The following is a 71,787-nucleotide window of genomic DNA, read 5'->3' on the forward strand; positions in this document are numbered from 1 at the left end:
GTTTGTGGGCAAAGTTAGAGAACATCTATGTAAAGAAGTCCTTTGAAAATCGTCAATACTTGAAGTTACAGTGTTATACCTCCAAGATGGGAGAGGGTGGAGATCTAAAACCCATATCAGCAACTTTAATAAATTGATATGCAAATTGCTGGATATGGAGGAAGTGATCAAAGATGAGGAACAGATATTTATATTGTTGAATTATCTTCCTGCATCGTATGAGTCTTTCAGGACACGATGTGCATCGCAAATAAAACCTTAAGTGTCGACACCGTTATCTCAGCCCTTCAAGGAAAGGCTATAAGAAAGCTAAACGACGACTGTGGCATCTTCCGATATACTGATTACGAGGGGTAGAGATTCTGAGCGAGGTGCAAGATTTTCATGACTTCGATCCAAATCCAAGGGTAAGGGCAAAGGAAAATTAAAGTGTTGGAATTGTGGGTTATCTGGACACATGAAGAAGGATTGTAGAAATCCTAAAGCAAAGAAAGAAAATTCAGCAGCTTCTTCCAAGGAGGCCAATGTTGTCACATCTGATGAAGAAACAAGTGATGGTGATGTTCTGTCTATGTCCATGATCGGACACGTTTACGACAATTATGGAGATGAGTGGATCCTAGACACAGGAGCATCATATCATATGACTCTTCATCGGAGTTGGTTCGCCAGTTACAGAGAATGCGATGGTAGACAGGTTTTTATGGGCAATGATAATGCCTGTAATGTTGTGGTCATTGGTATGGTGAACATCAAGATGTTTGATGGAATGGAGCATACCCTGACTGATGTCAGGCATGTTCCTGATATGAAGAAAAGTTTGATTTCTCTCGATGCACTAGAGGCTATAGGGTGCAAGTTCACCGGTATTGATGGTTTCTTTAAAGTTTCAAAAGTGGCACTCATGGTTATAAGAGTGCAAAGGTACAAAACCCTTTACAGGTTGATTGGGAGCACTTCAGTAAGTGGAGCGGCAACAACTATTGCAGACTCTACGTCTCTACGTATGTTGCATGCTCGTCTAGGCCTCATGAGCGAGTGGGGCATGAAGGTACTTTCTGATCGATGTTTGATTCCAACTTTTAAAAATTCTGATTTAGATATATGCGAGCATTGTATATATGGTAAACAATCTATATTATTTTTTAAATCTGGAAAACATGTTTGTAAGGGAGTGCTTGATTATGTGCACTCTAACGTATGGGGGTCATTGCCAGAAGTTTCCATTGGGGGTCGTTATGGTTTGTTTCATTCATTGACGAGTACTCTAGGAAAGTTTGGGTTTACTTCATGAAACGTAAATCCGAAGTTTTCACTATATTCAAACAATGGAAGCTAATGGTGGAAAAATATTCAGGGCAAAAAATAAAGGTTTTAAGGACTGATAATGGTGGAGAATTTACTTCCACTGAGTTTAATGATTATTGAAAGGATGAAGGGATTATCAAGCACAACATAGTGCACCACACGCCCAAGCAAAACGGTGTGACTGAGCGAATGAATCGGACTCTCTTAGAGAGGGCCAGATGCATGTTAAGTAATGTTGCGTTGGGCAAAGACCTATGGACTGAGGCCGTTAACACGACTTGTTATTTGGTGAACCAGTTTCCTTCAACGACAATTGAATTTTAAATTCCAGAGGAAGTATGGAGTGGTCAGAAAATCGACTACTCAGATCTACGCATATTTAGTTGTGAGGCTTACTCTCATGTACCGTCAGTTGAGAGAGATAAGTTAGACCATAGATCCAAAAAATATATCTTTATTGGCTATGACATTGGTGTGAAAGGTTACAGGTTATTCGACAAGGTTACATGCAAGGTTATTACTAGCCGTGACGTCAAATTCGATGAAAGCTCCCTATTCCGTAAAAATGATCAGGAGAAGTAACAGGAACCAAAAAGGATGACCGTAGACGTTCAGATTGACACAGATGATACTCAAGCAGAGAAAGATGCGCAGACAAAGGTACAGGATTAGGTGGAGCAGCCACTTGTGAGAAAGAATCCACCGCATGATCGCAGGTTACCGATAAGATAAAGAGACGACTCTAATATTGCATATGCCCTCATTACAGATGAGGGAAATCCATCTACTATTCAAGAGGCTCTTGATGAGCCTGATGCAGAAAAGTGAAAGGCAGCTATGGACGGTGAGATGGACTCGTTGCACAAAAATCACACATGAGAGTTGGTGGAGCTTCCTGTGGGCCGAAAAGTGATCGGATGCAAGTGGTTATTCAAAAGGAAACAAGATAAATACAAAACAAGGTTGGTAGCGAAGGGTTATGCTCAGAGAGAAGGAATCGATTTTACAGAGATATTCGCGCAGGTGGTTAAGCATGTATCTATCAGATTCGTGTTAGCGCTGGTTGCCCAATATGATCTCGAGCTGGAACAAATAGATTTCAAGACTACATTCCTACACGGGGAATTGGAAAAATAATTCTACATGAAGCAACCAGAGGGCTATGAAGTTAAAGGGGTAGAGAAAAAGGTTTGCAGGTTAATGAGGTCGTTGTACGGCCTGAAACAGTTTTCATAGTGAAGAAATTTACTCGGAGTGAATACAATTACTGTGTCTATTAAAAGACATTGAGTTATGGCAAATTCATCATCCTAGTCTTATATGTTGATAATATATTGATTGCCTGTCATGATATGTCTAAAATCAACATACTGAAGACTCGGTTATCAGGGATATTCGAGATGAAAGATCTGGGGGCTACAAAAAGGGTTCTCGACATAGATATTTATAGAGACAGGAAGAGGAGTAGGCTTTGGTTATACAGGTAGAATTGGTTATACAGGTAGAATACCTTGAAAAGGTATTAATTAAATATAGGATGGACCAAACAAAGCCGGTGAGCGTTCCCCAAGTGGCTTACTTCAAGTTTTCTTGAGAACAATGTCTTAAATCAAATGAGAAAAAATAGATTATGTCTCATATGCCTTATTTGAATGCGGTTGCCAATTTAATGTATGCCATAGTCTGTACGAGACCGGGTATTTTATAGGCAGTCGATGTTGTGAGCAGATACATGTCAAATCCTGACAAACAACATTGAGAAGTGGTGAAATGGCTACTTCGATACATTCGAGTTACGAAAAACTACGTCTTAACTTTTGAGAAGACAGACAAAGTTGGTAGGGTATGTGGATTTCGACTACGCAGGCAGTGTGTATTGTAGAAAGTTTACTTTAGGATACTCGTTTGTACTAGCGGGTGGAGCAATCAGTTGGATGTCAAAGATTCAGTCCGTGGTGGTTCTTTTCACGACCAAAGCAGAATATATGGCAGTGACGGAAGTGTTTAAAGAAGATGTTTGGCTCAAATGCATGATAAATCAGTTGAGACTTCAGCAGGAGGCCGTGTCGGTTAACTGTAATAGCTAGAGTGCTATCAATTTGGCTAAAAATTCTGTTTATTAGTCACGTACTAAACACATTGATGTTCGTCACCACTTTATCCTACAGGTACTTGAGGAAGGAGGCGTAACATTGGAAAAGATTTACACCAGCATGAATCCAGCAGACATGCTTACCAAGGTCATTCATGTAGAAAAGTTCAAGTTCTGTGCAACTTCTCTGGGTTTGGCGATGGCATAAAAAAAGGACAGAGTGTGCATGAGAAGCGTTGATCGAAGCTATGATGCGATGTAGAGATAATAGAAGAGGTCAAAAAGCTACATGGTTGAACATTGAAGACTTGGTGGAGATTGTTGTCAAAAGTCTTCAAGTCTCTCTAGCTTCCGCGCTGCTTGACTCGAAGTTCAGCAGTCACAATTTTTATTGCTCGACCAGTCGAGGGACTGGCTCGACCAGTTGAGGGTTCCCTCGATTGGTCGAGGACCTCTTTCGACTAGTCGAGGGTTACGCAGATTCTACATGGATTTTGTGCGGATTGTGTAAATTTGAGGTGGTTTCGCAAAGGTGCGGAAGGGGTGTTTCCTAATCTATAAATATGGGTCTTTAGGGCTATTCTAAAGCATTCAAAGGCTTTCTAAAAGTTTTCCAATGGTTCTTAAAAGGGTTTTAGGATTATCAAAGGGTGTAGAAAGGGTGAGATTCGAAAATGTTCAGATCGAGTAAGTCTTCTCTCTTGTAATTTCTACTTCATAGTGGATTTCTGTCGCTTTGTGCCGTGGTTTTTTTTTTGCAAGGGTTATCCACGTTAGATCTTTGTGTTCTCTTGTGATTGCTTAACGTTATTGGATAGCTATCCTAGATCTAGATCCGTGTGATTCCACAACACAAATCCCCAACACTAACTTTCGTAAATTGCTTGATTAGCACACTCAACCGTTAACAGAATAGATAGTTAGTCTTCTGACCATTCAATCATGTACCACTTTATTTCGACGCTAGGGGTCAATGGTATTTAGTTTGAATCGAATTTCAAATCGATTATGATACACCTGCAAATTTCACAAATGTGCCACATGGCTGAATTTCATACCAACAATATGATCAAACTATTATATTGTATCAATACAATATGATATTTTGCTGTATCTCATGTGATGCCCGAAAGTCTTAAGTCCAATGACTTTTGAGGTAATTCATGTAAGTCGGCTGTACTTTACCCCAGTGGCCAATGCTCCTTAAGAATAACTTACGATACTCTAGTGATAATAGCAAAAAAAATAAGTATAATAATTCCATGTCAGAGTTCACGGTGGTTAGATCGTAATAATTTGGTCTTTTGACACAGTACCCTCTCAGTTATTCAGGTATGGATTAACTTACAAGCTAATGGATTAACTTACAAGCTATTCTTCTTAATGGAAATAACGTTTCCAAAATTCTCAATACCATTTTTTAAAACGTTATGTGCACTCAGAGCATGGTACAAGGTGCTTAATGCATGCATCTCTCGCCATCAAAATATGCTAACAAGCATAAGATGGGTGCATGTGTTTTATATGCAAGGCACTGTAAATACGTAGGTATGTTAAAAAAAAAGACACATGGTGAACGCCCATAATATATGTATTTGCTTACCATTGGGGTGCAGACAATGGGCATGGTGCACCCGGACCCTGTTTGGCTAGTGTAAAAAGAAAAGAAAAGAAACTAAAAGAAAAGGTATGGATTACAAAGTAAAATAAAAATAAAAATAAAAGAGAAAAGTTAACAAATGTTGGATATATATATATATATATATATATATATATATATATATATATATATATATATATATATGGGAAAAGGTACTATATGCTCACCGTATGTTACCTTCCATACAGTCGAGAGCTGGCAACACGCAAGCGGTTGGATGTTGAAAATTTCAACCCAATGGTAAGATTTTAGAGGATAAGTGGAGAAACAAAATCGAAGAAACCTACAAAAGCCTTTAACATAAAGTAATGCACTAGAATCCTGGGTGGAGCCTACCGTGGGATTTTTTGAGAAATCCACCCCGTCCATCCATTTTTCTGTATCATTTAAGGGGTTGAGCCTAAAATTGAACCAAATCCAAGTCTCAAGTTAATCGTATCATAGGAAATAGTGGGAATAATGATTTCAACCATTGAAATCATGTTAGGCCCCACAGTGATGTTTATTTGTCATCCAATCTATTCATAAGATCATGCAGACATGGATGAAGAGAAAAAACAAATATAAGCTTGATCCAAAACTTAAGTGGGCCCAAGAATTTTTTTAACAGTAGATGTTCAATTCAACTGTTTCATGTGGTGTGGTCCATTTGAACATTTTATATGATTAATTTTTGGGCTCAAGCCCTAACATCATATGGTAAAATGGATGGACGGAGTGGATCAGATACATAAATCATGGTGGACCCCACAGTGTCTACTCAGTACGCTAAGGGTAGTGAGTTACTCCGCAGTCTGCTTCCGTCGAACAGGGGTGCGGATTAGATAATGACACGCTGAGTAGCGAGACTCACTACTAAAGTGACGTCACCAAGTTCCATGGGCCCCATTATAATGTGTGTTTTGTATCCACTCCTTCCATCCACTGGGAGAGATCATTTTAAGGCAATATCCAAAGAACGAGTTAAATTCAAAGCTCCAGTGGACCCCAACACAGAAAACAGTGGGACACTGACGCCCACGATTAAAAACTTCTAAATGCCAAAAAAGTTTTAGATCAAGCTGATATTTGTGTTTTCCCTTCTTTCATGTCTTTTTTAACTTTTGAACAGGTTGGATTTCAAATAAACATTATGATGGGCCTTAGGATAGTTTCAATTTTGGGAATCACTCTCTCCACTGTTTTCTGTGGTGGGGTCACTACAGATTTTTATCTACCTCATTCTTTGGCTCATGCCCTGAAATGATATCTCAAAATGGATGGACGGTGTGGATACAACACATACATCATAGTGGGACCTACAAAACTTAGTGACGTCACTTTAGTAGCTGAATCGCTACTCAACCTTTCAGTATCTAACCCGTGTCCGTCAAACGGGCCCGTTCCGGAAACGGATTGGCTACTCCCTGCCACCGGAAGCGGATTGCATAGTGAGTTAGCGCACTGAGTAAACTTTGTGGGGTCCACTGTGATTTATTTATTATGTCCACTCTGTCCATTTATTTTACCAAATAATTTCAGGGTATAGCCTAAAAATGAAATATATAAAATGTTTAATGGACCACACCACAGGAAATAGTTGAATTGAACGTCTACAATTGAAATTTTTTGGGGGCCACAGAAGTTTTGGATCAAGCTTATATTTGTTTTTCCCATTCATCCATGTCTGTATGATCTTATGAACAGGTTGAATGAAAATTAAACATCACTGTGGGGCCTAGCAAGGTTTCAACGGTGGGAATCATTATCTCTGCTGCTTCCTGTGGTATGGTCCACTTGATCTTTGGATATGCTTTAATTTTGGTCTCAACCCCTTAAATTAGATGGAAAAACGAATGGACGGTGTGGATAGATCACATACATTCAAGGTGGGCCCAAGTAACTCAGTACGCAATCCGATTTCCCAGCCACCCGCCAATGGCGGGTGGTTAGTGCTCTGTGGGCCCCACAACGATGTATGTGTTTCATTCATGCCGTCCATCTATTTTTCTAGATCATTTTCGGGTATGAGACCAAAAATAAGGAATATCCCAATCTCAAGTAGACCACATTACAGGAAATAGTGTTGATTGAACGTCGAACATTAAAAACCTTTTGGGATCCAAAATAGTTTTGGATCAAGATGATATTTGTTTTTTCACTTCATCTATGTCTGCATGACCTAATCAACAGATTGAATGTCATATAAACAGTACAGTGGGCCTTAGGAGGATTTTAATGGTGGATATACAATCACTATTGTTTTCCTATGGTGTGGTCCACCTGAGATTTATATCCCTTTCATTTTTGGAATAAAGCTATAACATGCTTTGTAAAAATGAATAAACTGACATGGATGAAACACATACATCATGGTGGGGCACATAGAGTACCGACCATCACCACCTGACTAGTGGCAGGGGAATAGCCAATTTGTTTCTGGCCGTTTCCGCATTGATGCAAAAGAAAGAGGACAGGGATTGCGTCCTACCCGGAAATCTGTCCGGCAGGGCTCTGTGGGGCCCAACGTGATGTAATTGTTTTATCCATGTTGTTCATTGCTATTCTCATATTATTTTAAGTTATGATCCTAAAAATGAAGCAGGTCCACAGCTCCAATGGACCACACCAAATGAAGCTGCAGTGATAATGACACCCATCGTTGAAATCTTTTTAAGGGCCACCGTGATGTTTTTTTTTAAACCATCCAACCTATTCAAAAGGTCATGTAGATGTGGATGAAGTGAAAATACAAATATCAGATTGATATGAAAATTCTTCATCTCCTAAGAAGTTTTTAATGGTGGATGTTCAATCCCCAACTTATGGTCCACTTGATCCCTGAACCTGACTCATTTTTTGGATCATAACTTAAAATGAAATGAGAAAAACGGATGGACGGGGTGGATTTCTCAAAAAACCCCATGGTAAGCCCTACCTAGGTTTCTAGGGCAGGACCTTCATGGGGAGGCTTTTCATAGGAAATATACGTGAGAGAGAGAGAGAGAGAGAGAGAGCCAGTTTCACCGGTTTTGTTTCTCCACTCACCTATAAAATCTCACCTTTCTCCCTATAAAATCTCACCGTTCCTTTGAAACTTTCACCATCTGACTGCTAGCATAGTGCCAACTCTCGACTGTATGGAAGGTAACATATGGTCGAGCATATAGTACCTTTTCCATATATATATATATAGTAAATCAATCATTATCCAAACACCATATTTTAATTCTGGTGCCTAATATAAAATGTATGTTTTAATAGTGCTTATAATAACTATTAAAAAGTTGATACTTTTGAAATGCCCCACTCCAAGTAAAAAAATTTGAATCCCCACCAATTACTTTGGGGGTGTTTGGATGGTGGGAATAGATGGGAGTAGGTGGGAGTGGCTTTGTGAAACCTATGGATTTTAGATTGGGCCTGTTTGGGACTGACGTTGGAAGTGGGTTTACAGGGTCTTCTTAGAAGCAGCACCGGCCTACCTTGGATTTTGTGTGGCTAGTGGTCGGTGCTAGGTGGACCCCACCATAATATATGTGTTTTATCTATGCCGTCCATCCATTTTGAAATATAAATTTAAGGCTTGATCCCAAAAATGAGGTAGATATAAATCTCAGTTGGACCACACCATGGGAAAACAATAGTGATTGAATTACACCATTAAAAACCTCCTAAGGCCAACTGTGCGGTCCACTTGAGATTTGGATTGGATCAAACTCATTTTTGGGCTCATACCATAAAATGACATGGAAGAATGGGTGGACGACATGGATAAAACACGTACATTATGATGGGGCCCACAGAGCACCAACTGGGAGTTGTTGAAACTCTTCCACCCCATGCCAGACAAACACCATGTCACAGGATCCCATGGAATTACAAAACCCATGACATTGTAAGATAATTCCCTGACAAAGGCCAGCATTACATTTTTTTAAACCCTTCCCTCCTAATGCCATCTATTCCCACCATCCAAACACCCCCTTAGAAATCGGGACATGCCTACGGACATGCATGGTTGGTATAATTGTACTGCAATTTGGATCGTCCAAATTACCAAACTGTAAATGGAGTATTAACGGGAGTGGATTATGTGATCCAGCAAGGTGGCTGGGACCCCGGAATGTAGGGCTCACAAAGATGTATGTGCCTTAAGTCCACACATTCAAACAGTTTTGAAAACTCATTTTAGGGCATGATCTCAAAAATGAAGCAAATCCAATCTCATGTGGACCATAAAACAGGAAACAGTAGTAATTGAATCCCCACCATTAAAAACTATATGACAACCAGGATGTTTATTTGCCATCCAACCTGTTGATAAGGTTACAAAGATCTGAATGAAGAGACCACACAAATCCAAGCTAAATCCAAAACTTTAATAGGGATGGACGGTTTGGATGCAGTCACATGCATCACATTGGCCCCACAGTCAGGGTACCACCCACCTCAGTGAATCCCGGGTCTCACGTAATCCGTTCCGAGTGTTAACTGGGGCGTGGATTGACTGCTGACACTGGCCGTAGCAAGGTGGCTACTTGACTGTACTCTATAAGGCCCCACCATCGTATGCGTGATTTATCTACCCTGTCTATTTATTTTTTAAGATCATTTTAAGATATAATGTCAAAAATTAGATGGATTAAAATTTCAAATTTCAAGTGAGCCATGCCACGAGAAAAAGTAATGATTGAACGCATACCATTAAAAACTTTATAATACTCTCAATATTATTAAACATGTGAAAAAGACTTGTTTGAGAGGAAAACTCAAAAATTAGCTACATCCAAAACTTTTGTAGCCCCAAAAGTTTTAAATGGAGAGTGTTCCATTGCATCTTTCCCATGTTGTGGTCCAATGTCCCGAAATGATCCGTAAAAATAAATGTACAACTCGGATAAAACACATACATCATGTATAGGCGTCAGTAGGCAATCTTCCTCGTATTAACTGAAGAACGGCATTAGGTAATTAATAACCGTCTTTGCATGTTGAAATCGAAACATTTACCATCACTTCTAACTTTCCATTTCATAAACACCAACTGCATGGTTGGGATAGCTGGATGGTGGTGATTTCTGGGTTATGCTTCATCCACGACATGCCCTACGATTTGGATGGTCTGGATGGAGATGAGCCAATACTATTTTCCGTAGAAGATGGCGAACTAGCAGCGTACACAGGCCCTAGAATGGATCTACACCGACCGATAAATGGAGACCGAGGAGGGAGGGACACATGGTTCGAAACCCTGGACTTCCATCATGTCTCGACTCACGTGATGTAGTCGTGAAGGAAAGAAGGTTGATTTGAAGAGGGAAAGAGATTCGTTTGGGTAGATGGAAAGAATTATAAGGGAGGAAACGTGGAATTCCCCAAGGAGAGGGCAGAAACGCTCATTTTCCTTCCATTAATAGACAGCGGAGAGGGAATTCGCCGCCGCTGCATCTCACTGTCGCGCAATATCTCTCCTACTTTCACATGCCTGAGAGAAAAGGAAAGGCCGTTTTCGTCTCTCTCTCTTCTTCCGAAGAAGAAGGTGAAGACGAAGAAGAAGAAGAAGAAGAAGAATCCGAAGGTGATCATGTTGATGATTCTGATTATGACGAGGATGATGATGAAGACGATGAAGATGAAGGCGATGATGATGAAGATGAACGTGATGACGATGACGGAGATGAAGAAGAAGATGTGATTAGCATTTCATCCGGGTAGTCTTTTTTTTTTTTTTCGATTCGAGGACCGACTCTATCTCCCTCTCTATGTATCTTTGTTTGATGAATTTGTCAATGCGTCAGTGAGGATGTGACCGATGAAGAAGCTGATCGTGAATCCGTTGACGATGATTCAGAGGCCATGCCTGGGGATGAAGCTAATTGCAACAGAATCATACAGCTCCTACAAGGTCTCTCTCTCTCTCTCTCTCTCTCTCTCTCTCTCTCTCTCTCTCTCTCTTGCTGTAATGCTAGTCTCGAATTAGGGCAGGAATACGTTATCAGCAGAATCCCATTTAATCATTTGCTTATCTGAGAAAGTGGGAGATTGAGAAATCAAAAGAAGGCAGAATACCTCCTGCCCACTAGAAATATTTTCTGTCATGAGAAGAGGCTGAATTTCATTGGTTCTTTCTCTACAATATCAGGAAATTGAAACCTCATGTGCCATGACGTAGATTAATTCTATGGTTTATCATAGGTATATAGTGCTTCCAAAAGTTACTCGATAGGAAATTTTATTTCTTGATTTATTCGTATTTTGCTTTTACTTCCATTACTTGGCATCTCTGATCGTTGGTTTTTTCTTACATTTTGTGCACATTTCACCTTCTTTTTGTTTCTAAAGGAAGTGTTTTTACCATGGTTTAACACCTAGACTTCACTAAAATGTCCTTTGGGTCAAGTTTGCCTGAAGATTCAGCCAAAGCTCAGAATAAAAAACTTGATAATCATTAATTTATTACTAAATGTTTAAATTAATTTAAATATGGAAATTTAATATAAAATCTGGAAAGCTCTGTTAAAACTCACTGCAACTAGAAAATGCTCAATGGAAATGAGTTTCTTGTCTATTAGTTATAAAGAAGAAGAAGAAGAAGAAATTGAGCTTATCATTGTGTTGACTCCAAATCAGTTGAGTTGAGCCAACTCGACAGGTTTTGAAACTATGGGTTTTACTGCTGTTTAGCTGACTAATCAACATATTTGAGTTGTCTCATATTCCCCTGGAATGTTCTGTAGGAGGGCATGATCTTAATATACTAAAACTGGAAGAGTGCAAAGCATACCTGCGGAAACATGGTCTGAGATTAACAGGGACCAAATCTATTTGTATACAGAGAATTCAGGAGCATTGGAGGTCAGTCATTTTATATTGCATATATAACAGCTTTTGTTGTTACTAGATCACAGATTTATGTTGTAAAGGGCCATTCTTCAACGACAGTTTATACTGCCGCAATCTGTGTTCGTGATAGTATCTACCCTGTCTGTAGATTAAGAATTGCACCATGGAATGTTACATAAGTATGTGTATTTAGTGATATACAATTTCTATTTATTGTACTGTGACATTTTGAATGAGAGGAATGCCAAGGAGGCTTGCCCACGCTGCTTGCTTCTTTTGCCTCATTGCTTTATCATTCAGACTGTTTATCTAGAAGGCCCCACTATATATGTGCCTCATGATTAAAATCTCGCTGATTAAGGATTCTCATTGTCCATACAAAGGTGAACTAGATGTCTGTAACGTGTATGGACTGTGAGGTCATGGGTTCAAGAACCCATGTGGTGTGTGTGTGGGTGTAAGAGTGTGTATTTACCTTTCAAAAAAGAAAATAAAAAAAGATCTCTGATGAATGAGATTTTTTCCATGTAATGCATCTATTGTGGGACCTTGTTGTTCAGTTCTCTCAAAACAATATGGTGATCCTTAGAACCAACTGCAGTCCCTGATAAGGCTGCAGTGATGGTAGGAACTTGAGGTAAAGAGTCAGATACACCTTGGAGTTGTCCCCCGTTATGACTCGATACCAGTTGAACATTGGTTATCGGTTCATACCGAGTGGGTCTTATACTCCATCCATGGGCAAACGTCTTTATGGTCGTCATGGTTTGGCAGTTTTCCGCGGCTGAGTTGTCAGCTCAACCGGGGCCAGCATAAAATCGCGACCAGTAATACCTCCTCCCGACAATCCAGCCTTGAAAGGCTACCGGACTATCATCCAGTATTGGTGGACGATCACTATGTTGAAACACTTAGTAGGCCATTCTTATATAAATTGGTTTTGATTATGGCCGGTCGCATGGCTTCACTTCATTAATGAAACAAGTTTGCCGGGCCTTCTTTTGCGGAAGTCATAATGTGGGACCATATAGAGGAACAATCTTGTTCATTATGTGATGGGCAAGAAGGGGCAAGCAGCTTGGGTGCCCCTCTAGGGACACATTCATAGCATTTCTGTTCAAACAATGACCTGCTAGTCTGAATTCCAAATTTTCTTACAGATGGCTCAATTGATGATCTTGACCAAAGCCATGGTCTAATGATCAATCTGATGGATCGACAATTAGATTACATTATGGGGATGAGAGGAGCAATTGGGTGGTCGTTATATTTATAGGATTTATTTGTTTTAGTTAGTTATTAGGGTTTGACTAAGTATTTAATAATTATTCCTTTTTTGTATTTTTGTCACCTTTGTAGTGGGCCAATTTTGGGTCACCAAACAATGTTCGAACGACACAAGATTGGTCCCGATTGATAGTCCATTGAATTAGCTCTCAAACAAGCCCAATATCATGGAATTCTGACTCCATTTGAGTGAGTTATGGCCCATTTATATAAGGCATATATGGTATTGACAGCATCAGGAGTAGTTTAGTCATTTTCTATTATCAGGGCTTCTTATTTTGGTTTTAAGCCCATATAAGGCTATGTTAGGTGTAGTGCATTAGTATGATGATTTGAATAAAACTTCTTTGGTTTTGATGTTTCTTTACTCGGTGGAGAGATGTTTTTTCATGGTCTCTAGCATTTGGCTAGATGATGGTTAGGTTATTTTCCACAATCTCTTTCTTCTTTTCTTCGATCGACTTGCATCCCCTTTGGGGGTTTGCATTAACCTGGCAATGGACTTGTTAGTGCAATGATGCCATGCCATGTCGCATCTTACATTGGTAATAGAGAAGTCCGTTCAGAATAAACCATGGATTACTAAATATGCTTAAATGTGGTAAGGAACAACTTTATACATTGATCTTTGGATTAGTCTAGTAAATCTTAGTTCGGAAACTTGATTGAATTTGTTCTATTTAGCTATGGGAAATGGTTAGCATGTATAAGAAACTCCATTGAATATCATGTATTTCTTTTCGCTTTCGTTTTGTAATTATTATTTTCTCTACAATCTTCAGGATAAAAGATGGAAATGGTGAGAAACTATATCCAAGGTCGTCCTTTGTTATTAACTGTAGAGGTAGAATGCAATCCCTCGCGAACCTGTATTAGACTATCAGTTCCATGCATCTTCTTGAATACTTTATTACATTCAGACTGTAATCCTTGTTGCTTGCAGGTGATGTCTGCAATGGTGATACTGTTCTGTTCACGCAGAGGGTTTACAGGAAGTAGGTACATTTTTTCAGTGGATATGTTTGATGACTCATGAGATCTTTTTTGACTTTTCCCATTTCAGGTCTTGAATGTATCTCCTTTGTTAACTGATCTTCAAATTCTGAAATAGGTTTGATGTAGTTACAAGGGGCAGTAATCCAATAGGAAAGCGGACAATTGCCGGGAGGGTTGTGAAGGAAAGCTATGGTGCAGCCAAGCAGCAACATACTTTCACTGTAAGACTGATTGCACTGAGCTAAAGATATTGTCTTAAACCCATATTCATTTGGTTATCATTGTTTCTGTGATTGAGAAGGTAGAAATACTGTGGAGCAAAGGAGTCAAGACATTGCCACCATTATTTCCTTTGCTCGTGAAGGGTCGTAACCTCTACAGATTGAAGACCTTCCGACAGGTAAGAATTGGTCATTTTCAGATGAGCCAGCAGTTTTGGCCTAGGCCTTATTATATGTCCTTGTGCTCTGATCTTTTGGCATGTCAGCGTTGGAATGATGAAGCAGAGAGATTAAAAGTTTTGGCTGAGAAGCACAAAAGAGGAGCAGCAGCAAGGCGAATCAGAGCAATCAAGAAAGCAGGATCTGCGAACGGAGGTTTGTTAACTTGCTCCCACAGCACAACCATTTTGTTTTATGTTTTATTGAACTCAATCATTGAATAAATGATAGCGTTTCAGCATTCATTCATGGACTGACATGCTTGTCGAGGCATCTTCCCATGTGATGTGCACATGCAGTAAATGAATGGTGGAGATGTCAGTCAAGGGCAGTTTCATTTAGACGTGCCTGTGCATGAGCAATCTACACAGATCACATCAGATGGAGAATGCATGCATATGATCGTGATAACTGCATGAAGAGATGCACTGACAACTTTAATGAGCAAGCCATGTTCAGTTTACAACACTGAAGCTCTACCACTGAGTTATAGGGGTGATTGATGGTGATGCTCAGAGGATTAGAGCACATTGTTTCAACTTTGATTAACCTACATATGCATGAGTTTGATTATGAAGATATATGCATGCCCAGATATGCACTGTGGTTTGGAAACTTAAAAAACTCAACCCAACTCAACTCGCCAGAAAGTCGATCAGATTTCATCATTAGTTAAGAAAAAAAAAAAACTATTTGATCATGAATCAGCAAAGGCTTGTTCCAATGTCGGTTGACTTGGTCAACTTGACACTACACAAATGGACAAAACTCAGGAAACCTTGATAAATCTCAATAAAAGTTGCCAAGACTATAATATTTATAAATTCTAAGGGCGTGTTTGATTTTCTAGTTCATTGGTAAATGCCTTGTAAATTGGTAATGATTATTTCCCTATACATTTCCCCGTACTTGATTTGACGTTCTACCTTTTTTTTAACACAAAAATCGAGAAGGCTGTAAAATATTTGTGGGTCCCACCGTGATGTGTGTTGTTTATCCACACTGTTCATCCATTATGCCAGCTGAATTTATGGCATGAGCCAAAAAATGAGGTATATCCAAAGCTTAGGTGGACCACGCCACAGGAAAAAGGGAATCGAACACTTACCGTTAAAATTTTTTTGAGCCACTATTTCTTTTGGTGTGAGCCACTTGAGTGCTGGATCTTCCTCAATTTTTGTCTCATATCTCAAAATTCTGTTGTAAAACGGATGAACGGAACGGATATATCATATAAATTACTGTGTGGTTCAAAAATTAAAACTAACTCTTTTGAACCGGTTTCAAATACACAAATTCCTATGAATTTTCAAACGCTGTGAAACGGTAATAATTACTATTTCCACGGTGTTTATGTTTGCTTTGAAAAAACAAACAGGCCCTAAATATGAGTCTTGGTGTTCAAGACTCGAAAAAACTCAACCAAGTTACTTGATCTGACAGACTTTTGAGTTAAAGAGTTGAGTTTTCAATTTTGAAAGTATTGATACACCCTCATATTATTTGAAGCACTTCACAAGAGAAAAATGTGGAGTCCTAAATTGATACACCCTCATGTATGTCAGGCCCATTCATGGTTCCATTAAGGATACTTGCATGATTACATTCCTTCTATAGACAAAAGAACACCTGATCCATGAAACAAGAAATTTGAATATCAGGGGATCACTTTCAAAACTTCTGCAGAGCTCTGTTTAAAATTTCTGTGAAATGACTGGGTAATGTTGGAGTATTAAGAAATTTCAGGAATAATGTATCCTCAAATTTTCTGAACAAGGGATAAATCTGGAAAATGTCTGTCATTCTTTGGAATTTCTCCTGTGGTTAGGAAAGGGCTTAAAGTTTTCCCCAGCTGGGGTTCCCTCCCCAATCAAGTTACCATCCATCTTGTCCCATGAACATAGATTATCTCACACGTGCATGCAGAATGCTCCTGTCTCTTGACCAGCACAGCCTTCAAAATAGGGCGGGGTCCCTAGTTAGCAAAACTCTGTTTTGAACTAAAACACCAACATTTGCCATTTTGCTAACTATGCTGCGGACACATTATGTCACATCTATAGATCCATATGAATCTACACATGCACACAGATATGTGCTTAGGCATCCATCCTCACCCATCCACATGACATGGTCATGCGCATTCGCCTCATCCTGACGGACATGAGACTTAAAGATCTTTTCTGTTAGGGTAAGTTGCTTTCCTAATTATTTATGTCAATGACTGACATACATGTTGAATTTGTTTCCTTTGTTTAATTATCGGAATTAGGTTCTAACCTCAAGAGACATTCCCGTAAAACAAGTGCACCTCCAAAACGGCAGAAAAACCAAGCAGAGCACTCCACAAAATCGCAGAAACATGACGCCTGTCGTGGCGATGGTCCCTCATCAGGAAAAACAAAGGCAAAGAGAAATTCAAAGGCAAGACCTCCGGAGTCATCAGGTTCCAAGCGCAAGAGACATCCTGGAAACACAAGAACACCTAACAAGAGACAGAGAAACCAGGAGACCGAGCCTGCCACTGGAACACAGAAACGCTACATCAAACATGGCAAGGCTCCACCATCGGTACTAGGGGAGACAGAGAAGAGACTAGCAAAGCCAAGAGCTGTCGAAGAGTCGGCTGGGCATTTGCAGCACATCTATCATGGGAATGGGTTTTCTGCACCTCAACCCATAGTCCAAAATGGCCCTCTCCACAATCATTACCACGCACAAATGCAATTTCATCACAGGGATGTACCGACTACATTTGCAACCGGCCGAGGGATGCATCCTTTCTCCAACTATGAGTTGGGTTCCACTTCAACTGCAGCACAAGTGTGTCCAAACCGACTAACAGCTGTGCCAACACATTATCCAGTATTCAGTGGCATTAATCATTTCTCTGATGCCTACATGAAATCCAGCTCTTGGTTTGATCCTAGGAGCTCAAGCTGCCTGCAGACACAAGTTGATGTTGACAGACAGTTACATACCGTGCCACGGGGAGTGCAGGCAAATATACATAAGAGCGGGCCATTACCTTGCCTTACACCAGGGTGTAAAGATCTAGGTGCGAAAAGCTGTGTTGGTTCTTTTTGTTGGACATGTTGCAGAAGGACAGGGCGGAGATGCCAAAGGCACAAACTCCCTTGAGTATATACGGAAGAAAATGCTCTCAATTTCTCGTTTTATTTCTACTGAAGAATGGCAGTGAGATCCTTAAAAAAGTATGATTACAACATGGCTCAAGGTTTTGGTTACGTATTTTGTTAGGGCCTGAGTTCTTCTGATTGTAGTTAATCGTAGATATGTATTGGAGATCCTTCTCTAATACATAATTACAATTAACAAAAAGGAGGTGAGCTCATTTTTTGGGTGTCTGCCAAACGTGCCCCACGGTTACCCAAAAGAATGGTTACCAGAGGACATTTTCTCATTTTCAGGCATCTACCAAACATGCTGATGGGCATGTTGGAGGTTACCTGCATTGACTATGAAAATCTCAGCTCTATGGAGAGTCGTGGGTGGGGCTGTGAATGGGATAAGGGGTCGCCCTGATTAACCTTAGACCTGAAAGTTAGGGTCAAGCCCAGCTCATGAGGTGAGAGCCAACAACGGTCCTTTATTTAGGCTTGGTCCGGTGTTGATGGATTTTATTTAGGCTTGGTCCGGTGTTGATGGATTTTACTAAAAAAAAGAAAAAAAAGAAAAAACCTGGGCATTTGTTGGTCCCAAAAATCAGGCCTGAGCGCCTGAAAGGCTCATGGAACAAAAGCTTAATGGTTGGGATAATCCAATCACCCTGGCTATTACAAAGGACTAGAAATATCTTAAAATTTACCATCCGTTTCAAGACCACAAATTGTTCAACCGCTGGTTTTCTTCAGTGGGCCATCAATAGTGGTGACTGCTGGATGGATCTTAACTACTATACTAGGCCAAAAATAATTCCAGTAATCCAGCTAGCCACGTCCTTATCCTGTAGCTGGTCGCTCTCCCCGGTGTGGATATGCACAAGATCCAAGCCGGTCATCATCTGTCTTAGTATACACTGTAGCCCAGAGATCAAGTCTATCTGGTCATTAGTTAGTCAAACATACGTGGAAACACCAGACGGCTGGAGAGAAATGACCAACTGCCCATGGTTGCACTACACGTGAGACCCACCCAGTGATCTTATGGGCCTGATTATCAACCATGGGCCCGTACACAGTGGGCCTACATGAACTGCTGGATTTATCACACGTGCAAGGGGACTAAGATACGGGATCTTGCTCTCTCGAGTAGACCAAGATCAAATCGTACTTAGGTCCACCCACTATCGGATCCCATGGACAAGCTCCGATCACCCTTGCAAAGCAGGACCCGAGACCCGATTGTTTGTAGACCAATAAGTCAATAACACCAACTTCGGTTTCCCACCTACAGGCTCGCCTCTCCAACCTTCACTGTACGGCCAGCCGCTGCGTCCAGAGCGCCAGTTGTGCAGGTTAACAAACATGCCCGCCCTTTCCCATCTCTCTCCTCTCACCCCCAACCTCGTCGCGGAAAAAGCTTACATTCTTCTCAAAAACCTCCCTCACTCTCGCCACGTTCTCAATTCTCTCTCCTCTCATTTCACCCCAGAAGCGGCGTCCCATCTCCTCCTCAAAACCCAATCCGATCAAACCCTAACCCTAAAATTCCTCTCGTGGGCCCACCACCACCCCTTCTTCTCCCTCTCTCCCCATCCTAAATCCCTCGCCGTCCACATTCTCACCCGCTTCAAGCTCTACAAATCCGCCCAAACTCTAACCCTAGACCTCATCTCCGCCGAGCCCCCGACCGTCCCCGCTGTCTTCGAATCCCTAAAGTCCACTTTTGATCTCTGCCATTCATCGTCCTCCGTCTTCGATCTCCTCATCAAATCCTACGCGGAGTTGAACCTAGTTCGAAAGGCCCTAGTCACACTCGATCTATCCAAATCGTCCGGCTTCATGCCTGGCATCTTGTCCTACAACTCGATTCTCGATGCACTGTTCCGATCCAAAGGCTCGGATTCGTCCGCTGCCGTGGAAAGATTGCAGGCCGAGATGATTGGTTCTGGCATTTCATTGAATGTCTTTTCGTATAATATTTTGATCAGAGGGTTTTGCATCAATGGGGAGTTGGAAAAGGCTTTGGATTTCTTTAATCAGATGGAGAAAAATGGGTGTTCGCCAAATTTAGTTACGTTCAATACTTTAATTGATGCATACTGTAAATTGGGAGGAATTGACAAAGCGTTCGGATTGTTTCGGTCATTGTCCATAAGAGAACTGCGTCCAAATTTGGTTACGTATAATGCAATCTTGAATGGTTTGTGTCGAGAGGGACGGATGAAGGAAACGGGTGCAGTTGTAGATGAGATGATTAGTAAGGGTTTGATTCCTGATAAGGTGACTTATAACACACTTGTGAATGGGTATTGTAGGCAAGGGAATGTTCATCAGGCGCTTGTTCTGCATGCCGAGATGGTACGTAAAGGTGTGGCGCCAAATGTCATAACATACACTTCTTTAATTGGTAGCATGTGTAGGGATGGGAATTTGCATCGAGCGATGGAGCTAGTGGGCCGCATGCGTGAGAGGGGGCTGTGCCCGAATGAGGTAACATACACGACTTTGATCGATGGGTTTTGTAAACAGGGTTTCTTGGACGATGCTTATGCAGTGTTGAAGGAAATGGTGGAGATTGGCTTTTTACCATCCATTGTAACTTATAACTCGATCATCAATGGGCATTGTTTGTTGGGAAAAATGAATGAAGCAATGGGCATCATTCGAGATATGAAGGTTGAAGGGTTGGTGCCAGATGTAGTGACTTATAGTACCATTGTAAGTGGGTATTGTAAAAATGGTGATTTGGAAAAGGCATTTTCAGTGATTCAGGAGATGATTGAGAAGGGTGTCTTACCTGATTCTGTTACATATTCATCGCTCATTCGAGGTCTCTGTGAGCAGAAAAAACTGACTGATGCTTGTGATCTTTTTAAGAAGATGTTGAGATCAGGTTTACATCCAGATGAGTTCACTTACACAATGCTGATTGATGGTTATTGTAAAGAAGGGGATATAAAGAAAGCTTTCCATCTTCATGAAGAAATGCTGCAGAGGGGGATCCTTCCAGATGTTGTTACTTACAGCGTGCTTATAAATGGGTTGAGTAAACAAGCACGGACAAGGGAAGCAAAGCAGCTGCTGTTTAGGTTGTATTATGAGGACTCTGTTCCGGATAATATCACATATGAGAGACTGATGGATCATTGCTGTGACAGAGAGTACAAGAGTGTTGTTGCTCTGATGAAGGGGTTTTGTATGAAAGGGTTGATGACTGAGGCTGATAGAGTGTTTGAATCAATGCTGGAGAGAAATTGGGGGCCTAGTGATGCTGTGTATAACATTATGATACATGGTCATTGTAGAGGAGGTAATGTACGGAAGGCACTTGATCTATATAAGGAAATGGTGTGTGCTGGTTTCATTCCCAGCACAATAAGTGTAATTGCTCTGATAAAGGGGCTTTTCTATGAGGGGATGAGCGAGGAATTGAGTCGAGTCATACAGGACATTCTGAGAGGATGCTTGCTCACTGATGCTGAGATATTGAAAGTCCTCGTAGAAGAAAACTATAGAGAAGGGAACATGGAAGCTGTTTTCAATGTCCTTACTGAGATGGCCAAGGATGGACTTCTTCCAAATAGTGGGAAAATTGCTATCTGAGGGAGATAAACCAAATGAGTAGTCACTTGTCCAGGGCACCTTTCGAAACATTCATATTGCTCATGTTCGTAAAATGTCTTTCCTTTTTTCTCATGGACTGAGGTGCACCGAGGCTATTCATCTGCAATAAATTATGCATATGGTATTATTAAATTCTCTTTGCTCTGCATTTCATACATACCATCATAGAAAATTGCAGCTGATTGTCTATATCAAGGTTCAAAAACATTGTAATGTATCATGTCATATATGGAATATATCATGATAAATTTGTCCTGGGATACAATACAAACTCCTGTATTGTCATATGGGAATTTGTTGAAAAGTAATGTTTTTTTGGTTTGCATTCTCTATACGTTCTGATACAAACACCTAGCATGGGGACATGTCTTTAACACATTTCAATATCATACCAAGGTTGATAATATTGGAAGGTACTGTATCTTATCAGGTTTGTATCACAACAAAGTTCATACAGCGACATGATATGTTCAAATGATATTTTGAACCTTGCTCTCTATAAGGTCTTGGGGAAACCACTGGTTTCTCTGGTTGACAGTTACCACAAATTGTTCATGTACAGATTTTCTGTTCTCTAATTCGAGTTGCTTTTGTAATGCAGCACTATTTCACCTGTTTGCTTGTACTTGAAAGTTGCATGAATTGGCCATTGTATCACGAGGATAGGTATTGGCTTGCCACCTAAACCGTTGTCCATGCCTTGCTTTGTATGTTCTACAATTCAAATTTATGTCCATGGTTTGCACTATATGTTTGTTCTTTGTGAATATAACTCTAGGTATCAGTCGCGTACTCTGCACCATATTTTTGTTCCTCTTTTATATTCAAGTTTCTTTAGCTAGTATCATGGCTGCTCTTCTAAATATATTTTGATGGCAGAGTTCTGATTGGACTCATATTGAAATTGTGAGCACTGCACGGATAAAAGACCGTTGAAAAAAGCAGGAGACAGAAAAAAAGGAAAAAAAGGAGGCGGGTGCTTTTCTATCAAGTCCTGGCCTCTTCACATTTCTTCTTTCAAAAGCTAGCTGAATCATTCTACCTTCTGCTTGTAGATTTTGACTGAGGCTACAGCATTTGAACAATGTCTGTCATTGGTTATTCATCTGCTGAGTGGGGTTGAATGGGTTCCGTGGCAGTCAGCTCTCTGTGTGCACTCTTGAATTTATTTCTGAGGTGAGAATTTTCTTGAAACAACTAAGTTTTCATCTTGAAGAATAACACTTGTTAGCATCCATTGTTTTTGTTCTAGGGTTTTGTTAACGTTTACAGGGAGGGTGAAGCGAGTTAACTTCACCAACACTTGTCGGTCAATATGCTAATTGATGCATTCTGTATTAGAACAGCCACGATCAGTGAGCACCTTCACCGATGAGGGTCAATGAGGGTTAACTCGCTTCACCCACGTGTTGAATGTCAACAAATCTTCATTATATGAGTGATTATCTGGTTTGAATTCTGCGCCCGATTCACTGCCCGTTATTTCTCCCCATCTGGTCTGAATTCTGTGCCCGATTCAATGTCAGTTGGTGCTTCCTAGAATCGGTTGATAGTCTTCTGCAGGCCTGGCATGGTTTCCGGATCGATAAGGGTAGAACCAGATTGTGGCGGATGGTTATTCTTGCCGTTTGGTGGTCTATCTGGGAAGAGAGGAACAATAGATGCTTCCGGGATTCTCCCTCCCTCCCCCATGCTGTTTCTTCTAAGGCTAAGCATCGCATTATTGAATGGGTGAGCCAGTCGAAAGCTTTAAAATGTTATGATTTTAATTTCTTAGGGGTCTAGTCCGGGCTGCCTCCTTGGCATCCCTTCTAGCCCTCCTTTGTATTTCCTTTCTTTCAATGCTATCGTTATCTTTCAAAAAAAAAACAAAAAACAAACCTTCATTATATGAGTGATTATTGGATACTCTTGCAGAGTCTGATGGTTCATATCAAGGAACTCAGATACTGTACATGTGGCATTCATATAGCTAAACTTAACCATCCAAATCATGACTCTGCTGTAGATAGGTCGTGACAAAAAATCAGATCAATTGAGCACTCCTAAATCATGACCCGCCAGGGTATCAAAGCTTTTCTCTTGTTGTATTGGTCAGATGATTCCGATAATTATTTTATTTGTGCATTTGAAGTTTTTGATGTCGTTCCATATGTCTGATGCTTGATTATCAGTACACAAACAGAAGAGTGATAAGAATGAGATAATTAAAGTTAGTTGCCATGTAATTGGGATAGACACTCACTGGCGCTGGACATGGATCAGAAACAGCAGCTTCTCGAGGCCTGATATGTGAATATGATGTGCAAGTAATTCGAGTTAATAAAATAAAACAGTAGATGCCTTAAATGAATTACTTGAGCAACCTGGTTATTGAGTCAAGGAGATCTCAACACCTGAATCACAAAGAAATGGATAAGAGTACACCCATAAGAATGATGGACTAGAGAGGGAGAAATAACTTTATTGATATCAAACTTCTGACAATACTATGAAGAAACTCACACTTACAAAATTTTGCAATGACTACCTCCTACAATCAACCCCTCCCGGTAGACCTTAGATGGATCTTTAATGAAAATCCCCTCTACTATTAGATTGATTTCAAATCTGTCTAATTTATTCAAATTAATCTAATGTACCTAAGATGGCAACAAACTTAATAATGGTAACAGCAAATCTAGAAAATAACACCCAAAAATCTTCAATCACATCTTCAATCGTATCTCTAAATCAACCCGATATCATTCATCACATCCACTCATATCTCTCACACATAACATAATAAATTGTAGCTTTTGATATCTGTCCAAAATCAGCACATGCTGGGCCCTGCGGTGGGCCGTGGGCCTGGATCAATTAGTAACTTCCTATTTATTTATTTATTTTTCTTTTTTTCTTTTTTTGTTGATGAGGAAGGTTACACATTAGAAACAGAATAGATTCTCTTACATTTGCTCCATGACACCAGAGAATGTAAGGGATTCCCCCACCCACGTGGCAGAATGTCGACGATGAGCCCTTCTGCCTGTGATGTAACTAGGAAGTGTATTGATTAGGAACTTTCTATTCCCTTCACTTAACTGCACATATATCATTACACTTAACGAACTACGTATACAAATGTACGAATTTTAACATAAGTGCCCATTAGATTTAAATTTTTTGTATGTTAGTTTGATTTGTAAATATCAGTTCATAATAATTATAATGGAATGAAACCTTTTTTTTTTTTTTTTTTCATGGCTGTTCAGAGAAGTAATTATGAAGTAGACATTTGCATATGAAGAATTTTAGGGAGCTGTGAGTTTTCTTCCACCCTCTCAACTTTTGTTTAGATAATAGTTTGTCCTATTCTCTTACCAAAAGTAGGAAGGGTTTAGTTTCAGTTATGGTGGGTGTCAATGTCTACTTCCAAAACTATGATGTGTGTGTTTATTTTTTTTTCCTTCTTTTCTTTTCTCCTAACAGGTTTTGAGCTCCGGTGATGACAGTATCCTCTTTAACTTGCTAAGATAATTTGCATAAACGAAGGGCCCATCTGTGCATTTATCAGAGGTAAGGTAACTATCCTTTTTTTCTTTCTTTCTTCTTCTTCTTCTTTTGTTGCAATGGGTAGAGCCTTTTTTTTTTTATATTAAAAAAAATAAATTATTTTTATATTTAACACACATCCACACCACACACACTCACACACACCCCCACACCACATGGGTGCTCGATCCCATGATCTCCGTGTTGAAACAGAGTCTGTCTACCACTAGGCCATGGAGCCGGACCCTGCAATGGTTAGAGCTAACTATTGAGGTATAGCATCACTTATGAGTTTATTTTGACAGCGACATCTTGCATTTCTTGTTTTCAAAGGTATTGTACAGCCAAGATGTAAACAAGCCAATCAACTTGCATTATTGTTTATTGTAAAACACCAAGATAGGATGATCCAGATTATCTCAACTTATGACTTTGACACCCATAGGAGTTCACTACCCATCATCACGGTTATGTGCCATGCATCCCATAGGCCCCATACCATATCCCAATTATGTGCTCAGTTTGGGACCTGGTGATTATGGGGTCAATAGCTCAGCCCAGCTCATTAGATCTTCAGGCATAGGCTGTCTGGTATTGCTTACACTCTTTAGTCCTTCAGGCCAGGCTCGATCTAACAGTTCAAGCAGTGGCAAGCTTGGGTCAAGGTCTTTTGTCTATTGGTTTGTGTGCTCCAGGGTTACATATAGGTCTATAAGACCCCATCTAGGAAGATTCTAAAGAACCTAGGGATTCTAGAGATCTTGATGAATTAGGGGTGTGGTCTGCAAACTGGACTTAGAAAAAGCTTATGATCATGTTAATTGAGCTTTTCTTGACTATATGATGATCTGGATGGGGTTTGGTGAAAAATGGAGAAAATGGATTAGAGCATGTGTTTCTTCTACCAAATTTTTTGTTTTAATCAATGGCTCCCCTTTTGGCTTTTTTAAAGCCTCATGGGGCCTCTGCCAAGGTGATCTTCTTTCTCCATTTCTTTTTGTTATTGTGATTGAGGCCCTAATTGCATGCTATCCTCAAGGCAAGATTCAGGTTTCTTTCGAGGTTTCAAGGCGCCCAATTTCCCTACTCCTATCAACCACCTTCTTTTTGCCGACGATACCCTTCTATTTTGCGAGGCTTCTGAGACTCAAATTGCAACCTTGAGGATAGCTGTAACTTGCTTTGAATTGATTTCTGGCTTCTTTTTTTTTTGAAAGATAACTTATATTAAGAGAAAAAGAAAAACAGAACAAACAAAGAACACTGCTGAGATAGCAGAAGGAAAGTTAAGCCTTAATAAAGGCTAGATCTACATCAGGCCCATCCATATGGAAAACCCATTCCGCAATCAGACATTTGACGTAAGAAGCCACACTGTGAGAAGATATCGATTCGTTGCGGAAACAGCGGTTGTTTCTTTCTGTCCACACCCCCCACCATATTGCCATGATCGCCATTTGCCACATACGAGATGTTGGCCTATAACGCCATGCCAAGCCTTAAGAAGCGCTTCTACATCCCTAGGGAAACACCAACTAACCTTGAAGCAAGAGATCATATCTGACCGAATGGCCTGAGCAAACGGGCAGTGGATCAATAGATGGTCCATAGATTCTTCTGCTTTCAAGCAAGAGATGCATACATTGGTTAAGACCATGCCTCTTTTCCTGAGGTTATCTATGGTGAGGATTTTCCTATTCCCAGTTAGCCAACCAAACACGATAAATTTTGGGGGGACAACATACTTCCAAAGGAAATGAATACCCTAAGATGCGTGTAAAGAGATCTGACCGTGAAAACTGAGGATTTGTCAGCTTTCCACGTTAGACTGTCCTTCAAAGATTGGTTCGGAATAGCATGATGCACGTAGTCCAGAAGCTCTACAAACTCACTAATTTCCCAATCCTCCAAGTTCCTACGACATTTAATATTCCAAATCACTCTATTTGCTACGATAGAATAGTTATCAGCAATTAAACTGTTCTTTTTCACGGCAAGGCGGAAAATGGAGGGGAATTTCTCTTTCAGCGGGTTGTCTCCAAGCCAGATATCCGTCCAAAAGTGGATGCAGTCACCTTTGCCTACTGTAAAACCTATCCTTTGGATGACATCTTTTTTCAGGCGATAAATGCCTTTCCAGATCGCGGAAGTCCTATACAAAGAAGACTCCGAAGTCCACCAATCTCCTTCCGAACTCCCATATTTGCCTTTTATAATTTTATTCCATAGACTGTTCTTTTCCGTACCAAGTCTCCAAATCCATTTCCCTAAGAGAGCCCGATTCATCGTTTTTAATTCCTTTATGCCTGCGCCATACTCTGTTATCGGTTTGCATACTTGTCTCCATTCCATCAGATTGAAATTCTTCTTGTCATCCTTCCCGCGCCAGAGGGAATTGCGCCTGAGGGAGTCTATGGATTTAAGGACCGTAACAGGGCAGCGAAACAAAGACATGAAGTGAGTTGGGAGATTAGATAACGCTGCTTTAATCAGCGTGAGCCGGCCACCGATAGATAGGCAATGACATTTCCACGCAGCCTAGTGATGATGAAAACGTTGTATGACCTTGTCCCATTGGTATTTTTTTGGACGGCCGATGCATAAAGGAAGGCCCACAAAAGTCGCTGAGAAAGATCCCGAGGAGTACCCCATAAGATTTGCCATGTCGCTAACCTCCTGATTGTCCATATTGACTCCGTAGATTATAAATTTGAACATGTTCACCTTCAGCCCTGCTACCGCTGCAAAACATCTAATAACTGTATGCAGATTAGAAACAGACTCAAAGCTGTCTTAAAAAATATTAAGATGTCATTCGCAAACTGAACATGAGAGATCGGATCATGAAGTCCTTTCACTTGGACACCCCTGAAGATACCTTTCGTTTGACCTTTAAGAAGCATTGAAGATAAGGCTTCACCGATGATTAGGAAAAGAAAGGGAGACAGAGGGTCTCCTTGACGTAGACCACGCGAGCTTTTAAAGAATCCTTTCGGTGATCCGTTTAGGAGAATAGAGAAACGTGTCGAGCTGATGCATTCCTTGATCCATTTTCTCCATACCTCATCGAAACCCATACGCTTCATCATATAAAGAAGAAAGTCCCAGTCTACGTGATCGTAGGTCTTTTCCATGTCCAAATTGCAGAAAATAAATTTCTTCTTGGATCGATGATTGGAATGGAGACATTCATTTGCAATGAGGGACCCATCGATTATTTGTCTTCCCGAGATGAAAGCGCACTGATTAGGACTGATGATTGGCCCAATGACTTTAAGCAGACAGTTAGCTAGAGTCTTAGCCAAGATTTTATATAAGCTTCCTATGAGATTGATAGGTCTGAAATCTTTGAATTCTGAAGCTCCCGAGAACTTGGGCACCAACGCGATAAAGGTCGCCCCTATATTAGTAGAGATTCTCCCTCTAGCATGAAATTCATTGAGGAACTCCATCACCTCTTCCTGAAGAAGATCCCAGAAGATTTGGAAAAATTGGATCGGATAACCATCGGGGCCGGGCGCTTTGTCTCCCTCTAAGGCGTTCACAGCCTCTTTAACCTCTTCTATTGAGAACGGAAGCTCCAGGGCCGATGCATCTTCTTCACTTATAATTCGAAGCGAGAGGTTGTCCAGCCGAGGTCTGGACCAGCCCTCATTTTGGAGGAGGCCTTGAAAATAGGAGATGGCTTCCTGAGAGATAGTCTCTCTGTCCTCAGACAGATAGCCATTGAGCATTATGCTGTTAATGCGATTCACTCTGGCGTGCATACTGGTGATACTATGGAAGTACTTGGTATTCCTGTCACCTTCCTTGATCCACTTGGCACGAGCTTTTTGCTTCCAAGAAATTTCATCTTCTAGGACTTTGGCTGAGAGAAGTTGGACGAGCTGAATTCTTTTCGCTAGGGATTCCTTTGTCATTGGATTGCTTTCTGCATGACTGTCGATCTGTTGAATTTTCGAAAGGATTGAGTCCATGTCCCTTTCAGATGTTCTTCTTTCCTCCTTGTTCCACTGCCTGAGTTTTTCTTTAAGCACCTTAAGTTTGGAGCAAAGTCTGAAGCCTGCAAAGCCTTGAGACTGGAGCTCCTTCCACCATTCTGTCACCATAGATTTGAAACCTGCCCGATGCAACCAAGAAATATCAAAGCGGAAAGGCTTCAGACCCCAGTCTACCTCCTCAGTAGAAAGAAGCAAGGGCCAATGATCAAATGTGGTCCTGGTAAGGACAGACTGAGAGGAGGAAGGCAGAAGATCCAACTAATCAGGGGAGAGGATAAAACGGTCCAGCCTGGACATAATCGGGGATAGTCTCCCATTTGTCCAGGTGAAGCGAGAACCGATTAAAGGAAGATCTACCAACCCATTGCTATCAATCCATGAGGAAAAGGCCACCATGTGGGTCTTTGTTTTGAGACTAGATGATTTCTCATTCGCGAATCTGGTGGCGTTGAAATCACCAACGAAGCACACTGGACCGTCGAAACTGTGGCGGACCAAGGTCAGTTCTTTCCAGAAGGCATCCCTTAGAGCATTGTTGGTGGGGCCATGAACAGAATAGATGAGAAAGTTTGCTGCTGAGTCGTTGTTTCTTGGAATAACTGAAACTGAGAAATCACCTGTAGTACTCTTCACGAGAGACCAGAAAGCAGTACGCCAAGCGATGAGGATACCCCTTGAACTACCCGAATCATCTTTTGCCACCCATTTGGCGTCTGAAGCCTTCCAAAGAGTTTTCATCAGACGATCATCAAGAACTTTAACTTTGGTCTCCTGGAGACAGATGATCTGTGGGCTGCACCTGGTACAAGAGCTCTTAATGAGTCTCCTTTTTTGTTTTGACCTGACACCCCGAACATTCCAAGAAACTATCTTCATGGGATAACTACTCTTCCCTACAGTCCCTTTAGTCTCTCTCTAGGCCTGAGATCAGCTATGCTATTTGAGGAACTGCCTTTCCACTTCAGCTTCTTATTTTTGCCTACCCTTGGGGTGCGCTTCTGAGGAGTTCTGTTAGGGTCTAGAAATCTACCTCTAGCTTTGACGCATTGGAAAAGGGCGAGGAAATCTTCTGGACAATCTCCGAATGATAGGCCAAGAAGTCTTCCAACGTGCCCCATCGCATCTCGAATCCACTTCTTCCTATGAATCTTCTTGACTAGGGCTGCTCTCTGATCTTCCTCTAGTAACTTAACTGCGGTATTTCCGTCTTTGATTTGAAGCGGTTCCGCTACAATCACCTCTGGGGCTGAAGAATCTTGCAAAAGAGATAGAAGGTTAAGTTCAGAGCCCTGATGGGATTGAGAACGAAGATCAGAGTGGGTGCTCTTTGAGGATGTGGGGGATTGAACGTATGAAGAGGAGTCTTCCTCGATCGACTGAGCTTTAGATAAAGCATCGAAGGGAACTGATTGCAGATGCCTGAACATATCTAGCCGCCCTATTTCCCCTTTGAGACTATAGCTAGGCGAAGAGTGAGGACTATCAGGGTTCATGTAGAGAGCTGGAGTCCGGTTTAGGTTAAGCGAAGTAGGGTCGGGTAAGGACTCACGACCTAACGATTGGAAAACCGATCCATCTTCCGCGCCTGATACACCTTCCAAACCGGGAATAAGAGGATGATCGTGTCCGAGTCTGATTGGGCGAGGACAATCCGAGCCGCCATCTGTCAAGAGAGAAGTGACAGATGGACGCTGCTGGAGAGGATGCGATAATCATTCGTTCTTGTGCGCAACACCTGGCGGGCTATCCATCGCAGTATGGATGCGAAGGGGCAGATAGTCGCCACGTGTAGGCGATGGATCTCTCCCATCGATAAATCGATCAACAGAGAGGCTCTTTGAAATACCCGCTTGAACATGCGTCCCCCTCTCCCTGCTCGAAATCTCATCGGAGGGCCGAAGATTGTCTGCCGATCGGTCACGTATCTCTGTTAAAACCAGAGCACTGACAGATTTTGCATCTAGAGAAGGAGAAGTGAGGCGGGAGCCACCACGTGTAGGAGTTGCTGATGTCGATCTGTCACCGCAATTAAGAGATCTATCTACCCCCTGAAAAATGTGTGGTGGTCCGCGGGTGCACCGAATTGTCGTGACTTCCTTCTCCCCTCTAGCGTCGTTCATCAGAGCCAGGGACTGGGAAGGCTCTCTGCTCCGCCATAGATCTCCCCATCGCAGGAAGGGATCAAGCAAATTCTCCTTTTGGACCGGAAGCTCAATAACTCTGTCTTCCACTTGTACGGAGATAATATTCGGGAGGGGTAAGCCTTTCCTTCTTCTGATTTGGGCTCTGATCACCCCCATCTCCACTCCTAGCTTCGTCTTCGGGTCTAAATCGAGAAAGTATCCCAAAGAGGATGTGGCTGCGATGAAAAATTCTTCATTCCAGAACTCCAACGGAACTCCCCAGATGAGGATCCAAACGTCCTCCATACCAAACGTGGAGAATTCATTCCAGGAAACCACTCCCCGAACAAGACCTTCCCTGTGGATCGCCCCTACCATGATCAGGGGTTCGAGGTTTACACCCGGGTCACCTTTTACCCAAGCCTCATTATAACCGATTGGACGTAAAGTGAATGTGCCTGCGCTAATTCTTGTACATTCATCAATCCAGTTGCATAACTGTGAAATGGTTGCATTTTCACGAGCTAATATCATCGTTGTATCTTTCAATGCGTCTTTTGCTCTCAGCACCTCATCGTTGTTTAGGCGAATAGAGCAAGGAGGCGCCTTACGTTCCTTTAGATGAGTATCCTCCCGATTTGAGGTCGGGATTGTTGAGGGAGGTGGCTTACGTCGGTCTTGAGTCGGGTTTATCAATGTGTCCCGATAAGAGGTTGTCGGGTAGACTGTGGATTTTGGATCAGCTACATTCCGATGATCATTTTTTGCTGTATTTTTCCCCTTCATTTGATATCTCTGGCCCAAATTGTGCACGTTGCACAAGAAGTTTCTCCCCCCCAAAACTCTGGCTGTGAAGCATCGATACAGCTCGCGAGAGCTCTTCCTCCATGCTCATTTTGATGAGAGCAAAGCCCCTATACTGGCCATTCCCTTTATCTCTAGGCATTATGACATCCATCACTGCCCCTGCTCTCCCGAAAACCCTTTCAAGGTTGAGAGGGAACCAACCTGAAGGGAATCCCCTCACAAACAGAGTCGGGAGGGAATCATATTTGTTACTCCCCTTCCAATAGCCCCGTGTTTTTCTCCTCACCTGGGTCCAGTCGTCGATCGACTTCCCCTTTTGGGTCTCATTTTCCTTTTTCGTGATGTGTATGTTAGATTCGAGTGATCCCGTGTTGTGCGTCTCATCGTAGGCTTCTTTGCGTAGGTCACGCCGGAATCGTTCGCTGATAGCCCCCATCGTTTTCTCTGTCGCCGTCATTCAATAGTCGTCGTCGTCGTCAGTATCGATGCTCAGCCCACAGGTATTCAGTCATCGTCGTCGTCGTCAGTATTCATTCGTCGCCGTCGTCAGCATGTCAGTACACTATGAAAATGCAAAAGGTCTGGCTTGAATATCAACATTTCTAAAAGAGAGCTTCTTGGGGTGAATAGTTCTATTTATGAGGTTTTTCACTTTGCGGATATTTTTGGCTGTACCCCGAGCTCCTTCCCTTTGACCTATTTGGGTCTTCCGTTGTGTCTTGGTAAGCCTCCCCTCCATCTTTGGAATAAGATTGTGGAAAGGATGGAGGGAAAAATGTCCTCAAGGATAGGTATGATGCTCTATCTTGGCAGCATAATTACTCTCGTTAAGGCTTCACTTTCTAGTCTCCCCATCTACCTCCTTTCCTGATTTAAGTGCCCAAATCGGTTCTTAATCGTATTGACAAATTGAGAAGGGACTTCCTTTGGGAGGGAGGCTCGACTTCTAAGAAGCAATGTTTTAAATATTGACGATATCGGCTGATATATCCCACGATATATCTTGTATCCCACTTGTGCGATACAATATGCACAAGTAATGCCGATATATTCCATATGTTTGATTCAGTGAGCATTTTTAATTGGAATTATATTAAATCAGTGTCAAATGGTTACAAATCTATTGGTTCTTCATATTTTGTATGAAAAATCATGGAGTTGGAGCTTTGATTTTGATATTCATTGGTTCTTCATGTTCTCCATGTTTTTTTTCTAAATTTTTATTCAACTAGCTTTCAATTGAGACTAATTTTGAAGTATTTGATGAAATGATCATCACATACACCCTAATTTCAAAATTTGAGTGTAGATAGTCTGATTTGGAAAAAAAATGAGAAAAATTCAAAATTTTTCCTATTTCTCCCAAATTGCTTGCAATGTTGCACTCCAAACATGAAATCAAGCATATATGGGGGCCGATCAATTGATTTGTTAAGTCCTTGTCAATTTTCGAAAATAAAATTTATTTTTTAATTAAAAATTAATAATATATATAAAATTTTCCCTTCAACCAGCTATCAATTGAGACTAATTTCGAAGTATTTAGGAGTGTTTGATGAAATGATCATCACATACACTCCAAATGTTATGCATTCAATTTGAATATAGTTGCATTAGTTCAGTCAGACAATGCATAACTTAGGACCCTATACAAAGAAAACCTATTATGTGTACTTCTTTTATAAGATGTTATGATTTAAATGTGTGTATTAATGTATTTTTTAACAATATCTGAAGTTTCATTGAAAAATTCAACCCTTTTTGTAATGTTTCTCCCTGTTTCTCAAGAAGTGTGATAAATTACTGGATACAAACGATATATCTCGTGCGATAACCAATACGTATCTATATCCCAAGGGTGCAATACTTAACGCGATACTGATATTTCGAACATTGCTAATAAATTTCACCTTGTTAGTTGGTCAGAAATCTGCCAGCCTATCTGAAGATGGTGCAGGCATCAATTGCCTAGATGTGGTTAATAGGGCCTTGCTTGGTAAGTGGACCTAGAGATTGTGGCTGCTATGGCTCCATTTTTGTCTCCTACTCTTTCATTTTCCGTTGGGGATGGGTCCAAAGTTTGTTTTTGCAAGGACACGTGGTGTGGATTGCCCTTTGAACCAATCTTTTTCCTCCCTAGTCAATTTATGCCCCGTTGTAGGAGAAACTTGTCCGACTCCGAAGTTTTTGATGTAGTGTCCCTTCTTTCCCTTTTGTAGGGTGTTTCGCCTTCTCCTAGGGAAAATGATGCTTTACAGTGGTGTCACTCTAAGAATGGAGTCTTCTTGGTTCGATCCCTCTATTCTATATTGGCTCGTCCTCAGGTTCCTACCAATGTTTTAAATATCGTTATCGCGTAATGTATCGCACCCTTGGGATATGGATACATATCGGTTATCACATGGGATATATCGATTGTATCGCATAATGTATCATTGTTGTTGGGAAACCCGGGAACATTGGGAGATTGGTCGAAGTTTTCAATGAAACTTCGGGGATTGTTGAAAAAGACATCAATACACACTTAGGAATCAAAACATTACAAATAAAAGGGCACATAATAGGGGTTTCCTTTGTATGGAGTCCTAATATATGCGCTTTCCAACTGAACTGATGCAGGTATATTCAAAGTCTATTTATATAATTTATAAAAGTAAAAGACATTTATGGAAACGCAAGCAATACGTTCAAAAGCAAAAGAAGAATCATAGATCAGGTTACATACATGTTTAGTTTTGTGTTTGGATACAAAGATCGCAACTGATTTGTGAGAAATTGAGAAATTTCGATTTTTTCTCAAATTTTCACAACTTGACCCATCTCCCCAAATCTCGAAATCGAAGTTCCAAATCCATGATTTTTCATGGAAAACTTGAAGAATCATAGATTTGTAACCATTTGACACTGGTTTAATGTGATTCACAGCAAAAACATGGATCGAAAATCGAAAATGCTCACCAAATCGAATAGGTGGGATATATCGGCACCAGCTGTGCGTTTTGTGTCGCACATGTGGGATACAAGATATATTGTGGGATATATCGGCTGATATCGTCGATATTTAAAACACTGGTCCCTACTAGTCCCTGCCTTACGGCTTCCCTCTGGAAGCAGGGCACTCCCCAAAAGTGTTTGCTTTCGTTTGGCTGGTTGCAAGGAATAGGATCCTCACCATTGATAACCTTTGTAAAAGATCCCTCTATCTGCCTAATGTATGCCGTCTCTGTTTGAGTGCCAAGGAGTCATTGGACCACCTCTTCATCTGCTGTTCCTTTTCTCGCATTGTTTGGTCCGGCAACATCAGATCAGCCAACCTTTCCTGGGTGTTTCCTACTTCGGTGACAAACCTTCTTCTGGTGTGGCATGGTGAGGGTGTTTCGCTTGGCAGGAAGAATTGGAGGCTTGTGCTGCTAGCTTTCTTCCGAGTTATCTGGTTCGAAAGGAATAATAGATGTTTTCGCAAATCTAGGGTGGCTTTGTATATTAGGGAGTGGGCTCCCAAAGGAATCCTTTGTTCTCTTTTGTTTCTTTGCTCTCTGTGCTTTTTTATTTCTCTCTCTTGGCCTCTGGCCTTTTAATAGAATCATCTTTCAAAAAAAGAAAAAGAAAAAGATACTTATATTTATACTTACACTGCTACAGTATATTTACAATTATGCCACTGCAGTACATTTATAAAATGCCATTCTGGTGCAACTTACTCCTTAAAACTAGCATTCAAGGTAAGCATCTCTGGAGATGAGATTGTCAACTTGCCCTTCAGTCACCATAAGTGGTCCTTCGATAGTGCTTTGGTGAAGATGATAGCAAACTGATCATGGATGGTGACAAACAGAACCTTCATTTCTCCCGTATATACCTTTTGATGAATAAAGTGATGATTAATTTCAATACAAACAAGGGGGTCTACCACTGAACTTACTTTCCTACATAGGCAATTGATGGAGAAATATAGAGAGAGGAAAGATCACCACATGGTCTTTATCGACTTAGAGAAAGCTTACAATTGGGTCCCTAGAGAGTTAATCTGGTGGGTGCTGGGAAAGGAAGGAGCTTCAAGAGGATATGTATGAGAGAATCGTGACAAATGTGAGGACTACTAGTGGAGAGCGTGGTATTAAAAAACGGTTACATTACGGCCGTAAAGGCTGTTACGTAAAAGAAACAGCTGCCCCCGTTATGTAAAGGGGGGGTAAATCAGTCCAAGGACAAAATTTAGCAAGGGGCCACATTCAACTCCCCCCCCCAACACACACACACACACGGTTTTACTGGGTTCCACATGCAGAGGACCCCGCACGCCAGTGAACTGTATGTTTGCTGATGATCAAGACCTTATAAAATTGTGGGAGTCATTCTTGCCAACCCCACTTGTAGGGACTTGGATAGAGTGCTCTTAGCCTTAAGATAGTTCACATGCTGGGGTCACACATGTAACTCCAACCATCCAGATTGCAGGGCCCGCTTAGAAGTCATGAACAGAAATTACACTGATGATTCCTGAATTGTTTGACCGGTGGACATCTAATCACCAGTTGGAATGGAAAATAGATAATTTCCAAGTTGGTTGATAGGTGTACATCTAATGGCCAGTTAGAGTGGAAAATAGCCGACTGTTTGAATTACAATCAAATGTCCATTAATTAGAGGTTAGGACTTCAAAATCAATCTGATTTTGAGGGTAAATATATGGTTAGGAGAAATGCACCAACAGTCCACATTCAATGGAGAATAACAAGATTTGATGGTTAGGAACGTCCAATTTAGGAGATCTTTTGGGCATGGTTCATCCCTTGTGGGATACATCAGATCAATTGCTTGGATAAACCAACCATGGCCCCAAATGGCCAGACTATCTGCCAAACGGGGAAGTTCCCTGTTCATAAGGAACAAGACACTCTGGCCTCTCCTTTCGTTGTTGTAAATTTATCCAAATGGTAATATCTATATAACGTGATTAGCTACGGACAATTTTACCCACACAATTAGTCATCATAGGAGTCATTAATTTTAGGTTTTAAAATATATTTGAATGTCTATCTTTAACTTTGGGTTTTCAAATAGATTTGAATGTATGTGTCTTCAATAGGTTTCCTATAATTTTCCTTTTTGAGTAGCCCACTGATGCACTTCTCTCCTTACGTGTAGCCAGCAACCACGCCTCGAATACTTGGGAAGAGCAACAAAAGCTGTGGGGCCTACCATGATGTTTGTGTGACATCCACTGTCCATCATTTTCAACATCTTATTTTTGGGCATGATCCCAAAAGCAACATGGATCTAAAACTCAAGTGGATCACAATGCCGGAAACACGGACTGGGATGCTCACCACTGAAACCAGCATGGGGCCATTCCCTCAACTTCCTCTCTCTGCATATAGCCTGCATCCTCTTTCTTTTGTGCCGTGCCGTTCACTCTTCTGATCTCTCTCGCCTTTCCATGAGTGTTCACTCTTCTGATCTCTCTCACCTCTCCACGAGTGTTGCACATACGATATAGTGTTTGCAGTGTGTTCTTATCCGTTCCATGTAAGTTCAAGTGGCCCTTATGGCACAAGTCCACAACATGGACAGTTTCAATCATTGGGCCACTCAGCATGTGGGGCCCAGTTGGTTGTTGCGCATGCTGGATCATGATTCCAAAAGAGGCTAAACAATTTAAGAAAGTGTGTTAATCATCAGGCTTCAAGTAGCAACCCCAAATTTTATGGGTTCTGATGCCAGATGGATTGGATGACCCCTCTGATTAGACTACACTGTCCAAACCGCGTTCCTCACTGTACGTAGGTCAGCCTATAATCATGGGCCGTTGATTCTTTCATTTAAAATGCCCAATGATGTGCACAAGTCTGCCAGTTACAACTTGTACCAGGTATCATATCATCCAAGGTTAAAAATCGTACCAGGTATCATATCATTCACCACCTTTATCGGACTGTTTCGGCGGGGATTTGGATGATACTTAACTTCAACCTTGGTTACAACTTCATTTCGGTATATGTGGGTCCCATCCATGATTTGGACGCTTCAATTTTGAGTTGTGCGCCGCCCATGTAATTTCAGTGTCTCTGACTCCATCCGTATGAACAACCATCACATTTTGCCAGAGCATGAGATGTTCCTGCTGCACCCCCCCTCCCCCCCCCCCCAGAAAAAACAAAAGTGAAGTTTCAATCCATTGAATATGTCCGTCTTGTTGGACAGCAGCTTTATTTACCACCACTTTCCGTACATTTGTCCCGGAGCATCACGGGAATTTACTCCCAGGGCTCATGTTACTCGTCACCCTGCCTCCCGCATTGGCATTGCGTGTACAAGGAGAGTCATTTGATCATCATCGACCTGAGGATGTGAACTGCATACTCAGGCCATTGCTCCGTCATCCAGACCATTGGTTTTCTCTCCGATCCCATGGATCATTGCTGGTCCATGCTCCGTCACCCACCTTGATGTATGTATTTCGTATCCATGCTGGCCATCCTTTTTTTCCAGATCATTTAGGGCATTATCCCAAAAAATGAAGTAGATCTAATTATCAGGTGGACGATACCATAGGAAACAGTAGTTATTGAATGTCCTACCATTCAAAACTTCTTAGGGCGCACTTTAATTTTTCCATAGTGTTTATTTGCCATCCAATCTGTTGATAAGGTCACATAAGACTGTATTAAGGGAAAAGAAACAAATATCAGCTTGATTCAAATATTTTGTGGCCCATTAATGGTTAATCACCACTCTTTCACATGGTATGGTCCACCTGATAATTGGATCTGCTTCATTTTCGGTACAATGTCCTAAAATCATATGGAAAAACGGATGGATAGTGTGGATGCATAATAAATACACCAAGGTGGCCCCATGGTAAGGGCCGAACCATCTTGAGTAAGTTCACCTAATCTGCTCCCACGCTGTAACATCGCCAAGTACATACTCGGCAGAAAACTTAAAAAAGAAAAGAAAAAAAAAAAGAAGAAGCTAGAGGCCATGTACGACTACCCAATCAAAACTTGCCACGCCATGCTGAAGATGGCGTGGGCTAGCCACATTCCATTTTCCATTTAAAATCAAAAGTTTATGTCATCAAATTGGCTACAGGACAAAATTTGCCAAATGATTCCCACGAATTTTAGAAAAAACTAGTTAGGAATTTACATTCAGGTTACCTCATTAGTCGATATCTTGATATCTGCTGACTGACTGCAGCTTGGGTGGGCCCCGCGGTGATGTTTATTTAAAATTTACCCCCGACCACTGGGTGCGTCACCCCATGCTGGAAATAGTGTACAGTACAATTCTGGAACTCCGGACTGTTTGAATCATAGGTCAATCTGATTCTTTTGAATCCTGTGACTAAATATCTAATAGTCAACACCACGATGTACCTCTTCAATTTCAAAATCAAGGGCCGTGCATTACAATTTCTTTCTTCCCATTGTGATGTATATGTGAATTCTACTTGGACCGTTAGATGTGTAATCCCTATTTTGCCCGGAGTAGAAAAATCAATCTGACTTATACTTCTGGTGGGCCACAGCAAAGAAAAAAAATTGGAAGAGATATTTGACCTTGATTTTTACAAGGCCCACTGTCATGATTATATGAAATCTACTTCAACCATTAGGTGCCACTCTAAAATTTAGGCTTGGGGCCTAAAAATCAGGTCCATCCCTGATTCAGGTGGGCCATACGTAGAGAAATAGTTTGGAGGATATCATCGCCCTGCACACTGTTTCTAGTGGGGTGATTTTGGTCCTCGAGCTGACGCAACTGGTGGTCGGATTAGATTTTATATAAACATCACGGTGGGCTCACCCAAGCAGCCGACTCATTTGGGGGAAGTGGATTGAGTACTGCGTAACCGTGATTTATGTACTTTATCCACTCCCTCCGTCCATTTTACTTGATAATTTTAGTGCTTGATCCAAAAAATGAAGCATATCGAAATCTCAAGTGGACCACGCCACACAGGAATCAATGTGAATTGAATGTCTACGTTGAGAAATTCTTTGGGGCCACATAAGTTTTGGATATTTGTGTTTTCCCTTCATCCATGTCAGTGTGATCTTTTGAACCGGTTGGATAACAAATAAACATCACTGTGGGCCAAGGAATGTTTCAATGGTGGAAATCATTATTCCCACGGTTTCCCATAGTATGGTCCACTTGAGCTTCGGATAGGCTTCAATTTTGGGATCTAACCCCTAAAATAAGCTCTAAAAATGGATGGACGGCGTCCATGAACCACGTACATTTACTGTGGGCCGAAAAGGGTTTCCTCCGTGTGATAAAAGTGTACTAAATACACAGTTCGATTTCTTCGTTTGCTATCCAATTGCAAGGTTGATTATATTGATTAATGAGGTAGGTTTTTTTGGAAACTTTTTAAAAAAGGAATGGTGGAGACCGTGCGTGTCCACAACCGCGGATCCGAAGGCACCTATTTCTGAAGCGGATTAGGTGAGACCCGTTGACACCCAAGACGGTGCGGCCCTTACGATTGGGCACACCTTAATGTCTGTATTTCATATCCACGCCATCTATCCGTTTTTTCAGATCATTTCACGGCATGATCCCAAAAATGAAGCAGATCTAATTCTCAGGTAGACCATATCATAAGAAACAGTGGTGATTGACCATTAATGGGGCACCACAATTTTGGATCAAGCCGGTATTTGTTTTTTTTTTTTCCTCCCTTCGTTGTGGTTTGTATGACATTATCAACACGTTGGATGGCAAATATACATTACCAAAGCATTATAGTGGGCCCTAGGAGGTTTTTAATGGTACGTTGTTCAATTGCCACTATTTACTGTTGCATATTTGATCATCTTCGTTTTTGGTCTCGTACCCTAAAATAATATGCAAAACAGATGTACGGTGTGGATATAGAATACATACATAAAGGTGAGCCCCAAGGTAAGGGCCGCGTTGTCTTGGGCAGGGCTCGGGCGCACTTAATCAGCTCCACTTTCCCTATTTCCAGGGCTGTCAATGTACCAGCTCGGCCCAAGCAAAATCAAAATTATGAATAACCTCGGTCCGCACGTAAGAGGCTTGGGGAATACCTCTATGCTTGGGCTGTGTGGGGCCAAAGGGATGTCTGGGACAAAGCCACTCTGTTCTTCTGTTTTGCAAGTATACGATGGTGCAGTAATATAAAAACCAGGTAGATCCAAAACTCATGTGAGTCATACCACACGAATCAGTGGGATGCCTGAGGTGACAAAAGTTTTGTATCATGATAATACTTGTGACTATTGTTTATCTGAGTGGTAATAGCCCTATGAACGGTTTGGATGGCATATAAACATCATGGTCAGCTCCATGGAAGTTTCAACAGTGGACGTTTCTGTTCCCATTTTTCGCTTGGGGTGGCCCATCTGAGTTTTATATCTGCCTGTTTTTCAGAATTTTGTCCAATTATGGTCTTTAAAAACAGATGGACGGAGTGGATTTGTCATGAGCATCTCTGTCAGCCCACCGCAACTCCGGCACAGATATATCTCTATGCCTTGGGGGAGGGGGCGGGGGAGGGGGTCCACTTTATCTTTTCCGTGGACTTACTTGGTTATGCCCATCCGCACCTGGTAGCAATCTGGACAGTCCACACCCGTACAGCTGTTCAATTTGTACGGTTGACGGAAGCGGACAGGCTGGCGTACCACACACTACCGACCTGGCTGGTGTGTTGACGTCACCGAGTTATGTGGTTCCAACCATGAGGTATGTGTTATATCCAGACCGTCTGTCCATTTGGCGAGCTCATTGTGAGGCTCGACCCCAAAATAAAACAGATACAAAGATCAAATGGACCACATTGCAAAAAGCAGTGAGTGATTGAATGTCTAACAATGAAACCCTTGTCCCACTTTTATTTATGGTGTGGTCCACTTGAGCTTTCGATATAACTCTTTTTTAAGCTCACGTTCCGAAATAATCTCACTAAATGGATGAGCTGTGTGAATAAAATAAATACATCACTGTCGGGTCATGTAACTTTGATCTTTTTTAACCGTTCGTACAGCCCGGAGTTGGAGGAGCGTCAGCACTCGTCTACACACACACGTACACACACCAGTACAGCAGCCAATCCGCTTCCGTCACACTTTTTTTTTCTTCTTATCTCTTTCTTTCCTTCTTTGAGTGGCGCAAAACTCACCTGCGCTTTGCCCTTCTTTTCTTCGCATGGATGATTGATAGGAAAAATAAAAATGAGCACCGTAGATGAGTCCGTATTATGTTTTTTTTCCACCTCCGGAAGATTTATTTTACCGAAGTAAATGGTTAGGGTATTAGAGGTAGATTTTTTGATGAAAATATACTACTTGTAAGATAAAGCAGCTGGTAAAAATAAAGGTATTTATATCTTTTTCATCCATACAAACAGTGATTTAAGTTTTTTTCCAGGTCGAATGAAAAAAGGTGATATTAGGTTGGGTCTATACCAGGCAAAATCCCGAAAAAGGAAAAAGAAATAATTGGCACTATTGGAAAAATTTTAATACTAAGGCAGAGAGCGATTGATGGTTTACAAGTATGCAGTCGTACACGTGCAATACACTTAGGTATATTGAGCCGATCAAATCACTCACCCCACTTTAGATGGGCCATGGAACAAAAAATACACTGAGTTGATGTCCTAACCGGTCGATCTGTGGACATCTAATGAACGGCGAAAATGAAGAATGGGCAACCGTTGGAATTCAACAAATGAATGCCCGCTCAATTGTAGGTCAGGGCTGTTGGATCAATCTGATGTTGATTATGACCTCCCTCCAGTGGGTCCCATGATGTGGACGGCTTACCTTTAGTTACATGTATGCCGTGTATACAATTGATGCGTGCATGTGCATGGCTATCATACGCTCACAGTGAATAAGAATACTACAGGAAGATAATAAGGGATCGTTTCCTTTCCAGAAATTTACGACTGTGGACCTAACCTTTTATCCTTTGGATATTCTTGAAGCAATACAAACTTCCGAACCTCCTTGTCCAGACATCAACTTCCAGGACGAAAATACCCCTGCCTTGCGGATTGGCTGGCGTGCAGAGACAAGCGCCGACGGACGTCCTGCGCTGGGAACTCAAGTGGGGCCCACTGTGATGTTTGTGAGAAATCTTCCCCCATCTAAGTTCATTCATAGGGTCACAAAGACCTAGATGAAGTGGAAAAGCAAATTTCATAATGATCCAAAACTACTGTAACCCCTAAAAGGGTTTCAATGGTAAATGTTCAATTCCCCACTGCCTTTTACAGTGTGGTCCACTTGATAGCTAGATCTGTCTTATTTTTCATCTCAAGCCTTAATATGAGTTTGCCAAATAGATGGGCGGTTTGGATATAATACATACCTAATAATGGTACCCACAAAAATCGATGGAGATGACAACGAACAAAAAAAGAAACTAGCTAAGTGGGGTCAGAGTTGGGTCAATGGCTACGGATTATAATTGTAGCCATAACTATAGTGCTATGCAATTTTTTTTTTAAATTTTTTTTTTTTTTTTTACATGGAGAACTTTATTCTACCTACATTTCTCTCTCTCTCTCTCTCTCTCTCTCTCTCTCTCTCTTTTTTCATTTCTTTCTTTATTCATTTAACAAGAATATCTTCTAAACCAAAATTAGTTACTTGACTTACCACATATGATTTTGGGGGTAGGAGAAGCTACTTTAGCCAACCAACCTATTTATTTTTCAAGATTCCATCAGGTCAATGGTCGAAAATCCATTTCATCCACTTCGCGGTCAATTTCAATCAATTCGTGATCAAACTGGAAATTCAGCGGGGCAAACATGAAATTGAGCGGGGCAAACATGAAATTGAAAGGGATAAACTAGAAATTCAGCTAGGCAAACATGAAATTGAGCGGGGCAAACATGAAATTGGGCGGGGCAAACTAGAAATTTAGTGGGGCAAACATGAAATTGAGCGGGGCAAACTAGAAATTGAGCGGGGTAAACATAAAATTGAGTTGGGCAAACTAAAAATTCAGCAGGGTAAACTAGAAATTTAGTGGGGCAAACTAGAAATTGAGCGGGGCAAACATGATGTCTGTGTTAGGGACCAAATGCATTTTATATAGGGGAGTGACTATGGGAGAGAGTCCACCAATTGTAGAACTCTTTCACTTATCTACGTCTTCTCAATCTCTCACGTAAAAGGAGAGAAATCATTCTTCAATATAATTCTATCTTGAGTTGTCTATAGTACTTCATACTTATAAAATCGTATATACTCAATGTGATTAATTTAAACCAGTCATTACATTACCAGATGAAAACATGCCATACATGGCCAATGATTCTAACATTCTCTAACTTGGGATAATCATGATATTCTCAATATGCAATGTATTATATGGTAATTCATTAACAACCGAGATTCTACTAGATATTTTAATGGATCCTATAAAGTATCCTGAATTATTTGGTCAATTGGAACTGTCGACACTAGACCACGGCAATCATCACCTCATTTATCAAAGTGGGACTAGGCGTGATTACAATGTCAGCATTTCCAACGACATAAATACTGAAAACATTAGTGTAAAACATGAAAATCTCATGATAGGTGTAACTGGCATGCACACTTTTAAGTGGTCCAATCATCTCTATCAAGAGATGCTTTAGATTCAATCATAGCCATTCATAACTGTTCATTTCACCTTATGCATGCATAATGAGTATATCTTAATAAACAAAAATTGAAACTTGAATCAGCAGTTAAATCTTAATTTACTGTTGAAACTTGAATCAGCAGTTAAATCTTAATTTACTGAAATGCATATACCAACTTAATATTTGTACTCGCACTGAACATGTGCCTTGCTAAGTTCACACACTTGTGCAATAAAGCTCATGTACATACCACACACACCACACATCAAGCTTGTCAATTTTGAAGGTTATATATATAGTCCCGTGTAGGTTATCTTTACATATAATCACTTACCAGTTTGCTTACCAGTACCATTGTCTACTTGGATTTCAAACTGAATGTACGCATCTTTTCCCTCGCTCAATTTTATGATTGCCCCACTAATTTTCTAGTTTGCCCCGCTCAATATCATATTTGCCCCGTTGAATTTCATGTTTGCCCCGCTCAATTTCATTCTTGCCCCGCTCATTTTCGTGTTTGGCACGCTCAATTCCTAGTTTGCCCCGCCCAATTTCTTGTTTGCCCCGCTCAATTTCATGTTTGCCCCACTGATTTTCTAGTTTGCCCCGCTCAATTTCTAGTTTGCCTCGCTGATAGATGGTGTAAATCTCAAGGAGCTTCAACTCAGATGGATATGAGGAAAAATCGGGCTTGTTAGCCAGGAACCGGTGCTGTTTACTTCTAGCATTAGAGATAACATTGCCTACAGTAAGGATGACGTAACCATTGAGGAGATCAGAGCTGCAGCTGAGATTGCCAATGCTGCAAAATTCATAGACAAAATGCCTCAGGTTAATAGTATTTCAGCTCTTCTTATGATTGAAACCATTTCTTAAAGTATATGTTTGGATGTAAAATTGAATTGGATTTTGATAATCAAGTTGCGGCAAAGTGAGATTCCTAAACTTGGGTTAGTCGCACTTCAAATAAGAGGTGAAGCCAGCCCCAAATTGCAGTTGGCTTTATTTTAAGTTGGACTGGTGAAAATAAAATTGCGATAATATAGCGAAACAGCTAAAGTTTCTAACTGAAAGAATATTGTGAATGTTCATCTCCATTTAACCATAACTTACCCTGCATTTGGACACAAATGAACCAAATAATGAGAGTTAATTTAGGCCGCATTTGGTTGCACCAAATGTCATGAAATATCATGATATTTGGTGCAATGTAATGCACCCTTGATCAAGAGGAAATGGAAAATTTTAATGATATTTTTCATCATTCATCATTCATTCGTCATGCAATTCAATCCAATAGTACATCCAAACACCTCCAGAACTATTGGAGCTACACCAATGTAAAAAAAAAAAAAAAAGTTTGGGGTACCTCAGTTCATTAAAGTAAGTTATAGAATAGCCACAACTTTGCATAAAAGCTAACGACAAAATCTGTACCTTGGTCATGGTTTCTTATATATAAGTTGTAGTTGATTTAAGGGGAGAGAATGTCTACTTACCTCTTCTGCTATTGAAATACTGTATATTCAGGGTCTTGGCATAATGGTTGGAGAGGAATGCTGATATGATTGCTGTGATTCATCAAGGCTCAATTGTTGAGAAAGGTAAGAACCTCGCTAAGATCAATTTGATATGGCTCAAAGCATGTCATTTTTAGCTGTCATATTTCAAGAACTACAAAATGAGAAAACATCGAACTCTTTTTTAGTTTGCCCAGCTGAATTTCAAGTTTGCCCCATTCAATTTCTAGTTTGCCCTGCTAAATTTTCAATTTGCCCCATTGATTTTCTAGTTTCCCCCACTCAAATTCTAGTTTACCCCGCTGAATTTCATATTTGCTCAATTTCATGTTTGCCCCGCTGCCTCGCTGATTTTCTAGTTTCCCCCGCTCAATTTCCAGTTTACCCCGCTCAATTTCATGTTTGCCCTGCTCAATTTCTAGTTTCCCCCCTCAATTTCTAGTTTGCCCCGCTGAATATCTAGTTTGCCCTGCTTAATATCCAGTTTGTCCCCGCTTAATTTTCAGTTTGCCCCGCTTAATTTCTAGTTTGCATCGCTTATTTTTATAGTTTGTCTCGCTCAATTTCTATCTTGATTTCATATGAAGCTAGTTCAAATTCATGAAATGCTACACTGCTTTCAATTATTTCTAATTTTGTACACTATAATTATCTTGTGAATTTTATGTTTGATATGTTTTTCAATTCATCTTTGCAGGTGACGAATATTCTGTTATAATCCCAAACCCAAGCTCTAGGTATACACTGAAAATGTGGTTTGAGAAGGTGACGAATATTCTATTGTAATCCCAAACCCAAGCTCAATTTCTATGTTGCCTCGTGCAAGTTTTAAGTTCCCTCGCTCGATTCCTAGGTTCCCTCGCTCAATTCCTAGGTTCCCTTGCTGAATTACTATGAAGGTTTTGATGATAAAATAAATTAAGAAGCTCTAGTGCTAAAAGTATATTATACCACATGGTGGGGCTTGAACATGTCAAAAACCTTTTTTAGAGGCTGTTCGACTCTAAGTTACTTAAATAGGGAGTTTGAAACTCATTTGAGTCATATGCAAAGTAAATTTTCTAAAAGTTATGCAACTTGCCTGTAACCTAGGGTTATATTCCCTATAATCCAAAGGGATGCAGATTGTCCACAACAACTTAGGGTAAAAACTCTTTACTATTGAAAGCTATGTAGGTCTCACGTCAATTTATTTTGACTACTCTCGTTATGATATAAGACAAAAAATGAGACAACTCTAAAAAAAAAAATGAATTGACTACTCTCATTATGATATAAGACAAAAAATGAGACAAATCTAAAAAAACAAATGGGCAAGACAACTGATTTGGTCAACTCCAACTAGCCGACCTAATTTATCAGGTCCCTGGACCATGGTACAAATAGCTACAGATTAGTTGTACCCGTAACTACGGTTATAATCCATAGCCATAGAGGCCGATAAATCTGTAGCCATAAGCCGGCTTACTTAAAAAGGAGGGATGTTTTTGTCCTCATGTTCATTGTCCGTACAAGCAGGTCCAAATTCGGAAGTTAAGTTTGTATTGTTTCAAGAATATCCAATGGATAAAAGGTGGGGTCCACAGTTGTAAATTTCTCTTTCCTTTCTTGTCTCCACATCCCTTCTGTTTGTTTTCGCCTCCTTAAAAATTCTTCAAATGGGACAATCCTAACCATCCAATTCCTGTCCCACATTCAACCATTAAAAGCCTTCCAAGAAAACTCTTGAGACTGTGTAGCAATTGGAGCACTTCTTATCTAGGGCCAGGGAAAAGAAGGGGCTCGTTGGATGAACGGTTCAGATCTTTTAGATGTCAACTAGGTTGGCCCAATTAAAGTCTTACGTGGCGGGGCATGTGATAGCTGCGAGACGGAAGGTGTGCTGGACGTCATAATGCATGAACGTAAAGGAAGAAAGGGATCACTGCTAGCGTATAGACACGCAGAGTCTGCATCGGTGTGTTGTAGCTATCCAGAAAAGCGCATTGGCTGGCAAAGCCCACTTGGGGGGCCCACCTAATACCGTACTCAAGCCATGAAAGATCGTGCCCTAAGAAAACCCAAATTAAAAGAAGAAGATTTGTGTAGATATTTTCCCCATGGTCCACATTCAATGGAGACTTGTCCGAAAATAGAATGTTTAGAATCTTCAAATATGGAAATTTTTACGAGCATTGCCCGTCCACCAACGGAACCTGTCAGATCAACGGTGGGATCATCAAAGTGGTGGGGCCCATTCCATCGCGTCAATAAAGTTGGATGGACCCGTTATTATTCGAGTCCATGATAATATATGGTCATGCTACTCAACAAAGGAACGTTTGGGGTGCATGGTTGGGTTATCTAACCGTATGTCTCAACCCAGACTAGAAGATTCTAACCATCTTTTAACGGTCAGGATCTTCGAATGTCCACCATTAAAACTGAGGGCTGCTAGAATGTTTGTTTACCATCCAACCTTTTGATAAGGTATGGATGAAGGGAATACAAAAATATCAGCTTGATCCAAAACTTTTGTCGCCCCTGTGAAGTTTTTAATAACAATCACTACTGTTTCTTGTGATGTGGTCCACCTGATATTTGAATCTACTGTATTTTTAGGCTCGTGCTCTAAAATGAGTTAGAGAAACAAATGTACAATGTGGATCTAAGACACATACATCAAGGTGAGCTCCACTGTAGGGATCCACCTACCTCAATGGATCCGTTGACCTACCGAATCCGCACTGCTAGGCGGGATCATTGATGAACTTAGCCAAGGCTTTAACTTCTCCTCTAAAGCTTAATTTTTTAGCCTCAAGGGTATTGCTTAATTTTTGCAGGACAAAAATGCTCATCTTCGGCTTCTCCGTAGTCTGGGAGTAGCTTGCCTCGGAAGGTGAAATGGCTTTTCGAAATGAGGGATTATGGGCCCTATTCAACTATGAATGGGCTTACTTCTTGGTCGATCTGATCTGTTCATTTTAATTGAACAGTTGTGAATTACAGAAGAGTGTTTTTTTTTAATTTTTAAAGAGAAGCTCTTTATAACCCATAATGCCATTAATGTTCTTCGTTAATTCTGAACTGTTTCCTTTGGTGTGGTTCATTTTATGATGAGTTCTACCCTCAAACTTTGGTCGATCACATGAAATTAAAATTCTTTTCACGTAGATGGGTTGAATTTTTGCTTCACGATAAGCCAATGGGACCCATATAAGATCTCATATTGATTCTTTTTTAGGGGGAGGGGCATCGTAGAAAGGTCATTTGACAATTTTCTTCTTTTCTTCTTTAATTTTTTCATAGGAGGGGACCACACCAAGAGCCGAAGTTTCGTCAAAGCTCCAGTGAAGCTTCGTACACTCTTTGCGCTGAAAACAAGAGGTTTTTTTTTTTTTTTTTTAATAGTTTTTTAGCCACACTCTCCGATGTATAAGCTATGACGACCAAAGGTAGGTTCTTTTGTGTGCGGTTTTTTTTTTTTTTCCGTTGGTGGGTATCAATAGTCGGAGTTTATGAAATGTGGAAGGGTGTGGTGGTTGCCCTTATAGTTGTTTTTTTATTGGATATGAATGACGATAGTTTGTGAAATGGGGGAAGGTGTGAAAGAATAATGTAATGGATGAATTTTTATAATCGAAGAATGTTGTCTTAGATGAATTTTGTAATAGAAGAATGTTATAATGAATAAATGTGATGAATGTTGGAATGGATGAATGTTATAATTGATGACTATTGTAATATATGATTTTTTTGTAATGGAAGAATGTTATGATGGAAGAATAGTGTAATGGATGAATGTTCAGATGAAAGAATGGTGTAATAGATTAATGTTATATGGTGGATTACCGATATTTATTGCAGATCGTCGATATTCACTGTGAGTTACCAAAATTAGGCCCAAAGTTCATCACGGTTGTAGTTCACCGATCCCATAAAAACGGTCATAACACCCTTGTTACATGTCTGATTAGGGTAATCTTATTTTCATTGGAAAGATAATTTGATGAAATTTCAGATAGCTTTTGATCATCTCATTTGGACATCATTTGACAGCTTAAAATTGGGCCCAAAGTTCATCGCAATGCATGCCTACTTTTGTGTTAACAAATTATGTCCAAATGAGATGATTCTAAAGTCATTTGAAAGTTCATCAAATTAATTTTTCAATGAGTACAAGATCACCTCGATCAGACATATAACGAAGGAGTTATGGTTATTTTTGTGGGATCAGTGACCTATAATGAATATCGACAATTTGCAGTGAGTATTGACGATCCATGATTCACAGTGAGTATCGGCGATTCACCGTGAATATCGACAATCTATAGTAAATATCAGCGATCCACCATATAACATTCATCCATTCCACCATTCTTCCATCTCAACATTATTCAATTTACCATTCTTCCATCACAACATTTCTCCATTACATCACAACATTTCTCCATTACACCATTCTTCCATCTCAACATTCATCCATTATACCATTCTTCCATCACGACATTCCTCCATTACAAAAATTTATCGGTTATAACATTCATCCATTACAACAGTCATCCATTATAACATTTATTAATTCTAACATTCATCCATTCTAACATTCATCATATTCATCCATTACAATATTATTTCATTACAAAATTCATCCATTACAACATTGTTCCGTTACAAAATTCATCTATTATAATATCATTCTATTATAAAAATTTATCCATTATGTTATTCTTCCACCACAACCTATAAAGGAAACCACCACACCCTCCCTTTCACAAACTCGTACCATTGATTCCCACTAACAAAAACAAACACAAAAGGACCTACCTTTGGCCGCTATAACTTCTACGTCGGAGTGTGTGGCTCCTGTTTTCAACCCAAACAGTATATTGATCTTCGTTAGAGCTTTGATGGAGCTTCGCCGAGGATTGACGGAGCTTCGTCGGAGATTAACGATGCTACATTTTGATGGGGCTTTGACTCTAGGTGTGGTCCCCTCCTGTGAAAAAAAGAAGAAGAAGAAAATAAGAAAAAGGCCAACTGGCCTTCCTACGACAGAGTCTCCCATAAGAACCCATCTGAGATCTTATGTGAGGCCCAATGGCTTATCGTGAAACAAATCCAACTTTTCCACATGAAAGGAGATTTAATTTCGTGTCATTGGCCAAATTTTGAAGGCATAACTCATCAAAGATGTACCACACTAAAGGAAATAATTCAAAATTAATGAAGAACGTTAATGCCATCATGGGTCACAAAAAGCTTCTTTTCGAAAGCTGAAAAATGCATTTCTATGGTCCACAACTGTCCAATTAAAATGAACGGCTTAGATCGGCCAAGAGATTGGCCCATTCATGGTTTAGTGGGATCCACAATCCCTCTTGAAAACCAATGGTGCATTGATGTAGCCGTCTGAAATGGTATGGATGGACTGTTCGGAGAGAAGAAGTGATTGATGCTCTCTTGTTTGATGCAATTGATGATAGGGCCTCTTGACGTGCTCGAGTTTGCTTGATGTTGTGACAACTAATTTTAGATTATGTTGGAGGGAGCTGTTACGAGAACTGAGATCACAATCTTCTAATTATCGATGAGGTCCTGAACCGCATGCCTTAGTGAGAAGCACCGATTCGTGGTATGACTGCGACCTTAGTGGTAAGCGCAGTACCCATTTTCATTGTAGTTAGGAGGCATAGGGTTTGGTGGGGGCCTTGATTGAAGGGGAGAGAGAAGTTGCTTATGCACAAGTGTAGCCATGATTTAGTTATACGTTTGTGTAAGTGGGGTAAAATTTTGAGGTTCTCTAGCCATTTTCTTGTTTTGGTAGAGGTATTATGCATTTCCTATGCACTGTTGTTACTGTTGTGGTTGTGGTTGAGGTAGTAGTGGTGGTTGCGGAATTAGTTGTGGTGGAGGTGGATGTGGTTGAAATCTTTATTGGTGCTGTTGAGGTTGGTATTGCTGATGATGTTAGCGTCCCTGTTGAGATATATACTGACTGCCTTAAGCAGTGGCAATGATGTTGTTGACTTTTGTTTGACATTAGGTGGAATTATTTCCATTCCTATATTTTTTAGGGTTTCCTTTAACTTTGCTTCATTTTTCTGGAGTGGCTTGAGGAGATTGATCCAACCCTTATTCTAACTTCGACGTACTCCCCAGCGTGGATGAGTTGAGTAAAGTTGGCGTATGGGTATGAGATCAAGTACCTAGAAATACTTAGGTTTATCGAGTGGACGATCATTGAGATTTGCTCCTCGTCATCGATGAAGGTTCGCATCTGGGTGGCCATAGCTCTATGACATCTCACATAGGTTGACAATGTCTCAACACTTCTCTTCCTTAGGGCTGCCAAGCTGGTTCTCATGGAAGTAATGTTAAAAATGTACGCGAATCGATCGATAAATGCTTGGGAAAGTTGTTCACAAGTCCTGATGTGATGACAATTCAATAAAGTATGCCAATCCAAAGCATCGCCCTTTTACTTTTTTTTTTATTATTTTATAATAGGTGGATAAGGGCCCCATCATTCTCCGCCACTACGTTCGGTTTTCTGTAGAAAGCTTTGAAAGCAACCACTGCCATTGTATATTTTGAATTGGGGAACCTCAAAGTTTTGAGGTACCCGTGCATCTAAAAAGGGACATAGGTCCTTAAACTTTGTTGAGAGGAGGTCGACCCTTTCCTATCGTTGAAGCTAGTTCTACATGATTTGGAGCTACTCCCACAACTCCTTCATTTTCATTCGGCTTGTTTAAGAGGTTAACATCTCTCACAGCTCGGCTCGTTTCGTTTCTTTAACATAATGATCGATTTCTTTGACCCTATGACTCATGTTAGGGGGAGCTTGTTGAAATTTAGCTACGTTCTCGGTTGAGAGAAATTACTGGACTTAAAAATTACTCTCGATCGGGGGAGGCGGAGATGTTGGGAAGTGACCCCCTTGGTGGGTAGTTGCCACTGCCTGCTGGTTGGAACAGACTTAACACCGATCCCCATTATGGGCACTCACCATGCTGCTATTGTTTAAAATTGACTTGGAATCCCTACTGTGGGATGTGCTGGAAATTGATTAGGGATCCTGAGTGTATGATTGGTTTAGAATCAATTTGAAACTCCGACAGTGAGGTTAGCTGGATGTTGATTAGTGATCCCAGCTGCGGGATTGATTTGAAATTAACCCGCGGTTGCATGAGGGTATTGAAAGAAATGCCCCATGGTCAACGGGTTGAGTTGACGGGTATCAATAATCCTGAATGGATTCTGATGGTTACGCTTGGTTTGAACTAGAAGTTGAGAAGAATCTTAGGGTGGCTTGTTGTTACGGAGGTGGGTCAACTTGATGGCTAGCCGTAGTGGCTTGTGCTTGCATAAATTGGAGGAACATTTCCTACATCGCCTTCACACCCTGTGCCAATTCTTGGATGTATGCGACTGGAGAGACTTCTATTTATTGTGGTTGTGCAGGTTGAGTTTTTGCGAGGTCAAGGGCATGGAATGGTTGAACATCCTCCTCATGATTGGCCATGGCTGCTCGTGACCTGGTGCAAATGATGCTATGGAAGGAGAGATTCTTTCGGGGATGTCTGGCTTGAAACGGTGCAATGATTTTATTTTTTATTGGATTTTAAAATTTTTTAAAGATGAGATGAATGTCGTATGCTGAATGCGAATGCACGAGAGCTGTTAATCCATAAAAATTATTAGAATTCTACCTTTTGGGTTGACTCCTTACTATTGTGACTAGAAGGTCCTCAGCATAGTTGTCATTCTATGGACACTGGATCTTGAACGGAATTGACTCGCGACTTCCATGAATGCCTTTCTCGAGGGCTTAGGGGGTTAAAGTATTTGAGGTAGTGTTATATTTGACCAGACCCTATGCCAATTCCTAAATACAGGCAACTAGCGTAACTTCTATTTGTTGTGGTTATGCAGGTTGAGCTTCTGTGAGGTCAGGGGCATAGAAGGGTTGAACATTTTCCTTATGATTGTCCATGGCTACTTGTGACCTGGTGCGGATGATGCTGTGGAAAGAGAGATTCTTTCGGGGATGTCTGGCCTGAAATGGTATAATAATTTTGCTTTTTGTTTTTTTTTAAAAAATTTTTTAATGACTTCTTTTAGTTTTTTTAGATGAGAAAAATGTCATATGCTAAATGTGAATGCATAAGAGCTGTTAATCCAGAAAGATTAGTAGAATTCTGCCTTTTGGGTTGGGTCATTACTAGTGCGACTAGAAGGTCCCCAGCAGAGTCGTCATTATGTGAATGCTGGATCCCGAACGGAATCGACTCACGGCTTCCACGGATGCCTCTCTCGAGGGCTTTAGGGTTAAAGTATTTGAGGGGGTGTATATTTGACTAGAGTTGCCACTGGCCAATTTCGCTGTCTCTACATTCGTATAAACCCGATAAAAACATTAGGGTGAAAAAGATTCAAAGACACTTCATCCTAAAATGACCCTTTGGATTGTGTTCAAAGATTTAAGTTAAGGACTGCAATTATAGAGAGGGAATGTGTTAGGCACCCACTCTGCCCATATGAATGTAAATTGTCTACTTCGCAGAATTTAATTACACATGAGGATTAATTCTAGCTCTTGCACTTTTAAGATGTGAAAACGTGTACTGTAATGCTAGATGTAAATCAGCACAAATTTCTAATGGGTAGGATTTGATTATGTCGACAAAATACAGAGCATACACAATGATCGACAGAGTAATGCAAAGTTGATGATTATACTAAGCAAGGGGGTGGAGAAGGGAATAAATGTTACACGATGCTAATGTTAGGATTGAATGAAATTGCTTAGAGTTTGGACGATTTGATGGATGGTATTGTCGCAAGGATTATATTGAGTAGGTTAGATTGAGATTTGGTTGGCTTGAGAGGCTAGGATTAGGATTGGTCTAAGACTAGGCTCTCTTCCTCACTTTCACTCTCTTTGGTGGAGGAATGGGGTGACAAAGGCTTTAGAAGCTATAGGCTTGATGGATGATTGTTGTTGGATGAGAAGGGGAGATGGTTATTTATAGCCTCCCAACACAAATTTTTGGTAATTTGTGATAAGTCTAGGGTTTAATTAGGGGTGAATGGATGAGATTCCAGATTGTCACGTGGCACGATCCAGCTGGTTAGATGGTTTGGTAAAAGTATAATTTTGGGTTTAAAAAAGGAACGTGCAGGTAATTCTGCATTTTCACGTGTGAAGACATTGCAAATGGAGGTCTGACACTTGTGGGGAGCTTCTTGCTGAGACTGAGAATTTTCCATGTGGCAGGCGGTGGTTAAACTGCCACCCAAGGCACAAATTTCCCCCTGTTTGAGGGACTTCTATCTGTCGCAATGTTCATCTGTTGTCTGAGCTGCTAATTTCTATTGGGCTTATGGGCTTGGACTTTAAGCTTGGTTAAGGCTTAGGTTGACTAGGTGAGTTGGTCAGACTTTAGGTCAACGAGTCGACTAGAAATGACTAAGTGAGTTGACTCGACGAGTTGACTTAGTTTGAATCCGATCTTTCCGGAAGTCTTAGGATTTAGGTAATTTAAGGTTTGGATAAAGGTTTAGGTTTAGGGTTTACATCAAGGTTTGGGTTTACGGTTTTGGATCAAGGTTAAGTTTAAGGACTTGAATCAACGTTAGGTTTAAGGGTCTGTCCATTCATCAATCAAGACCATCCAATTCTGCGACCTCCTACAGTACCTCGAGTCAGGCTGCTAGTTCTGCGGCTGCTGCGACTGACAGCCATAGGAGGAGATTGCCTACTTTCTTGGTGGTCAAATGGCTGAGACCGCAAGATGGTTGGGTGAAAATCAATGTCGACGGATCGTCGCTTGGCAATCCAAGGAACTCGGGTGGGGGTGGTGTATGCAGAGATGAGAAGGGGGTTTTTCTGTTCGCATTTTCTACAGGCTATGGTCTAGGCTCGAATGTGAATGTGGAGCTGAGAGTGATTCTAGATGGCATGGAAAAGTGTATAGGCAGGGGCTTCCAAAATGTGATTATCGAATCAGACTCAAATCTGGTGATCAGTTTCCTCACTCTTTCCGCAACCCCCGGGTGGAAATGGGGATATTGGATCTAGAGGATCAATTGCTTTAGGAGAATCGGTAATTTTCGCTTCGCTCACATATACAGGGAAGGGAACGCTGTGGCAGACCAGATGACGCGATTAGGCAGTACAGAGCAAAGTAGCAGGCTGTTTCTTTGGCATTCAACCTTCCTGGTCAAGGTTAGAGGTCTTTTATTCTTATACAAAGTGGGTCTCGGAGATATTCGGGAAAAAACTTGAGCCGAGACGAACCGTGGCTAAGTTTTTCTGCTGGGATGTCTTTTTCGTCTATATAATGCTCTCTTCTTTCTCCTGAGTTCTTTATGATGGGCGTCTTCCTCGTTCTTTTTTTCAGGGGACGCCCGATTGTAATTGACCATTCTGTTGAATGAAATTCCCCCTTTAAAATTTAAAAAAATAATAAAATTAAAAAAATTAAAAAAATTAAAAAAAAAAAAATTTTAAAAGGAAGGTGGGTTGGGGTGCCTACGGGAGCAGGTAGCATAGAGAAATTTTTATCCTACAAAAAAAGTAAAAAGTACCCTCCGAATCCCTGACGCAGGTTACCTTTTACTATTACTCTGTCGGACGCTGCCTGTACGCCTAGCCACGTTATGTTCATGTGCTACGAAACTATGTGGGGGCCCACAAAGATGCCCATGACAAATCCACTCCATCCATCGGTTTTGCAAGACCACGATAGCACTTGTCCAAAAATCAGGCAGATCCAAAACTGGCGTGGCCTCGTACCACGTGAAACAGCAGGGATTGAATGCCTACCATTAGAAACTTTGTGGTGGCAACCGAAGCTTTGTATAAAAATGATATTTGTTTCTGCAATATATTTGAGCCGTAATAACTCTATGAAATTGGATGGCATATAAACATCGTAGTCGGCTCAAGGAAGGTTTAAAGAGTAGACATTTCCGTTGGAACTGTTTGTGCGGTGTTGCTCCTCAGATTTGTATTGTTTGATTCCTGGATTTCCGTACTATTATCGTATGAAAAAGAAAAGCTGACGGATCAGAGTCATTTGTCACGGGCATCGCTTTTGACTTCCGGGCACAGGAACTTCCAATGGCCGAGGGCCCACAGGCAAGTCATGTCTTGATTTGTGTTGCTTCGAGCACGAAAGGAGGAAAGAAGTCCAACGATGCTCAAATGTGCCAATCCGACATATTATAAATGACATTTGAATTTGTCTTAATGAGATAAATACGTAAACCTGTGTACAGAGAGTGAAATATCACATGCAGCTACTCATTTATTTACTTTTTATGTGACTCCATCTTTCTTGCCATCGGGCCAACACCATCTTACTTGCCAATGGGAAAACTCTAAATTCCAACATTGTCTAGGATATTTGTTTCTGACCCAATACTAGCCAGCTAGCTGGTCTCAAATCTCTTTGGGCCCCACCATGATGTATCTATTTTATCCATGCTGTTCATCTATTTTGTCAGTTTATTTTAGGGCACGAGCCCAAAATTGAGGCAGATCCAAATTTCAAATGGACCATACTAGTTGAATGCAAATAAACATTACAATGGGCCTTATGAAGTTTTTAATGGTGATATTCAGTCAACATTGTTTTCCTTTGGTGTGATCCTCATGAGATTTGGATTTGCCTTGTTTTTGGGCTCATGCCTTAAAATGAACTGAAAAGAATAGATGAATAATATAGATAAAACACATACATAACACATACATTATGGTGGGGCCACAAAGCTTTGACACTAGTGTTGAGGGTCAAATATTGCATATCAGACCGTAGTTATTGTCTAGATTTACGAATATGATATTGTTTAACGGTCCGATTTAATCGTGTTTATGATGCAAGGTGTATTTATAAGCTTGGACTAAAACAGGATATTAAAAGCGTGGATTTAACGTTCAGGAATTACCAAGACAAGGGACGGACTCCATGGGATCAAGATCGATGAATTTACAAGCCAGAAATTCGAGAAAATCGAGAAACTGAAGTTCAAGTGGCCCGAAATTGGTTTAGAATGCAAGATCACCAGGTTTCCACCATCTGTTCAGTATGAAACTTCTTACATGGACTGAGCACCATAAATTAACCGTAAACGTCGAATTTCAGCTCTTGGATCCCTATGGAAGTATCCCAACAGATAGATCAGCCCATGAATTATCAAACTGGGGCCCACCTAATATCTGGATATGCTTCACTTTTGGTCTCAACGCCTTAAATGAGGCGACAAAACAGATGGACGGCAAGGATTTCGCACACGCATCACGACGGACCTCAAATGCTCACGTGCGTGTACATAGCACATGCGCACGCGAGCCACACCAGACATGGAATCTGTTTGGGCTAACCGATTATTTCTTAAAAAAAACTTCAAGACGCAACAGCGTCTTTGCAGCGTCTGACCATTTTTGGGTAGTGGGGCCCACCCATTATCCAAATCAGTGATCTGAACCGTCCACTCACTCCAAGGGGTGGTCACTACCCCATTCATGTTGATCTTTTGACCCCTTGCGCATGTACACACGTGTATTATTAGAAATCGTAAGACGAATGGTGAATTGAGTTCGTACAGTGGGCCACACAAGAACCTACCAAAACTACTCTCTCCCCACTGGTTTTTCGCCAGAATTTCAATGGACGGGGTGGATTTCTCCATAGACATCAAGGTGGGGCCCACCAATCGTCATAGCAGCGGTCCGTAAACTCTGTTTCGCAAACAAAGCCTGCGGATGAATCTTGTGGGCCACCACCGTGCTTTATCGGTCGAATCTGGACCGTCCATCAGAAGCCCACGCTCCCTATAATCCTAGCCTAAATGACAAAATTTGAAGAAACAACGAAGATTGGTTTTCAACCGTCTAAACGGAGGACGAATGGTGCAACAAAAAGTTATGTGCGTCACACCAAAACAGAAGAAAAATGGTCATGTTCGACTGATTTTTCGTGCTGATCTCAATGAACGGAGTGGATTTTCTATCAGAACTCGTCTGTGGGGGTCACCAAACATCAACATAAAAGCTATACGCAGGGTAACTGCGTAAGTGGCCTACCGCATCTCTCTACGCCAACTCCAGCACGGACTCTACACCACTCAGGCTGTCTATAAAAAGGGAGAGAGAAAGAGAGGGATTCATCTGGGACGTGGAGTGCAGCCGTGGAAGCGAATTTTGAAGCCGGTTTCCAGAAGTTCTTTTCTTCCCTTTTCTTTTTCTTTTTGTTTATTTCTTTCCTTTCATGTTTTTCCTTTGTTTTAGCATGACCATGCTAGGCTAAACCTCTTAGCTAGGGCCAAGAGGTAAAGCTTGTAGCATCATTGGGACGTTTGTTTGGCTTTGATTCATATTTTGTTGAACTCTTATGGATTCTAGTTATTTATGAAGGTATATTTTTAGTTTTTAATGGTTTGTTGTGACTCAAATTACAATGAATCTGTAATAGCTTTAAGTATTTTTTTTCATTATTGAGATTATGAAATTAGTAAGATCTGTTGTTTACCATCGTCCCATGGGCATGGTAGGGTGACGGAACCCTTCCTAACTTTCACAATTCTTTTATGATTGGCTGTGAGATTAGTAAATTGCTGTCATTTTTCATAGTCTCCTGGGCATGGTTAGGTGACGGAATCACTTTCAAATCTTCACCAATTTTATCTGTTGATGATTAGATCCATGAGAAGTTTAGAGACCTAACAAATCTCTTCTTACCAACCGGATTGGATAGGACTCTGATTTCAGCTGTGTCCTTGAATTATTATTAGGTAACTTTCTCATTGCTACAAGTAGATCCTTGGCATCCTAGTTCTCACCTTTATTTTTATTAGTTTTTAATTAATCTTTTCACAATTATTCCTTAAATTACAATCGATTTAGATTTCATCTTAATCTAGTTCTAGTTCTAGTGAGTTTCAGATTACGTACAGGTATCAGTCTTTTGGGATTCAATCTCGGTCTCTCTGAGTTTATTACTACATCACAACCCTATACTTGGAGAGTAAACAATTAGCTACCTGGTTGGCATTGGGTTTGCGAGCCAAATAGTGTCCCTTTGCATCATGTAAACAATAGACCCCATAGGAAATTTTATTATATATATTTTTTTAATAGACAAATCCAAACATTATTGAGCCACACCCACAGCTGTAAGTAGAGCAAAATCGAATGTTTGTGACCCAATACTAACCAGCTAGCTGGTCTCAAATCTCTATGGGCCCCACCATGATGTATCTATTTTATCCATGTTGTTCATCTATTTTGTCAGTTCATTTTGAGGCACGAGCCCAAAAATGAGGTAGATCCAAATTTCAAATGGACCATACTAGTTGAATGCAAATAAACATTACAATGGGCCTTATGAAGTTTTTAATGGTGATGTTCAGTTAGCATTGTTTTCCTTTGGTGTGATCCACGTGAGATTTAGATTTGCCTTGTTTTTGGGCTCATGCCTTAAAATAAACTGAAAAGAATAGATGAATAATATAGATAAAACACATACATAACACATACATCATGGTGGCGCCACAAAGCTTTGACACTATTTACCTGGTTGGCGTTGGGTTTGCGAGCCAAATAGTGTCCATTTGCATCATGCAAACAATAGACCCCATAGGAAATTTTATTATATTTTTTGGGAAATAGACAAATCCAAACATTACTGAGCCACACCCACAGCTGTAAGTAAAGCGAAATCGAATGTTCTACGTTAAGGAAATGTGTGGTCCACCTGATATAATTACAATTCTGAAATATACGGAACCTACCCACCTTTCAAACAAGAATAAAAAAAAAAAGGTTTTCATTGTGTAACCTACCTACTTTCTAAAGAAAGTGGAACCTAACCATTGCACGGTAAGAATTTTTCACTCCACGACAATGTCGGCAGGAAAAATGTTCTTGGATGGAAATCTGGCACACAACGGTCTATGCTTCTGTACTCCTGTAAAAGCAGTATAAAACATGATTTTAAACCCCACCGTGGATATTTAGGCCATAGCTACCCGAACGGACGATCTGAATCGGTTGAACTGTGACCTGCAATTGGACAGTTTAAGAGGGAAATACTAGACAGAGCAAAGGTGTAAATTCAATCTGTCCAACCGACCATGGCATCACAATCGTGGGGTTGATCAGATGAACGGTCTAGATCATACCAACATCATGAGAGTGAAATAATCAAAGGCGTGGAGGAGATAGGCATGGCATGGTACCGCAGACACTATACAGACATACGAAAACAAACACGTACACATGGACCTTGGTATCTGCTTTGAGATGAATGAGACTGACGTCATGACATTTTGTTTTGTAACACGCCCAATCCATCAATGATTATTAGAATAGGAAGATACTTTGTGGGAGTGAATGAATAGGAATCCAACTCGCTTGTGTCTTCAAACAAGACACGACTTCTCCCCACATCCAAGCACTTTGGTCCTTTTATTTATATCAGTGGGCCCCACTCATGTGAGAGAAATTGAAAGATTTTGGTTTGGTGCTTACCACCTGTAACAAAACAAACAACTTCCCAATCTTAAAAACACCTGTAATGATCTAGTGAGTTAATTGTATGGACATCATTCCATGCACACTTCACATCAAATATCTGGACCGTCCATTAGAACTAGTCTGCTCTTCATAGGCTTCCCTCCAAAATATAATTCTCATCTGATAGATCCAAACCGTCTAAGCCATTGTATACAGAATAGATGGTCAAGATCATCGTATAAGGTTAGTCCTATCGCATATGTTTATAGCCCTTTGATTGTTGCAGTTTTCGTACTGGACCTGATCAACGGTCAGGATAAGCGATGTAAATACCAACAAACCCAAATGCAACTATGTGCATTGAAATGTTTCCATACACTTAGCCCACTTCCACATATCACATATCTCATTAACATTAATACATGCTACATAAACACATAACAAAGAAAGAAAGGGAAGAAAAAAAAAAAAAGCAATTACACCCTTTATACATATAAAAACTAACAAAAAACAACAAAGATCATACAAACAAGCAAGCTAGCTAGAATCTCTGATTGGATGATCGAAGATCGATCTCCTGCGTCCATGCGCTCTTATCTTGATTATGTATATGCCAGTACGTCTGCGCGATCGCATCAGGGTCCATCGAGACATCGGCACTCGATTCCCCATCAGATCTCTGCACCGATCTGCGACATATGATAATACATGAGGATACGGTGTATAAATACTGGTTGATGAAGTGAGTAACATTCCATCTTGGATTTCCATCTTGGATTACCTACCTAGGTGGCCCAATGACTCCATCGACAATCACATGCGCTACATGAATGCCCGTCGTTTGAAACTCCTTTGCCAAGCACTGTGACAATGCTCGGAGAGCAAATTTCCCACAGCCTATAACAAAATTCAATTCAATTCAATTACATTCACTAAGAAAGAAAGACAAAAGTAATTTAACTAATCTTACTTAGTTCACAGTAACCAGAGATTCCGTTGAGAGAAGCTGAAGAGCCTGTGAAGATGATTGTCCCCTTTCCTCGCTCTATCATACCAGGTATAACCTTCCAAACACCATAAAAATATAGATAATTCGGTGATGAAATATGCATATATATAAATATTAATTTCAACATGATAAAAAAATTACTTGTTGTGCGCAATGGAATGCACCGACGGTGGATACCGTGACCGATTTCTCGAAGGATTCTAAGCAGATATCGGTGAATTTAGGAGCATGCCATGAGATTGGTTGGCAAGCATTGTAAACCAGCACCTCAACGAACCCCAATGAGTGGATGCCTTCGAACGCCTCACGCACGCTTCGTGTATCTGAGCAGTCGATGCGGATTGCGAACACTTGGGCTTTCTCTTCCCTGGCGATCTCATCGGCAAATCGCGATAATCGGCCTATGGGTAGAAAAACTACGTGTGTAAGCATGCAATAACAAATTCAAGAAAATGAAAAGGAAAAGATGGAGTTGGGCTTGCCTAAGTCACGAGCTAGGATGGCGACGGTGTAGCCCTCGTGGGCGAATTTGCGGGCGATTGAGCGGCCGAGCTTGGGCCCGACACCGACGACGGCTACGACGCCTTTGGTTGAGGTGGCGCTGGCCATGGTGCGCATTTTAGTGGGCAGGCATTGGGGGAGGATTCTAGCTTGAGAGGCGGAGATGGAGCATATATGGAGTTGTGGGCACTGCTACTTTTTGCTTAGAAATGTGAGGTTGAGTCCGTTTTATTGGAAAATACGTTTGCCTCTTGACATAGAAATAGGATGGGAACAGTACGGACACTCCTCACTGTCATGTGACACTTCCCATTTAAAATGTAACTCTTTTTCTTCCTTCCCATCATAACAGGCTCTCTCTAGTCTCTAGAATATTTCAACATCTCTCTCAGAAATTATTGCTTTGTTTAGTCCAGTATCTGGATTGTGGGACCCACCCTAGATGTGGAAATTGATGGGGCAATCTTAACCGTCCGACGGTTGGTATGGGCAAGGAAAATTAGGTGGCCATAATGGCGTGGTGCTGGAAACGTGTGAGAATGCGTGAGGGTTTCCTATTTACAAACTTCCTTCTCTCTTATTTCTTTTAAGAAGGGGTTAAGTCTAGTTTTAGGGAATCCAAACAAGTAGCCTATGTTGAGTAGTGTTTTATCTATAGAAGGAGAAAGATATGTAGGGAGAGGTATTAAATCCCTTTTTACAAGAGACTCTGTGCAGTGAGCTAGAGATTGGGAGAAAGATAGGTCTTATATTCTTGATTTCCTTTTTTTAATGGGGAAGAAAGTTTTGGTTGCTGTCTGGTGCATTTAGCTAGGCAAATGGTCAAAACATGCAAATTTCTTGTTGTTCTCTCTTATCATTCTTTTGCTTCTTTCTTTCTTTCTTTCTTTCTTTCTTTTTTTTTTTTTTCATGTAGCTAGGCAAATGGTCAAAACATGCAAATTTCTTGTTGTTCTCTCTTATCATTCTTTTGCTTCTTTCTTTCTTTCTTTCTTTCTTTTTTTTTTTTTCCTTTCTTTCTTTCTTTCTTTCTTTCTTCTTTTGTCTCTCTCTCTCTCTCTCTCTCTCTCTCTCTCTCTCTCTCTCTCTCTCTCTTTTAAAATTTTTTTTAAAATTTTTTTATTTTGCTTTGCTTGCTTTCAATTATGTGTAAGTGTTTCCCACAACAATTAGTATTAACCTAAATAGTTAATAAGCCTTTTAGTATAAGATCGATGTTCGTGCCATATTGTAATTGTGTTTCATATTGTTAGATGGACTTCTGCCAAATATGAGGCGGTGAAGTTCATTGGATCCAATTATGCATTATGAAAATTGAATACACACGTGCACATGTGTGTGGTGGTGGTGGAAAAATATTGTGGAATTGTGGTCAAAGGAAAATGAAAGAAGCTTTTAGAGATGAAACATGAAATTTTTAAGAAAAATAGTTTGTTGTTGCATATCCTTCTTTTACACTAGACAATTCTATTACGTTCCCCGTGTCCAATCAAACAATCACAAGAGATTTGTGAGGTAGAATTTGCAAAACCTGTAAAAATAAATAAAAGGTTGCAAAACCTGTTCAAAACAAGATCTTTCTCTAAATGCATGTGTAACTTGAAGATGAAAAAACTTATTTTCAAAACCCAAGTTAGCAAATTGACGAAAATTGATGCACAAATCGAGTATAAGGAAAAAAGTTACTCTTCTACTTAATTTGTGAGTAGAAGTGGACCAAGCCCGAAAGCTCGAGAGGCATGCACAACCCTTCATAGCCCTAATGGTAGACCACCTCTCTTTTCCCTTAAAGTTACTTAGTTTAGCCTACATAGGTTTTGGACTATTGCGATTTTTTGTTGTGCCCCTTCATCCTAGTGGGTCCATCTGATGAATGGAATAGATGGCATACTCACAAAAACTGGAGAAGGTTTTGTTGGTTGGTCATCCCTCCCAATTGTTCCTTGTGGTGTGGCCCATGTGAGTTTCTGATTAGGCTGATTTAGGGCTCATCTAATGGACACAGTGGATCAGATGCACAGTTTGATGTGGGGTCCACAACAGCTTAGTACCACCACAGTTGTAATAGTAATAGTATTATATGAATTCACATGCGTGCAGTCAAACTATGAGGTGCGCGCTCTCCAATGGTACTAGACAATGTTGGAGTTGTGCCTAGAAAACTAATGTGAATCTTATCTATTAATGACATGGATGAAATCTAGTGATGTTGATGATGTTGGCTGTGGATTATAATGACCATGCATGAGTCCTAAATGGACATGTAATAGTATGTAGGAGTGTCATAAATGTACATGACAAGTTAAAATGAGAAGGATTGCTTTAGTTATCTTTGGGTACTTGGGAGTACTGGATACAATATTCATTGACAGGGGAGTTTTGCAGGTCATGAATCTTAATATTCTATTATGCCATAATTACCTAGCAGGTTATAGGAGACATATGGTTATTATCATTATTATGTGATCATCTTATGTGAGAAGCCTTATGAGGAATAGATATGTAAGGTCCCCACCTTCAGGCATCAAAAGGAGTTGGTCTCTTTGCCCTATCTCATATAAGGAGTGTGAGTGTGCAATGGGAATAGGCTTCTGATTTAAAACTTGTTGGATACTAGGATTATTGGATCAAGTTCATGAAGTTTCTAAATCGGGAAACCAATCATGTCCAAACTATGATCAACTTAAGGATGTACCAAGTTTGATTTATCATTAAATTTAAAAATATATGAGAAGTTTAAGGTCTTGATTATATGTGCTTTGGCTCACTTTATGATGACATCATATGACCAACAAAAATGAGTGTAATTAGGCACATTTAACAATGTTTGTTGAAATTTACATAGGTTAATAAGGGATTCATTAGTTTTCCAAGAACTTACCTATCATGGGGATTAGGCATTCATCAATTAGTGTTTTTTCTACTCATCCAACACTTAAAAAGTTTTATAAATTGTTGAAAGGTTTTGATGGTACATGGTAATGATCTAATGATTTAATTATGGTATCATCCATCAATTTATCTGTATGGGTATTGGGTCTACAATGGATAGTTATAATTATTGAGGAGATTTGATTAGATATTGATACATAGAATAAGCTAGGATCACAAACTGCTTCCAATATAATTGAGCAATTAAAATATCATAGGGTAGTAGAATATCATAACTATTGAATTTTTTAAATATTAATTTCTCATTATTTAATCTCGGAAATAGAGGAGCCTACAAAAGAGAGCCTTAGAAATCCCTCACATCGAGGCATCAAATACAAAAAGAATAGAAAGAGAAAAGCATGATAGAGAGAGAGGTCACATCTCTCCCTCCCATTCATCACATGGTTCACAAATGTAAGGTGCACTGTGTTGATTTCTCTTATATCTCCCACATGGTTTATGTATCACATCCAACTTGTCAACTAGCTAGATATGTCCTTTCAGATTACCCACAAGGGTCTATGTATTACATCCAACTCATCTATCAGATGTGTCCCCACATATAACCCCCAGGGGCTGAAAATTAGCTCAATCCAAAGCTGCAAGTGGGTGATAGCACAGGAAGATGAGAGGAGACGTCCATCCTTGACTTTCACCAAAGCCCCACTTGAGTTATTTTTGTCCTTAACATTCATCCATGGCCGATGAAGTGTCTAGATCTAGACAACCTGTACTTAACTACAACATTGTGGTCCCCACACGCAAATCAACGGTGAGCATCCCTTTGAACTTGTCCATGGTTCTTCCGCTCACATGAATTTTCTTTTGGGATAGATTTTTGGGAGCCGTAGGTAAAGTAAGCCGATGAATCTGATGGATAGATCGGGAATAGTGAATACACAACATAGTGGTACTGATACTATAGATAGCGCCCTAAATATTATATAAAAATGCATTATGTGTTATCTTTCCATTCTTGATTCGAGCTGTAGCGAACCTAGTCGGTGTCTCCTCTTTAACTTTACCATGATCTTTCAAATCCAGGTATTAAAGAAATAATATCATGGCGTGGTCCATCATCATTCCCTATATATCTTTGAGTTTCCTCCTCCACATCTGTCCATCTCACCAACAGTTAATCTAGACCGTGAAAAAGTAGACCCATTACTGAGGTAGGAACGAGCTAGTCCATCAACCATCCAATCACACTGATAAAATCATGTCCGTTGATCGATGGTCTTTCTTGTCTACGTGCCAACGTGCGCTCGTGTGGTACCAGTATCACCATAAGCTTGCAATGTCACCGCGCGCATTGATGTGGGGGTCACGTGATGTGTTTTCATCATCCCCGTTTATCAGATGCTTCAACTCCCAAAACGTCTCGTACCCAAAACTAATGTGGGCCATAAAAAAGGAAACAATCTATGAGGGAAGACTTACCCTTGAATTCCATCTGGGCCCACTTGAGTCTCAAGACCGATTGAATCTTTTAATGACCCTTAATCGGGACTAGATGAAGGGTTTGAACGGCCTAGATTATATATACTCAACACGGTGGGTCATCCATGGGTGATTTGAGATAACATGTGAGACTTCAATGTCATTGCAAATCATTCCAAATCATCCCATCTTACGTCTTAAGCTGTGGGGATGATCTGTGAGTCTTCAACGTCATTCAAAACAAAGCGTCAGGCGTGAAGTAGTGGTATGATTTGGATGACACGTAAGACTTCAATGTAGGATGAAATCCACTTCTCTTGTACAGTCATGCAGTGCAGTGGGCCATTTGCCTTTTGTGTACCCACGTGGCTGATTTGGGATGAGATGTGAGGCTTCAAAATCCATTGTATCTGATACAAATATTCAAGAAATGAATCTATGCATATCTATCTCGTGATGCAAAAATGTCGGGTAAGAAGTCTGGTGGTCTGATCAGTTCCTTTTGACCTTTCAAACCCAACTATGTTACTAAAACTGTCCATTGGGCCATACACGTGTGCACACACATGCCCCAGAAAACAATTCAAGCCTCGCTAGCATTGGGACAAATATCTCCAGATTTGGAGAATCTCACGAAATTTTGATTATCGTGGGACTCTCAGAATCTATGCTGTTGTTTTATTTTATTTTTCATGATTGTGATGTGGGATTCTCAGAATCTATGCTGTTGTTTTATTTTATTTTTCATGATTGTGATGGAAAAATTGTTTAGAAGTTAAAAAAAAAAAGTTCATTTTATACTATTTTATTCATTTTTAAATTATTCAGTAATTTACAATAAATATCTTAAGGTTTTTTTTTTTTTTTTTTTAGTAAGATTTTCCTGATAATATTGTGAGAAAACATCAAAATCTAAATATCTTTCGAGAAATTGCAAAGAACTAGATTTGTTGAACGGTGAATGGCGAACTACAGGCTTCAAAGGCTGACATGGAGAAGGGTCTAGTGGTCTAAATTTCTAGAATTAGATTTAGTTGAGGGTATATGATAAGTAGAGGTGTACACAAGTTGAACTGAGTCAAGCTTGGCACAGCTTGACTTGGCTCGGCCACTTGCTGACCAACTCTTTTGAGAAATTGCCAAGAATGAGATTTTGGAATGGTGGGGAAGGGGTTAGTGGTGTAAATTAGTAGAGCCGATTTAGTTGGGGTATATGATAAGTGAGATCTAATTCTTTTTGGTCCTATGTCCCATTGGTAGACTCACAAAAATTTCAACATGCGGTCATGGGTTTGAATATCCACTGTGGTAAAAAAAAAAAAAAAAACTAATGTGGTGTGAGTAGTGCTTGTTTTTTTTTTTTTTTTTAAAAGTCCGAATCTTTTTGTTGTACGCTTGCCCAAAAAAATATATATTTTCTAATATTAATGAACAAAGTTAATTTATTTATTTTTTCATGGCCCAAAAGTTCCTGGCTTAGATAGATTTCAACCGAACTAATTGGATGGGCATCATACATGGTAGTGATATTTTTTAAAAAATGGATTTTCAATATGTACAAGAAGATCTTTCACAGTTCATGATCCAAACCAGTGGCCCTATAGAATTTAAAAATAGGTACAAGTGGGGCACATGGTACTGTGATCTAGGCGACTGATCTACCTGATGGGATCGACTATGGACCGACCATCCCCCGTAATGTCCCCGATGGGTTTTCACTGGCAATACGAGTTCAATTGGGTATACTATTATTTCTTTCTTCTTCCCTTCAAATGAACGCATTTAGGATTTTTCTTATTTTCTTTTATCTTCTTTCTCTTTTGTAGTCTTTTCATTTATGTGATCTTGGTGTTATGGTTGTTTAGGGCACGTTGGGATACCACTAAATAAATTAACTTTTCTACTTCCAGCAGTAGATAAGTAACTTATTTCATATAAGTTTAGTTTACAATTGGTTATAAGTTACTTTTTTACTTGAAATTACTTAATCACTTAAGTTATTTTATTTTATTTTGCTTTTCTATTTTTCTTAAGTTGTTGAAGAGAGCAGCAGGAGAGATGAAAGAGAGAAACTAGCTAATAGGTATGTCTTTTATCAAACATACTTATCTATTTAATAAGTAGAAATTAAGATAAGAAACTTAAGGCCTAAATAGCTTATCTTAAGTAACTTAATTACAATCCAAACACCCCCTTAAAGACTTGGGGATCAGTCCATGTCCCTAGAGATTCAATTAAAAGAAATCTCTTGATCTTATTCTCTTATTAAGGGGGGCATTTGCATCATAAGTTATTTAAGATAAGTTGCTCATGCCTTAAGTAGCTTATCTTGATTTCTACTTACTAAACTAAAGTAATTAACTTCAAATAAAAAACTATTTACAAATTATAATAAACCAAACTTAATTATCTCAAACAAGTTCCTTATCTATTGTTGTAAGTAGAAAAAGTAACTTATTTGGTGGTATCTAAACTGGCCGTAAATGGCTGGAAATTTGGACGATTAAAACCCCAACGGTCCAAATTCAATGTACATTCCAGGCTCATTTAATAAGTGCAATGCCCTCATTTTTGGTACATGGCATGTACAATCTACCATGTGCAACACCTGTGCATTTTACTAGTGATTAGAAATATTTTCCTCTTTTTTAATGAGGTTTTTAGGCAATGTTCATTGGCTTACACCAATCCATTGCTCAAGTGGTAGAATGAGTAAGAATAACCTCCTTTTAACACCTTTAACACGGAGGTCTTGGCATCCATTCTCAAGTGGGGCATGGCTAATAGTGGGGTGTGTAATGCTCTGTGTGAGCCTAGCTTGACCCGTTCAAAATTTAGCTCACCCGAAAGTGGATTGCGTCCTACCCTCAGTCGAACCTACTGATCCGTGTGAGGGCACACAATAATTTATTTGCTTACCCATACCCTCCATCCCTTTTCTTAAATCATTTTAAAGATATGCCCAAAATTGAGGCATATCCAATGATAATTTATCTGTTTATTCATGCTGTCCATCCCTTTTCTTATATCATATTAAGTATGTGTTCAAAATTGAGACATTTCCAATGATATAATGTATCACAACAAATAGTAAGCTTAGGTAAAATTAAATGTAAGTCTCATCTCTTGTATGGTAGACTAGAGATTTTGATCTAACTTATTTTTGGGCCCACAACTTAATACCTGAGAAAAAGGATGACAGGTGGATAAACAAATACATCGAGGTGGGCCGCATAGAGATATGGTCGGACTTTACCGCACAGAAATGACTAAAGATGTGATTGAGCATCCACCATGTGGGTCATAATACACGCAACAGTAGGGATTGAACGCCCACCATTGGAAACTTTGTGGGGGCTACAGAAGTTTTTTATCAGGATAATACTGATGCCTATTGTTTATGTGAGTGGTGATAACCCTATGAACGGTTTGGATGGCATATAAACATCATGGTTGACTCCCGGAAGGTCTCAATGGTGGATGTACGTTTCCATTCCCACTGTTTCATTTCGTGTGGCCCATATGAGTTTTGGATTTGCCTGGTTTTTATTTTCCTATTGTATTTTAGTCTTGAAAAACTGATGGATGGAGTGGATTTTTCATGGCCATCTATGTGGGGCCACAAAGCTTCCGACTACAGGAACTTCTGTGCCCTGGCAATCCGAACCATGAGTCCTCATCAGCTCGCAGCACTAGGATCCTCGATTGTCTACTCTTTGGCAACGAAATGAATGATCAGTTTTATCTTACAAGGAGATTGTTGGGTCATGGCCCATCAAAGGTGAGACATAGAGGACCAATGGTCTGGGTTACTGAGCCATTGGCCCAGCTTGTCATAATTGAAAGCCAGGGTATACTCATGCATTGAACTTTTTTGTTCGGTTGATGTACGGCAAGGAAGTGGTGGCCAGATTTAGGTGACATTGAAAAAAGCAGCTGGAACCCTAGGTGTCCAATCTCTACTTTTGAAACCTGTCCATCAGAAGTAGTATCAACTGATACAGCTATGCATCTTTGGAGGGTTATTTCTCTAGTGACCTATGAGGTGACGTGGCTGTGGCAGGATCGTGTAATCTTGACTTTATTTATCCTTTTTTCTTTTCTTAAACATGAAAATGCCCATCCAACAGTTACGTCATGTACGGCTAAATCTTGTCTCAAATTTTGGAAGGTCATTTAAAAAAAGAAGGTAAGCTCTACCCAAAATTGAAATTCGGCCCACCTTTAATTAATTTAACCCATTTATTTTAATCGGATACCTGTGATCCAGCGGGATGCTTTTTTCAATTTTATGTTTAAAGCTCTTTGCTGCATACAACTTATTAACGTTGTACATTAATTCTAAACTATTTTCTCCTATGTGGTCTATGTATGATGAGTTTGGCCCCTTAAACTTGAGCGGGTGACAAGAAATTAAAACTCATTATATGT

General features: G+C 40.3%; 5 protein-coding genes across 24 annotated transcripts; 2 read left to right on the top strand and 3 right to left on the bottom strand.

The window, feature by feature from the left end:
* The first annotated feature begins 10,106 nt into the window (after positions 1-10,106).
* On the top strand, positions 10,107-17,854 carry LOC131235611 (zinc finger CCCH domain-containing protein 62-like). 3 transcript variants are annotated; one of them, XM_058232883.1, is made up of 9 exons: positions 10,107-10,753; positions 10,841-10,947; positions 11,771-11,897; positions 13,955-13,971; positions 14,116-14,167; positions 14,284-14,389; positions 14,470-14,568; positions 14,656-14,764; positions 16,881-17,854. In XM_058232883.1, exons 1-9 carry the CDS (start codon positions 10,524-10,526, stop codon positions 17,747-17,749), a joined length of 1,716 nt encoding a protein of 571 aa, XP_058088866.1. In that variant the 5' UTR covers positions 10,107-10,523; the 3' UTR covers positions 17,750-17,854. The 3 variants fall into 3 exon arrangements, with proteins under 3 accessions (XP_058088866.1, XP_058088851.1, XP_058088858.1); XM_058232868.1 differs by having other exon boundaries at positions 10,110-10,753; positions 13,955-14,016; XM_058232875.1 differs by having other exon boundaries at positions 10,115-10,753; positions 11,780-11,897; positions 13,955-14,016.
* A 1,133-nt stretch (positions 17,855-18,987) lies between these two features.
* Positions 18,988-40,372, top strand: LOC131235528 (pentatricopeptide repeat-containing protein At5g39710). 18 transcript variants are annotated; one of them, XM_058232780.1, is made up of 7 exons: positions 18,988-21,478; positions 21,959-22,023; positions 22,413-22,533; positions 24,612-24,660; positions 24,829-24,915; positions 25,105-25,164; positions 36,975-37,256. In XM_058232780.1, exon 1 carries the CDS (start codon positions 19,096-19,098, stop codon positions 21,334-21,336), a length of 2,241 nt encoding a protein of 746 aa, XP_058088763.1. In that variant the 5' UTR covers positions 18,988-19,095; the 3' UTR covers positions 21,337-21,478; positions 21,959-22,023; positions 22,413-22,533; positions 24,612-24,660; positions 24,829-24,915; positions 25,105-25,164; positions 36,975-37,256. The 18 variants fall into 18 exon arrangements, with proteins under 18 accessions (XP_058088763.1, XP_058088770.1, XP_058088719.1 ...); XM_058232787.1 differs by lacking the exons at positions 25,105-25,164; positions 36,975-37,256 and adding an exon at positions 40,214-40,372; XM_058232736.1 differs by lacking the exon at positions 25,105-25,164 and having other exon boundaries at positions 24,829-24,920; positions 36,971-37,256.
* LOC131238046 (uncharacterized) lies at positions 23,747-30,555 on the bottom strand. Its single transcript, XM_058236170.1, has 8 exons — positions 30,461-30,555; positions 29,790-30,353; positions 29,254-29,691; positions 27,770-29,109; positions 27,565-27,650; positions 26,656-27,429; positions 24,310-24,440; positions 23,747-23,753 (listed from the first exon to the last, which is right to left on the bottom strand). Exons 1-8 carry the CDS (start codon positions 30,553-30,555, stop codon positions 23,747-23,749), a joined length of 3,435 nt encoding a protein of 1,144 aa, XP_058092153.1.
* LOC131238047 (serine/arginine-rich SC35-like splicing factor SCL30) lies at positions 31,773-32,258 on the bottom strand. The gene has a single exon (XM_058236172.1). It carries the CDS (start codon positions 32,256-32,258, stop codon positions 31,773-31,775), a length of 486 nt encoding a protein of 161 aa, XP_058092155.1.
* Positions 40,373-61,928: 21,556 nt separating the features above from the next.
* On the bottom strand, positions 61,929-63,574 carry LOC131235628 (uncharacterized). The gene is made up of 4 exons (XM_058232893.1): positions 62,623-63,574; positions 62,443-62,536; positions 62,258-62,369; positions 61,929-62,161 (listed from the first exon to the last, which is right to left on the bottom strand). Exons 1-4 carry the CDS (start codon positions 62,911-62,913, stop codon positions 62,014-62,016), a joined length of 645 nt encoding a protein of 214 aa, XP_058088876.1. The 5' UTR covers positions 62,914-63,574; the 3' UTR covers positions 61,929-62,013.
* Between the last annotated feature and the right edge of the window lie 8,213 nt (positions 63,575-71,787).

Source organism: Magnolia sinica, chromosome 2 (assembly GCF_029962835.1).
Source record: "Magnolia sinica isolate HGM2019 chromosome 2, MsV1, whole genome shotgun sequence".
In the NCBI taxonomy this organism is placed as follows: domain Eukaryota; kingdom Viridiplantae; phylum Streptophyta; class Magnoliopsida; order Magnoliales; family Magnoliaceae; genus Magnolia; species Magnolia sinica.

Bases quoted from the DNA above. Each gene is read 5' to 3' on its own strand.
- LOC131235628 (XM_058232893.1), bottom strand. From the start codon at position 62,913: ATGCTTACACACGTAGTTTTTCTACCCATAGGCCGATTATCGCGATTT. The intron at 62,537-62,622 runs GTAATTTTTTTA...GGTGTTTGGAAG, and splicing joins CATTCCATTGCGCACAACAA to GTTATACCTGGTATGATAGA. The intron at 62,370-62,442 runs GTAAGATTAGTT...ATTTTGTTATAG, and splicing joins CTCTGGTTACTGTGAACTAA to GCTGTGGGAAATTTGCTCTC.
- LOC131238047 (XM_058236172.1), bottom strand. From the start codon at position 32,258: ATGGGGGCTATCAGCGAACGATTCCGGCGTGACCTACGCAAAGAAGCC.
- LOC131235528 (XM_058232787.1), top strand. From the start codon at position 19,096: ATGCCCGCCCTTTCCCATCTCTCTCCTCTCACCCCCAACCTCGTCGCG.
- LOC131238046 (XM_058236170.1), bottom strand. From the start codon at position 30,555: ATGGCGGCTCGGATTGTCCTCGCCCAATCAGACTCGGACACGATCATC. The intron at 29,692-29,789 runs GTAGGGAAGAGT...CTCTTGTACCAG, and splicing joins AGAGAGAGACTAAAGGGACT to GTGCAGCCCACAGATCATCT. The intron at 27,430-27,564 runs GTTAGCGACATG...CATCATCACTAG, and splicing joins TCAATATGGACAATCAGGAG to GCTGCGTGGAAATGTCATTG.
- LOC131235611 (XM_058232868.1), top strand. From the start codon at position 10,524: ATGCCTGAGAGAAAAGGAAAGGCCGTTTTCGTCTCTCTCTCTTCTTCC. The intron at 14,168-14,283 runs GTAGGTACATTT...ATTCTGAAATAG, and splicing joins ACGCAGAGGGTTTACAGGAA to GTTTGATGTAGTTACAAGGG. The intron at 14,569-14,655 runs GTAAGAATTGGT...TTGGCATGTCAG, and splicing joins GATTGAAGACCTTCCGACAG to CGTTGGAATGATGAAGCAGA.